Source organism: Squalius cephalus, assembly GCF_949319135.1.
Source record: "Squalius cephalus genome assembly, chromosome: 13".
Classification (NCBI taxonomy): domain Eukaryota; kingdom Metazoa; phylum Chordata; class Actinopteri; order Cypriniformes; family Leuciscidae; genus Squalius; species Squalius cephalus.
In genome coordinates, this window is record NC_137134.1 from 8009058 (window position 1) to 8081146 (window position 72089).

Here is a 72089-nt window from a genome sequence, read left to right on the forward strand (position 1 = left end):
CATAGTGAATTCTGGGATTGTCCTCTGCACAAAAGGATGAATAAACTATTGAAACAGTGCAAATGCAAAGCAATACGGCTCTGTAAGCACATAAATCTGCACAAACGCTATCTCTTGGTCTAAAGAGCCTTTCACGTCTGCTGCTGTCAAAACATTTTGCCATATAGGATGTGCGGTTGCTCCGTCTGGAAGCACCTCTGTTTCCCTTTCCAATCTGACAACGGCTCTTGTGTGCGCGCCAGCCACTGTAATGTCACGGCTCTCACCGCAGAGACTGACAGCGACTGGTTGCCATTGCAAATCAAGAGATAGCACACAATACAAGCACTGTGTCATCACATTCCTGCCCCGTAATATCTGTCAGGGCTTGCTTAACTGAATCTATTATCTGGTGCGGCCCAAGAAACAGGGTTTGGTGTGGTAAGATTTCTTTTGTATTCTCTCTCTCTCCCTCTCTTCATTCTGCGCAGGCAACAAACAAGTAATCCTCCTTTTAAGGACCTCTGAGCGTATCGCCACAGTCCTGGAGAAAGCGTGCAACAGCACACAGCTCCTTCACAACAGGAGAAGGAGTAAGAGGACTAAGTATGTAAAGACCAACAATTGGTTCCCCTTGTTTTCTTAAAAAAAGTTCCAGCATCATTTGTTTGCAAACACTACTTGATATTTTATCTAATGCTTTGGAATAGCACTTTTTTTGTCCAGATCTATTCATCATTTCAAAAATAAATTAAAAAGCATTCATATTGAATTAATATTTTACAACCTATTTTTTTTTTTTTTTTTTTTTTTTTTTTTGTTGGTAAATTGTGTAACCAACATGCAGAAATATAAACACAAAACAAAGCTCAAAAGACAAAACAAAATATAAAACACAAAACCATAACAAAACAACAAAACAAAATATAAGACACAAGACAAAACAACAAAACTAAACTAAACAAGAAAGAAAAAATATATATAAGACAACACACTCAAACACACACACACACACACACACAATGAGTAAAAGTAAAAAAATTATATAATAGAAAATAATCAATCTTTTAAAATATTAAATAATTCAACTTTTTTTTTGACGAGGCAAGGCTAAATTAGATGATAAAATATAATGTGATTCAATGTCCAAAAAGCTTGAATTACCACGAATTACCAATTCATGATATTTGCAAAAAACAATAAACAAACAAATAAACAAACAAACAGCAAAATATTTTGCCTTCAAAAAAATGCTACTGTGTTACTGATGGTTTTACTTGGCGGTTACACCACATGCCATTTTTAAATGTTCTATTTAATATTTTGCTGAAAATGAAAGTAAAAAACAAACAAACAAACAAAAAAAACATATGAAACCAACATTCTAAATATGTAGGATACCATTAAGTGTGACTTAAGTGTCTACAAATTTTGGGACCAATGTTTAATTTTTTTTTTTTTTAAATAGCCCTCTATAATTACCAGTGGCATGCTTATATGAAGACCATAAAAGCACATATTGCTAAGATAACCAATTCAGACTAAAGTATAATACAAAACTTCAAGGCCTAGATGTCGGCAGTTATGAAGATATTCTCCATTTTGAATGTCCAGAGCCGTCTGAACAACACATGAACTCCACATACTTTCTCACAGTCACAGTCTGTATCTGCGAGGCAGGTTCCCTGACCTGTAAAGATCAAAGCCTTACGCTCAAACACAGGGCAGAATGTTTTATAGAGAAGGATGGTCATAAAAATCCTCAGGCCTTTCAATTAAACAAGAATTTGTGGCCCCAACGTGCCTGAAAAAATTGAAGACTTCAACAACTGAACATGTCGATACACAATAACTTTCAATAACAGAAGCCATGAAGTAAACCACGCAAGAACAGACTCACCAAACACAGGTATTTCTTAAATAATTTAATTGCAAAAGGGTTTTTTAAAAATATTTCTACAAGAATGCATTATTTAATCGCTGTTTTTTGTCTTCACCATTAAATACATCTCAATGCTTTCCAAAAACAAAAAAAAAGAACAAGAAAAGAAAATATCTTGAAATGTGTCTTGCTTCTCTCAATATAAGTACAGCACTCAGCAGACATGTTGCTTTTTGAACGTCAGTGATTTGCGATGTGATGAGAAGACCGTTTCAACTGCTTGGAAAGAAAAACTTTTTTTTTCGTTTTTGCTCGATTTTCAATATAAAAGAGTAACTTCGAAACTCAAAAATGTCACAGAGGAACAGGAAAGGAGTGGAGGGAAGAGAAAGAGAGAGTCCGAGATTGGCTTATTCAGTTATTGAACAGAAATCATGCAAGTTGTGTTCCAAAACTGCTGCGATAAAAAACAATGACAATAGCACCTTACCTAAATACAGTCATACACACAAACACACACACACTCAAATCCAGTTATGAGAGAATATACCGTCAGACATGATGGAAAGCAGCTACGTTTAGTTCCCGGACGGCTCTGTAAGTTAGTAGCAGTGCAAGACGGGGAACTTTAAGGAACAGGGTTCATATACATATCAAGATCAAAAAAGATAATGTCTGTCATCATAAAATCGCTTCAGCGTGTTATATTACAGGGAACTCTTGTAATTGAGAAAAGAGGGAACCATTAAATGATTTGTGAACTTATGAAACAAAACCACAAACAGAGGAGCACTGTGCAGAATATATACCATTTCCCCAAAGTGCAACATATACGCACTATTCTAGATACAGATTTTGGTAATAACGTTAGCTTCTAGCTTTAGTTCAGATATGCTACCGTTTTGCATATTGTACGTCTTTCTTGTCTGAAGTGGGGCCATGAAGACTGTACATAACTAATCCATTAGTTCAAAAACCGAAATGGGCTGGTCATCCGTCTCTGCCAGGCTGTAAACAGCCAAGAAAAAGATGAGCGAGGTGAAGGCTTAAAACATGTGGAAGACTAACCGACAGTTTCAGGAAGTGTAACGTATCTTGCCGCCCGCAGAGCACAAACATGAATTTTCATTGTAACTGAAGATCTCATTTGAAAACACCCCCGGAAAATCCTGTAATTCCAAAAATATGATTGCTAGAAATTACCGAAACGCTTGGCGAGCGAGCTTTACAAAAGGATATGTTAAAGAATTGGTACTAACAGTTTCTCTTTGTGGTGGTGACGGAAAGGCTTAGCTTTAATATTGAAGAGATTTACTAGGGATCTGCCCAACATTGATGAGATCTTCTACACCTCTATTCATTTCTCTTAAACCAATTTCAATGCACTTCCTCTTCAGGAAAAAAAAACATCGTGATGTCATTCCAAAATCTTTTTTGTTGTTGTTGTTGCATGTCTCTTTTTGAATGTCAGCATACACTGCAAAAAAAAAAAAAAAAAAGTTGCTGTCTTAAATCCAATCAACTTGATTTTAAGTACAACCAACTTGGATGTTTAAGTAATTTCAACTTAAATTACATAAAACGTACTTTAAAAAAAATGTAATCTTGTATAACATAAACAAAGTTTAAAATTGTGTAACTTATTTTTGATGAGTTAAAGATATGTTGATCATATAATTTTTTTTTTACAGTGTATACTGATTCAAATTTATATCAGATCTTTAGATAAATGAATCATTCCTTTTGGCCTCTTGGGATATGTTAAAATAAAAATCACAATAAATTGGTATTTCTCCACATAATATCAGTGATTCGTAAGTAACGATATATAATATAACTGGAGCTCCTCACAAATTGTTTCATGCATTTGTGCATTGAAATGTTCATCTACAGAATGTGTGTGCATAATCCTTATACTCTCCCTTTGTTTTATACACACACACACACACACACACACACACACAGAGAGAAATGCACACACTACAACACAGTCATTCTGACACGTACACACACTCATTTTAGAGATGGTCAGTGATTAGCACTGTTTTTACACTGAAAGTATTTTGTCTTGTTATCCAGGAAACAGCTAAACATTCTTAAAGCAAGATAAATTTACTTGAGAGAAGATTGGTTTTCTTACCCAATTGATAATTATCTTATGTTTTAACCTTATGTTTATAATCTTTAGTTTATTTTATTAGATTCAGTCTTGAAACAATAATAAAAAAAATCCAAAAAAATAGATATATTCTCTGAAAACAAGTTAATATATTGCACCATTTTGCAATCTTTTGTAAGGATGCTTAGATATTTTTCCTGGAAAAAGACAAATATATTGATTTAAAATTATGGTTACACTTTATTTTACAGTACATGTACTTACAGTGTACTTACCTAAAAAAAAGTACTGTTAATATAAGGTAACTACATGGGTTAAGGTTAGGTTTAGTGGTAGATTCAGGCTTAGTACCTAGTTATTACCCAGTTATTGTATATAATAAGTACATAGTATGTACATGGGGAACAGGACTGTAAAATAAAGTGCTAGCAAATTTATTGATCACAGTGTAGTACAAGTTATCACAGTCCTTCTCTTTTCTAACTGCTAAAAAATCCTGACATAATGGTTAATGACCAGCTAAATGTCAATCCATCGTGGAACAGAAACTAAACAGGGAAAACAAACGAAAGAGAATAAAAAGTGAAATTGTGAAAACATAGCTGAACTATGAAAGCATCCTGAGTTCACCAGGTATATTCTAAGAAGTCCTTTTGTCAGTTTAAACCTGGTGGACAAATGCAACTTCCTCAAATCCGGTCCTGCGACATCCGTGATCTTTCGCCCTCGGCTGTGCCTCTCCCTCCTGTCCGTTTGAGGCATGTGCCCTTAAATAAAACACCTTCAATATGAAGATGGGGAATAAGCACAAAATCACACGCACAATAGAACATCTGCTAGCACTGGAGGGATTCGTGTCCACACGCTTTGTGAATTTATATTCACTTTCAGTTTTTTTTTTGTCTTTATATTCAAGTTATGCGTACTATTAGAGTTTCTCTTCCATAAGCAATGTCAGTCCATCCAGGAGAGTCTGTCCCTCAGAGTTTCAGGGAGAAATGCATTATGGGAGGCTTTAGAGATTGGGCGAATCCCAACCAGCCTCGCAAAAGAAAGTATCACACGCACGCATGCAATCGCCAATCCCATACCGGATCCTCGTGAGGCAGGCATTGGGATGTGGGCTTTCCTCTCCGTTCTTAAAAATAAGTACAAAATAATCTTATCTAATCCTGTTGGGTGTAAAATAATGCAGTCGTTACAGGGAAACAGGAAAATGGAAAAGAAAAAGTTGTCCGAGGCACTGCAAGCCAGTTTCATCTGATTAGTGGAGATGATCAGGCGTCTAGGGTCGTCCGTTAGCTCTCTGAAGAACAGTTCAACCCCCATTTCAGACCTGGACGGGCAGCGTTTGGTTCATTTGCAGTCTCATGTCTTGAATGCTGCCGAGAATCTTCTTTTGGTGCCCGGCTAATGTCACACCTATCCGTAACAGATCTCTGTAGAAAACAACAACAACAACAAAATAAAAAACCTTATTGCCACCGTTATAAAATTAATACTTAATAACAAAGTGGTTTCTATCAGTCATTCAAGCAATAAACTCCCATGGGAATGTAGCCAGGTGAGCAAATCCCTTCAGCAAATTGTTACTATGCTGAGCAAATAGAGGAACCCCACCCTTTGGCTGCTAAACTGAGACAAGTTTGTGGTGCTAAGCCACTTCTCAAACTGGAGATAGTTCAAGTGTTGGTCAATGATTTGCAAGGGTTTGCACCTAGGGCTACCAGATGTCAAACTTCACATGAAGAAAACGCAATTAGTGTAACCACAGACATGACTTGGAATGATATTTCACTGCGCAACAGACAGCAGTCATTATACTGTAGCAAGAGTGTGGTGTAAAGGTTACCACAGGCTTTATGATAAAAATGCTTCCTGTTGTTTAAACGGTAATCTAATCCCTACATGAGGTTTTAGTTTACACAGAAACATGTGCAGCTAAAAGCTAGCACAGACTCGTCATTTACTTCCTCTTTTTTTTCACCTTCCGATAAGAATAAGCCTGCAAGAGGACGGACGTTGTCAGGGAGCAACCAGCCCGTGGCGGCCCCCAGTCTGTCTGCCCTTCTCATCTCTACAATCGCACAACATTAGCAGAGTAATTTCACACAATGTAAAAGTGTTTTCTCTCTTTTTCCTCTGTTGGTCCCATCAAGCCAACAATGTTGGATAAAATGATAATAAATGGAGCCCATTAGGAGAATTACTAGTCATTAAGAGCACAAGAAAACCACCGACTGGTACACCTGTCAAGTTGCCAAATTGAAACAAATTACCCCTGCCTCCATCCTTTATTACAATTTAATGGGTGTGATGAATTTATAATATTTTTTTTCTTTATTAGTTTATTTGATCCCAACTGCTCTCTTCACTTCTCTCTAGACATTTAACATAGTTACAAATATTCTTTGTTCGTGAAATTATTTTGAGAATGAAATGTTATAGTTAATTAAAGCGAGATGAGGAGAATAATCACATGCTCAAAAGCTCTATCACTAACTCCATTCTGATTATTAAAATATTGATTTTGTCTCTTTAATTCCCTATTGAAGTTCTGTTTTAGGCTGTTTTTGCACTTGGTTCGAATGCTTGGTCTGAACCACAGTTCGATCCCATGCAGTTGGCTCAAGTCCATGCCACAAGCTCTGTTATAAAATCATCCTTACTGGAAAAATTTAAAGTTGCATACAAATAAAATTTGGACCAATAAAAAGTGCACAGTGCCTTGAATTCGGACTAACGTAAGACCACCAAAACAAAGAGGAGCATTCCAACAATTGGTCCAGACACTCACTCTGCAGTCATCTGGGCCACCAAGTCAAAAGAAGCAAAGCCAGCATTGAGAAAGTTGTCTCGGTAGCGGCTCATCTTGATGGCATCCAGCCAGTCGCCCACAGTGGTGAAGGTGGTGTAGTCAGGCACACAGCGGTCGAGGAGCGGCTGGGAGGCCCTACAGAGAAAGAGAGGAGTGGAGATAAAAAGAGAGAGAGAGGGTTAGGTCACGCCAGGCCTCCACCACCAAAACCTCACCCCCAAACCCCCCACCATCACCACCTCTCTGTAGGGCCTGGACCTGCCACTGTGGCCTACTGGCTGGAGACATGCAGCGGCCTCCTAGAGAGAACTTCAAGGAAGCTGTGGGTGTGGGTCCAGGTACATAAGAAACAGCACTTTTCTGGTCTTAAGATGTGTTGCCTAACATGTATTGATACTTGATATGCTATAATTCTATATTAATTGTATTTTATGATTCTATATTCCTTTAGAAATCACTATTTGTTTATGCATGACGTGATTTGTCCAAGTAGTTGTATCCAACTCTTTTGTTGGTCCTGGAGCAGCACTGCTATTGTGATCTATTTGGGTAAATCATGTTTGCCTGCATGCAAGCAAACAAGATCCTTCTTGCAGTATAGCACAACTATATTTAACGTCATGCACAAAAGCAGCCATTTTAAATGATATTAGACAAAATCAACAGAGACCAGACTTGATCTATGCCCAGATTTGGGTCTTAATAACTAACAATGAGGTCCGGGCAGTGGGGATTGGGAGGCAAAGTTTCAGAGCAAAGACACTTCTGTCTGCGAGCTCTCTGCTCTGCTGAACCTAGCTGTCTTTTGATGGCATTAGATTAATTAACAATTAAAAGCATAAGAAAAAAGTTAATAAGAATGGAACAGAGGCTCTATTGAAGACAAGGTCTGTAGATGGATGGGAAGAGTGATTTTTAATAAGCTCCTGCCTTTAGGGCTGAAGGGTTTGTGGTCATTAACCTGGAAGGCAGCTTTCCTTAATGGAGCATTGTTAGAGCTGGTCTGGCTCTCACGTACTGTATTTGGGACGTTGACTTTAAGTGCAACATGGGGAAACTGTACGAGAAAACCAAAAGGATAAATGTCCATGCATAACTAACCTACCCTTAACTCAAAAATGAGAGCAATTATTAACTAAATTAACTTTCCTTAGTTTATTTAAGGATTGGATCACTGAAGAAAGTTCACAGAACATCAAATGTTGCAAAAACAGGAGCCCATCTCTCCCTCTTTCATTAAGCTCAGCAGGCAGCCCACTTATCCAGTGGCCCCTTTAAAATCTTGTTACTTGCTAATTAAAACCATTCCCATCTCTGAATTATATTAACTAATTATTCTTCCTTTAAACTCTGATCATTGCAGAGTAGACAAAGACAGGCTCCCACAGTTTCCCGGTTGTTAGAGGCCCTCCCCCAGGACCTACGGCCCAGAGGCAGGCACCCCGAGGTGGGTCAAAACCCGCCTGAAGCTTCTTGCTAACACAACTGAAACAATACATTTGTAGAAAAATGTGGATCGATTCTGTTTTATAGTGACTGGCATCTGGAAGGCAGATAATGTCATTAAATATCTCAAACAGAAAAAGCTCTTGTAAGTTTAGACCCGAGCAAGCATCTCAGGCAAAACAATCAATAGCCCTGTGATGGTGCAATTAAACCAAATGTTTTATTGACTGAAGGTCCTCTTAATTTCTATAATGAAAGAGTTTCTCAGCTTACAATATTATTTGTCGATTGAAAATGATCTGAAATCAATGGTCTCTTAATTCAAATGCCTCTGTAACTACGGCTAATTCTGAATTTGAAATGAGAGAACCAGTTTGAGTAAGTCTATAATACTGCCTGCATAGATTAAAATCATGCAAACAAATTAACTAGCATGATAGTATGAGCCAGTCCATGTGTGCCCTTACCCAGAATGTGTGCTGGTGACCACCTTAAGGCTGGCGGCATTGCGAATAAGTTTGTCCAGGGTGTTGACGATCTGGGAGAACTTAGGTCTCAAGTTTCTTTCTTTCACCCAGCAGTCTAGCATAAGTTGATGCAAGGCAGTAGGGCAGTCCATGGGTGGGGGCAGTCGGTAGTCCTGCTCGACTGCGTTGATCACCTGTTGATTGAAAAATAATAGTTGTTTGGCTTTAGTTTACTCTCAAATGAAGTTGAATAGAGGCAAAGTAGAGCGGAAACTCACATCTTGGTTGCTCATGTCCCAGTATGGGCGCTCGCCATATGACATCACCTCCCACATCACAATGCCGTAGCTCCAGACATCACTGGCTGATGTGAACTTCCTATAAGCAATAGCCTCTGGGGCTGTCCAGCGAATAGGGATCTTTCCACCCTATAGATGCAAGTGAATACAATGATTTTTAACCTCAGTCAGAAGCTGAAAACATTATTAATGGCTATGCATATTAAAGGATCAAGGTGTGAATGCTGACCAATGAGCTTGTGTAGGTGGGGTCAGTGGCATCATCCTCCAAGAAACGAGAAAGACCAAAATCGGACACCTTACACACCAGGTTGCTGTTGACTAGAATGTTACGAGCAGCCAGATCACGGTGCACGTAGTTCATGTCGGATAGATATTTCATGCCAGCTGCAATCCCTCTCAACATACCCACGAGCTGGATGACTGTGAACTGTCCATCATTTAGCTGTTGGAGAGAGAGAGAGGGAAAATCACAGACCCATTCATAACAGAAATGTCTGCTGTCTAAGTGTTTTTAACTTTCCAGGATGTTACTCATCACCCAGCTGATTCATCTCTGAATGTCACAGCTAGCAGCTACGCTATTTGTCATCTCTATTCAGAAAGTTTAGGATGTTTTTTTTCAAGGGGATAGGTGAGAACAAATCTTTTTTTATTAAAATACTGCTTAGATAAAACTTGCTAGACCTCAGCCATGATGATATTTGTTTCATGAAGTAGATCACTTTTAATAAAGTATTACTTGCATGTTCACAAACAGGAATCCAGGCATCAAAAAAATAAAAAAATAATAATAAATACATTTTATTAAGGTAGTAATCATCTCTAACCCGAAGAAAGGAATCCAGCGCTCCGTTCTCCATGAACTCAGTGACAATCATGACTGGCCGACTCTTTGTCACCACCCCTTCCAGGCGGATAATGTTGGGATGATCAAACTGGCCCATGATGCTGGCCTCACTCAGGAAGTCTCTTCTTTGGCGCTCTGTGTAGCCTGCCTTAAGAGTCTTGATGGCCACAATGATCTCACGCCTTCCAGGGAGCTTCAGACGACCGCGACACACCTCTCCAAACTCTCCTACATAGGTAATGGACAGACAAGAAAAAGGCAGAAAGGGTGGAGTGGAGAGAGGAGAGGAGAGGGAAGAGTGAAGGAGTGTGGGAGAGAAAGGGGAGAGGGACAGTTACTGGTTAGAATCAAGGAGCCAGGGGGAAGCAGGGGGAGACAGCAAAAGAAGCCAGGGCTAAAGGTGATGCTATTGGAGTGTATCCAGGGGGCGAGGGAAGGGGTAGGGTGAGGTCAGGAATGCTTAAATGGAAAAGACTTTTAGAGCATTGTTGGGGGTTGAGGTACCAAAAAGGAAATTGGAAAAGTAAGGCAATAGAGGAAGGGGTAAAGGGCAGAAGCAGGGAATGCTAGGGTGTGGAGGGAGTCAGGGTAAGAGTGTAGGAAGCAGGTGGGGACAGAAGCTTGGGAGGATTGGACGACTTGCGTCTGCAGTCTAGGCCAGTGTGTAAGCAGGTGCAAGAGAAACAGTGGGATCAGGGAAGGACATGGTAGGGGTTCATCACTTTAGACAAAGCTGGGAAACAACAGGTTCAGGTAGCAGCGTTAGATGTTAAAAGCCTTGTTTTTTGGAGTGTGGCATGGGGCTCCTCAACTCCATTTTATTATAAGATGGCTGCAAGTCTTACTGAACCAAAATCCTACTTATCTTTGCTTTTGGATTTCAGAAACTAAACTGTAAACACTAATGTTAAGATCTAGCAAAATTTACAAAACAAAGGGGAGTGGTCTCAAGGGCAGGAAGGAGCACCATGGATGGAGAAGTTAACAGGTCAAATGGTCAGGAGGACATTAAGTTGTCCAAGAGGTATAATCAGGCTCAGGACAGGTTTGGTAAGTTAGCAGGAATGGTAGCTCTATAGTTAGCTCTGAAGATAACCTCAGAAGCTCCATTTTGTAAGTAAAGCTGTTAGAGACATTGGTAAGGTGCTAAGGGATTGTATTTTGGAGCGGGATGAGTTGATTGAAGTACCGCTTGGAGTGAAGTCCTCTAAAGGTATGGCCTGGGTGTGCCTAGCTGTCTTCCCCCTGTTGCTCAGGAGCTTTTGTTGGTTACCTGCGCCAATGACCTCCTCGATTTTCACACAGGAAACGTCAATCTCTTTGGCAAACTCGCGGATGGCCTCATTTGGGTCCTCGTAGGTGAATGGGTCAATGTAGACCTTCATCCCCGGAGTGACTATAGGGGATTCAATAGTGCGAATAGCCGTATGAATCACACTGCCATAATACACAATATTTATAGCATTTTTAGTCATCCAATGGCAAGTAAACTCTGTAGAGACTTACTGTATTGTTGCAGTTTTTCTGTGTATTCTGATTCTGAGCCATTACGTTGCTTCCTGTGAACCAAAGACAATACAGTCAGTTACAAAAGGTTCATGATTTCTTAACTAAAAATAGCAAAATAAGCATTTTGAAAAGGACCTGTTTTTTTTCTCTCCCTGCTAGCCCCTTTAGGGACACGAATCGAGGTCGATTAAAGAAGGGGAATTATATGACAATTAAGAGAACAACAGATTCAGCCTCAAGAGACCCTTGTCACTTCAGTTGACTGAATGGTAGAAGTGAAATCTACATAAAGACAGCTAAGAAAAACAGAAGCAGCAACGGTTGTCTTGCTCCCATTACATACTAAGGAATCTTTACTGCCACATTGTTTAATTCAGTCCTGTCTTTTAATTCTTTCCTTCACACTTTCTCCACTATCAGTCCATTAAATGCAATGCAATTTCAACCCCCTCTAGTAGCTACATGTTAATGCAATCCCTTTGTTGTCTAACTAGTAACCGGGCCAATAATACCCGCTGGTGATTTGTATCTCATTTCCAATTCAAATTCAGTTCCGGAATATGCCAAGGCCTACATTTTTTCAGTCGCAGACAAGTTAAGATACTGAGACACACTGTGCTGATTAGAAAGGAAGAGAGTGCAAATTGAGAATTTTTGCATTATAAGGCTTTAAATACACAGCTCTGCCTTGCCCTCCGCTGTGGAAATGGTAAGGTGGCCACAAGGTGGAAACTGCCAGTGTCAACGATCACCAGGACATTATGGAATTCCAATTTAGGGAACGCACATTTGAGACCACTGGATACAATTTACAAAGTAAAAGATCCAAAATGAATCTGCTTTTGAGAGTGGCTAAAATGCGTCCAATAATTGACCAATAGGTTCCAAGAAAGCATTATGGGTGACTAAAATAAATTAAATCAAAGAATTGTGTTGTTTCATAGGTATACTTTGACATGTAATTATTTCTTCTACATTTGATGTGATCCATTTATAAGTGTAATTACTGAATATTATTGAGGTAAGTGAAAATTACCTGAGGCAGACAATGGCAATAACCACAACAACAATGATGAAGACCAGCCCTGCCGTTAGAGAGCCCACAATGAGGGGTAGCTGCTCCTGCAGAGTCTTGTCTGCATCAGCTGTGTGAGGCACACAAAGAGAGATATCATAGGAAATATTCAAAGAATCGTATTTCTCAGATCTATTTATAGCATTTAGTTTTCTATGAGTGTTATTTATAGGATTATTAATGCAAAAACTTATATTCAAACCAATGCTTGATATGTTTTGTAAAGACATCATTTTAATTCGATAATGTAGAAATATAGGGTGCTTTACATACCCTGGTGGTTGGTGCTGAAGTCAGTAGGACTGCTATAGCGGCCATACCCTGCCACCGTTCGGGCTCGAACCTGCACCACATACGGCGTGCCTGGCTTCAAACCCTCGATGCGTGCAGAGCTGCGCTGGGCTGTCATGGTGTGGGCAATAGCTTCTCCCTGGTCCTGTGGGAACAGTGATAAAACAAGCCATATAAAACCAGCCAGCACCCAAAAGCGAGCGTCTGGCAGCTCCAGTTTAATCTGTCAGTACAACACATCAAACACGGAGCAGATATGCCTGGCTCTTTCTTCTCCTCTATGCAAATCCTCCTGCCTCCATCCCTGCCAAGCTCCAACTGCCTTGCGGTATCAGCGTTCAAAAGAAGGGGATGAATCAAGGAAGGGAGGAGAGTGTTAGGGTATGAGAGAGAGAGACAGGAAGGGTTGATGCTGTTGTCAGGATGAACGATTATGTATAGAGCAGAGGATGACAGTGGTGGAATTGTGATTGAATGCCCTTCGCTTCATTGACTTACACTGGCTCTTACCTTCTCATGGTATTTAATCTCGTAATCCAAGATGATGCCATTTGGTTTTTCAGGAGGGAGCCAGGAAAGACTCATGGTGTTGGCTGAGGCCCCCATCAGGTGGACAGTAGGAACTGCAGAGGGAGCTATGTGGGTGGAAAATGAGAGAAATCCTATTTTAATGAAAACTGAATTTCTTTTTCTTTTTTTTTTTTTTTTTTTTTCACATTTAGAGCATGATCACATTTAGGATTACCAAAGAGCTACTTTGAAGTATTAGCATTAGACAGCCCTTAGTCTTTGGCACTTTCGGGGGCCCAGCCTCTCAAACTACACAGACAGAAAAGATTCTAAATTCTCTTGTGAAAAGCACCATGACAGACAAACCGGAAGGCTTGGTATCTGGCAGATCCAGTCCACACAATTTACCACACAACCTACACACAAATGCAAATATGTTTTTAGCTGCACACACCCTATGTCCATTCCCTAATCTCTTGTTATGGCCCATGATGCCATTTTTTACTGCCTGTCTTCCACATGTAGATTAATCTCATATTTTTATATTCTTTCCCAAATCACTGCGATATTCCCAAATCACTGAAAAATGCATATATTATTTAAATTGTGAAGTAATTATTCATCATGTTAGTATATATATATATGTGTGTGTGTTCACAAAAGTTCTTCCATAGCACCTTACTTATCTTAGCACCCAGCTTTACATAATCTAAATTGTCCCCATTTGTCCTCAGACCTGATGTTGCCGTCTCCGGTTTCTGATGTTATCAAGTTCTGTTCACACACTACAATAGCTCTCAACATCCCCTACTTTCTTGCCTCTGTCTCTCTCTCCCTCACTTTTTCTTTGTTAAAAACGTTTTAATCCCCAGGTCCGGTTCTTTGATCCTTTCCCTAGTAGCTCTTTATTATTCTGTCTGTCTTTTTGTCCGCCTCCCCCAAAAGCTCGCTCTCCCCCAACCCATCACCGTCAACCTCATAACCCAGGCCTTGCTCAGAAGAGCCTCACCCTGAAGACAATGCTCCCTGGGCAGCCCGCTTGCTTACTCTCACCCCGGGATTAAGGGGCCTCATCCTGCGGAGACAGTGGAAGTAACCATGACGTCCCTTGAGCTGATGGCCCATATTTATTTTTTGTCTTAAAAAGTAGATGAATATTCAGGCACAGTCCTAGGAGATAATCTGCTCACAGACTTTCCTGAATATTTGGAACCATGGGGGTGGGCTGCTGTGTGGGTGTGCATGTCACCCTGGGATTGACTTATGTGCAACAACAGCCTGGGTCATATTACAATGCCTGTGGTCAATCCCTGATAGCAAACAGAGGCATTCTTGGAGCTGGCATAGAGTGCTAAGGAGAGAGTTAAGCATATGCATGACTCTGAAAGCTATCCTGAGTCCAGTGATCAATTCAAAACTTGAATTAAATAATAAGAGGCTGTTTCCACAAAGGCAATGCATCTTCACATCTCACTAAACCCAGCATGCTCTAGCCTAGAGTAGCTTAGCTTTGCTACTGAGCATTACAGCACATCTGTCCGGTGTTGTGCATTCAGTGGGCTGAGCTCTTTGAATATAGTTTTGTGGGTTGTAAGTATACTAAGAGAACCATCACATTTCATTATTTCAGGCCAGAAAGCATAGGAAGAAAACCTTTTTGTAACCTTTTCTTTAGGACACACATGGAAGAGAATATTTGTAACTTTTTGTAAAGCTGGTAGCTGTGTTTTGGAGCATGGTAGTTAATTTTTAGCTGTTCAAGAATGGTTGTTATAGCCTCTAGAACCAACAACAAATCCGCAGGTTCAAAACATGATATCTGGTTGACTGATAACCAACTTGAAACAGAAACAACTCCCTGAACTCACCAGCTTGGTTGGTGGTGATGTTAACAGAGGCAAAGTGGGGTGCGTAGGGACTCTTATTGGAGACTCCATTGACGGCCTGAATCTCAAAGCTGTACTGGGTGTGAGCCTGAAGGTTTCTGACCGTCACGTGTCTCTCAGTAAGCCCAAGGTGGCGGGGAGAGATATCCACATTATCATCACACCGGGTGCAGGTACCACGTTCAGGCAGACATTTCTTACAGATGACGTTGTAGAGAAGGTCCTCCCTTCCACCTTGGTCACGTGGGTCGCTCCACTCAAGTACAAGCGATGTCTCGTTTACGCTGGAGATGACGCTGCGTGGAGATGAGGGCACAGCTGCAAAAAGAAAATATAATTGACATGTTATTCTTCTGAAGACACAATTAAACATTTAAATTAGTTAAGTGTTTGTTGTTGTGTTCAGATAATTTAGCATTCATAATAACCCTGTCTAACAGACCAGACTAAGGTGGTTTACTTGCCTTCCCAGCAGTTTTTCTGGTCTCCCTGTTTAGTAAACTGATGTTCAGTTGGTCTAGCTGTTTGGACAACTGATTTCCCAGACTGGCCAAAGTTCCCCAAACCCCAACAAAACTATTAAACTAAGCAGTGGAAACCCGCCTGGTACACAGCTAAGAACGTCAGACCACATAAGACTGGGTAAAGATGTTTTTTTAAGCAGGAAATTTAAATAAAACTGGTCAAATGGGACTTCATTTACACTCAATGCAGATTAAGTGCTTTCATGTAACTAAAATTAAGCAAAACCTTGTTTTCCCCACTTGTGCTGCTCATTTAACATCAAAAATGGCAAGAAATAGCTGTGGTGTTCACTTGGGAAAACATTTTTTGGATGTATCTGTTCAGAGTACTGACAATGAACCCAACCAAAAATAAGCTTATACAAAACAGGAGAAAGGGAAATGTTTCGAAACAATCCCAGCATTATCCTACTTGTTGGACTATTGACGGAGGAATTGGTTTACATATGGATGAACATGTATGTACATACAGTTGATCGATGTGAATTTTGAGAGCAGAGAACATGGCAAATAAACAACACTGCTTAAGATTAGATGAGGTCATGATGGGTGAAAATGAGGTTTTTGTCTAAGGCGTTACTTACTGGTGCATCCTGAGTCAGGTGAGTCATTGTCTGCCCGATAGTAGCCTGTCCTGCAGGAACAGATGCTGGCGGCTCCAGAACTTGTTCGACTGTTGGGCGGACATGGGGAGCAAAACCCTTCACCCTGCTTGGACTTGAAGGTGCCTGGACTGCAAGCTAAAGAGAGAAAGAGTTGTTTACTTTTACTGTAAGAAATAAAAAACAATAAAAATAAAAAAATGATAGCTGTAACTGCATATTCACACCAAGTTTACTTTTTTACAACTCATTTTCAATGTATTGCTTCCATCTAGGTATGTGACAAAGCTTTTATTGCATTCAACAGCAAAATCAATAGCAATTTCCCCATTGCAATTAGCATTTTGTGAGCTTTGTTTGCCTTAATTTTCCTTTTGTTTTCCTTGCCCACAGTGTGCAGTCTAATCCTTTCCATCTTGGCATTGTAAAATACGAAGGCACACAGGTTGTTGCTTACGTATTTGTTTGGCACCATTAGTTTGTTGTTGCTTTCCTCCAGGGAAATAAACCCCTCATGACTAGACGAGTTCCAACAACATACCCTGGCCTTGCATAAACCCCATGCACACATGAGCTAACCGTCAACTTCAATTACAAACAGATGCCTGTTTGTTCCAAACAAGAGCACTTTTCAAAATGAACTCCTACAATCAATACTCAAACACAGGGAATGTCGATGTTGTACCACAGGAAGTGTCCCTCTAAGATAAACAAAGTCATATTGAAGGCTACACAGTAAAGTGTGAGCTGTTATCTTATGAATACAAAGATTAGTGTGTCATTCACAGGTCTTTGGCCTTTGTGGAGCTCCGACACCATCTACGGACATTGTGTACACATTTTATCGCATCTATGATAAATGCAGAGGTGATCTCCTGGCACACAATGGCTTTGTGATCTTTCTGTTCGGAATGTCACCTAACTGTCTTGTTAAGTGATCAAGGAGCCAGTTTTATGTTTATTAACGGATGGGAAGGAGTATGACACCAGTTCCCAGCCTTCTGGGCCATTTTATCAGTAGTCTCTAAGGCTTAGGATCAGCAAATAAAGAACAGTCACTGTTTTCAGGAAAATATTTAAACATCTGGTTTCTGGACTGATAGTGTTAAAAGCAGAACACACCACTGGTGATGTTCCTAGGGTCACCTTCTTAGTTCCCTTTCTCAGAATGTGCGATATTGACACAAGGCTTCATTAGTGCAGGGATACTGTTAACTTGGTTGACTGGGGGCTTATTTGTTTAATCATTAATCAGGGGAGGCCAGCCAGAGGTAGGTAGCGAAGAAGGAACATAGAAAACAGTTCACATAGTGATAAAGATGAAAGAGTGTAGGCCTTGTGAATTTGAGTTTATCACACATAACGTATCGCTTTGGAGATTAATGAGTCCTCAGTGTTGTGCCTCGCATTTTAGATGTACATAAATCAACCAAAATCGTTGGGAGACAAATGAGACCATCTAGATTCTAGACCCTATGAAAGACTGCTTGAAATTCCCCTTCAAAAAACTCAGGCTGTTTTCTGAAGGGTTGAAAGTGCTGATTAATCGCTTCCAAGAAGGTAAGAAGTCAGCCCTTTCCTTTCATCCTCATCCTTCCTCTAGCTGCACTCCTGACAGAGCGAGAGAGAGAGGTGAGGTGAAAGACAGCAAAGGAAATGCAAATCCTGTGGCTTTTTCATGAGTTGTGCACTCTCTCCAGTACAGTCTATTGCACACACTCTATTGCCCAAACCTTCTTTTCTCTCTCTCTCTCTCTCTCTCTCTCTCTCTCTCTCTCTCTCTCTCTCTCTCTCTCTCTCTCCCTCTCTCTCTCTCTCTCTCTCTCTCTCATTGAGAGCAGAACATAGGACTTAAGGGAGTGAATAGAATTTGTGGTGAAATTGGAAGCGAGGAGAAAGAATGGATAGTAGAAATATGCAGCGCTAAGGAAAAAAAGGTTTTGTCGATTAATATTCATGTGAATATCCTAACTGTGCTCTGGCAGGGTATTAATGAGACCAACGGCCTTCAGATGAAGGCGAGCAAGAGAGAGGTGACAGAGAGATTTATCCCTCCTTTGGTTTCCGGGTGGCTTGATTAGAGAACATTTTATCAGGTCACTGCTGCCAGGGCTTTCACCTTGAGTCACCACAAGCAAACAAATGAGTTTTTAACTATACATCAGGACTGCCCACTTTCCCCACAGGTATACACTGGTTTAATATCAAGTTGGCAGTAGTAGAAAAGTCCTTTATTACTTTGACAACTACATACATTTCTAATAGTGATAATAATGTGAGTGGCGCTTGGAGTTGTATGCTAAGGTGTTGTAAATGGTTTTCATGGCATTGTTCTGCATTTCCAAAGGTGTTCATTTTAGGGTGGTTGCTAGGGTTTGGTGATAGGTTGTCAAAGTGTTGCAATGTGGTTCATAAGGCATTCTTTCTTGTTATTTTTAGCATTCTATATAGTCGCTACATGGTTTCTTACTGTCTCAAGTCAAAAGAGCCTACCCCTAAGTCTCATGATATTGTAGTCCCTCCTTAAATGTTAACGTACAGGATTTTTCCACTGATTTATCATCCAAAATAGACTGCTTACAAAAGTATTAGTCTACTTTTGTCTTGACTTTTAAGGCATCATTAATGTCCATAGCACCTTGCGCGCCACAGTGTTAAGCGACTCTCAACCAACTCTCATAACGTTGATGTTTACCTCAAACACCACTAATAATCCTCCTTTCTCTATACGCAAATCATTTGCTGTTCAATTTAGTTCTTTACCCCAGCGGTTCAATACTCATTGACTCCGTCTTTGTAGTTCTTACAATTTGTTGGAACCAACCGTCTCTTTGAGACCTTTCACTTCTGGTGCCATGACTGTCAGGGTTATTTTTCTATCTCCATCTCGTGCTCTTCATTAATGTTTCACTGCAGCCCTTGCCCTTGGTCCGCAAATCGATTCCGGTCTCCTCTCACTCCCAGCTCTCCATTTGACCCATGACCTCCCGCTGTCTGCTCTGCTCACTTTCACCGTGGCTATGTTACACGCTGGCTTAATTCACCTCAGTCTGAACCTGATATGTTTTTCAGCAAGTCTGCTCCTTTCTCTCAGCAAAATGTTCCAGTCTGATGGACATACAGACTCTTTTACTTATTCATTGCTTTGCTCTGCTTAAATTCAGGTTGAATAACCAAATTTGCTGTTAGGCCAAACACCTCAATAAAAAACAGGATGATTTGTCCATTCGACTTAATGTGATACCAGGAGATGAGACAAACTGCACAGAAAAAAAAAAACACATATATCAGCACTCACCTTGACACTGTGTCTCCTTAACTGCAGGCTCGAACCCAGCCATGCAAGTACAGGAACCTACAGGAACCATCCACTCTCCATCTCCATTGCAGTAGAGTTTGAGAGGTACAGACACCTCCAGAGCGTTTGGCACGCAAGTGCCGGGGGCGATGACTAGTGACGTGGCCTCGGCTCCTGTGGCCGTCTCTGGGAAGACGGCAAAATTGGCAATGGTCGTGGAACACTTCTTGTAGAAAACTCGGACAGAGATTAAAGACATGCAGGCGCCCAGGTCCTGGAAAGCCAGATAGAAGCCGGCCTTGGAAAGTGGACCAAAGCTGCGAATCTTGGTGTTGACCCGACCAGACTCCAACATAGAGAAGCTCTCATCCGGAGCAATGGTGTCCACCTTAACGTAAGGATTCTCCATCCAAAACGGACTGGTGGCGGTGGCTGAATCCGAGTCAGACTCATAGTAGAACAGATTGAAGGTCTCTTTACATGATCCTGGAATGTTGGGAATACTGTTGCAATCTCGTACGGTGAACTTCATCTCCACATAAACACGAAGAACATCCTTTCGGGGGATGAAGTCGCTGCGAAGCCAGTTGTTCTGGTTAAGCTCACGAACATTGCACACTTGGTATGTTCGGATGGGGTTCATGGCATCGTCATAACCGCTAACTTCCTCCCACTGAGAAAAAAAGAGAGGGAAAAAAGAGAACACTGTAAGTCATAGATATACAACAACTTACAAGTTCACCTTCAGAATGAGCTAGAATATATACCGCATTCTTCAAGGATTCTTCTACAGGACAATAGCAATAACAAATGTTTTTATCTAAAGTATGGTACAATACGCCTCATTGTCAGTATTATAAATGAAACTATTCTCATTTTGATGTTATCCGGGGCTTTAGAACTCTGAGGTTTTACGCTACTGAGGTACGGCAGGCAATAAATTGCTCTTTCTCAGCGACAGCCCCACAGCTTAAAAACAATATAACGGAGGGAGAAAGCCGAGAAAAAGAGTGAATGGGGCAGATGAAAGAGAGGGGAAATTAAATTCTGTGCTTTTTGGTTTGTGCCTTTTCAATTACACATTGTGTACGGTGGCATTAAGTGGGGAGCTGCACGCTGGTCTTTCATCTGCGTTCACCAGTTCAATGAAGAAACCCGCCTGGCGAATTCATCAAAAGTACCGTGGAGTTTCAGAACTCCATTAAATAAAACAACGAGTGGATGTTTACCTCATACCTCGAGTGTGGAGTGCTCTCTGCATCACTTCACAATCAATTACTGTCCAATTAAGCCATCATGATTACATTGTATTCATGCAGATCAACAAGCTACATTCAATCCTCTACCTGAATGATTTCTCTTATCTACCAGAATTAAGAATATACATCTTTTCAAAAGACAAATGAGAGGTTTGTGCATTACATTACAATGAGTATACAGGTCTCGGTGACAACGAACATAAGTTTTGAGCTGAGATTTGGCGATTTGAGATGCGACAAGGTTAAATATAGTTCAACATCATGCAAGTAAGAAGCAGTGTTATTCAGCGACTACTAATGGGAGCGCAGACTGTGGTCGAGTAAGAACGCCTACTAGCAATCTTAGCAGCTAATGAGGGTTTTTACATCAAGCTCTTCTTGCTTAAACAGCATATATCAACGAGAAATTATTTATCTTCAAATTGGTAAAGAAACAATTAGATGCATGCTCGGCCCACTTCTTTTGATTACAGTGAGTTCAAATTAAAGCAATCCTAAAGGAGAAAATGAGCTGTAGCCGGAAAGGAAAAAGAAAACTAGCGCAGCATCGAGAGATTTGTTGAGAGAGTAGCGTAGGGTTTGTGTAGGGGTGAAGTCTTTAATTAACACAGCGATATGGATGTTGTGTGGACAGGCCATTCATCCCTACGGGCCCCAGGGACCCCAGGTAGACAGGGCTTCTAGAAGTCTCTGCTTTATCACAGCCTTTCTGAGCCAAGGGTGCTGAAATCAATAATAAGCATCAGGTCAATGGGACAGGAGAAAGAGTGAAGTGTAAATGGGCATTTAGTTCAGTGGAATAAATTGCTGAGAGAGTGAAGATGGGAAAGAGGAATCGGCCCCCACACATTGCACTGGTGTGGATTCGCAATGAAACATTCCTCTTTCCAGGATTAAGATGCTCAATCAATTTCTTTTCAATTCAATATCAGGGAAATAAGCCTACAAATTGTGATCTCTGCATATTTAACCTTGATGCAATAAAACACTTTCATACACACTTGTATGAGGGGAGAGGGGGGGGGGGGGGGAGATGAATGAATTCACTTTAGATGCAGATGCAGCTGTGGAATGACGGGTCATGTGGTTTATTTATAAATATGTGCATTACTTTTTTTTACTCAGTATGTTTATCTTGGAATAATTAGCAGGTCAGGTTTAAGCAACAGCAGGCCATTATGTTTATTTTTCCTTAATGGTGTTAAAGTCTGTATTTATCTGTGTTTATTTCTCAAGTTACAGGTGTAAGACTTATGATTAATAGAGTTTTTTATTTATTTATGGAAGATTGAATGAAAATAGAAAAAGACCTGCTGAGTCAGGCTGGGAATTATTCCAACTTTTGGCCCTTGTTTTTATTATCTGGGCACAGTTCCCATTTCGGTTTTCTGGGTGTGACATACCATTGAACTTAGTGTCACACGAAATTAGAAATGAGTGTCGCGTAAGAAAGAGAGATATGGAGGGTGCCAATTAAGCCAGTGGGTAAATCTCCAAGAACAAACAGTCAAAATCACATTTCATCCATTTTGATTTATTTGGGATTTGGTTTGAATGTGACCAGTTTTCGTGGGATTCACAGAATATTTCAGCTTGGGATTGAAATAAAAGGCATCCATAACACTGTGATATTTAAGGCAAGGACTCACTGGTGCCACATTTCCCCTGTCTGTCTTAAAATACAGTGGGGCGGCGTGGGTGAAATGTATAGCTGTGTGCATGACAGAGAGCAGAAGGGAAAGAATTGGGCAATGTATGTCCTGAAAGGAGGCATCTGTTGGGGTGTCAAGGGGTTATGCTTTGGCCCATTGTGCTGGTGAGTTTTAGTGCTTTAATGGGGGCGGCGAGGGATATTTACAAGAATAATATATAGACGGGGAAGGTGAAATGGCAGTTGATTTGTGTCTTTGGGGTTGTTCATTGGTGCTAAGTTACTCGGAAGTAAAGGTTTTGGGGAGGGGTGACTGCAACAGCTGAGATGGTGTGGCTTGGGGCAGGAAGGGGCAGTGGACACATGCAGAACCCTGAAGTATAGGATATAGAGGACCCAAAACTAAGAATTAGACAAAGAATCTGAAAAAAAAAAAAAAAAAAAGTAAGGAAAGGCAGCAGTCTCTGGGTATTGTGGAAGATATACTGAGCGGTAGGATACTTCTGCTGTGTCTGCCAAAAGCTTGTGGGCACAAATTTCGTTTTTGGAGAACGAATGTAACACGGCTAGGGTGAAATCTGATCTGGTCATTGCCTTTATCTGATGAAACTCAGAGCTTCCTGTGTTTAACACACTATATTTGAACAAGGACTGTTTATAATGCCTCTTGATTTAAAGGTAGTTTAACTACGACATTTATGAGAGAATCTCACGAAATCTGCCAAGTCATTTTTAACCCTCAAATGAAATAATTCAATGGAAAGAAATGAAATATATATATTTTATTTTAATGACAATTAGGCATATTTTAAAATATTTGTAAGTGTCATTAATGTTATGGGGAAAAAAAATCTAAGGTATTTATGTAATCCAAAATAAATAAATACATTAAAAACATTTATTTTTATATTGGCATTATTTGAAAATAATGCTAATACAAAACAACAACAAAAACAAAATGGGAAAACAAAATAAGAGGGAATAACTAACTAAACAAACAAACAAACAAATAAATAAATAAATAAATAAATAAAAACAACAGGGGGGAAACAACAACAACAAACATTAATAAAACAAAAAATAAAATAAAAATAAAAATGAATAAAACAAACTAACAAAGCAAAAACAAAACAAAACAAAACAAAACAAAACAAAACAAAACAAAACAAAACAAAACAAAACAAAACAACTAGTCATGTTTAACCCTAAAATTAAAGATTTCAATGGAAAGAAATAAGAAATTAGGTTTTTCTTGAAGAAATCGAGGTCCATTTAAGGACCACTCTATATTTTAGAATGATTTTAATGACCATTAAGCACATTTTTAAGTGCAATGACCATAATGGAATCTCAGGCATTTCTGTAATGCAAAAAAGGAGGTTATTTGTCAAAAAATAACACTCCTTTTTTGGAGTGTTATTTCCTTCCATTTTGGAGGGGGGGGGGGGGGGGGGGGGTGAAACAAATAAATAAATAAAAAACTAAATGGGGGAAAACAACCACAACAACAAATAACTCAAAAAACAAAACAAAACATAAAACAAAATAAAAACACAAGGGGATAAACAAAACTGTTCCTACAAACGGACCAGTTATTATTTTTTTTTTTTTTTTTTTTTATGTTAGGGTTAAATATGACATGGAGAGGATATTTTTGAGATTCACCTCATACTTTATTTGGACTGAAGGAGCAGATCATATAAGCATAACGTGCTCAAGTTAACCAAAGTCAAACACACAACAGCACTAACTCACCCCAGTTTCAGGATGTGAGGTCCATGCGAGTTCAGTGGTGGCCCATTTGGTGTCCATAAGTGTTTCTGAAAAGAAAAGAAAAAAAGATCCACTGAGTTTGAGGAACAATATGAGCCTAAACAACTGACAACAACAAAAATGAGAAAACTCAATGAAATGGAAAACCTTGGGAGGAATTGATTTCACACTGTGAAGGACGAGCTAGGCAATACATAACAGTCACTGTCCATATTGTTAATGGCCATTAATGCATTGTGCTAAATTCACGAGTGCTGTTACAGAGAAACACTATCATGCTAATCAACAGTGAAAAGACGGAAGAAAGGCAAAACAGCTTTGTGTGTGATCCAGAAGACATTGTCAAAGATTTATGACAGCCCTCCTCTAATTAGATTTAATTAGCCGTGTATTTGCTGGGTGGGAAAGAAAAGCTAAGTGTTTTTGAAAGACAACCCTCTACCCTTCCTACACGTACACACACACACACACACACACAAAACATCCACTCACTCGCACCCTTAAGCTAGCAGCTGTAAACTCAAGAGGATATATAACAGAGCAAAGGAGTTCTTGAATAGCGCCATAAAACTCGCAAAAGGAAGATCTTCACAATTTCCTCAATGCCCAATATGCTCTGCCTGTCTGTTTTTTTCTGTTGTTATCCCAGCAGCCATATGTGCAGCTCTCTGTTTTTATTACAGTGAGCACGCTCACTCGAACATATTGAGTCAACCATTTTACCTTCCACCACCTGCTTCTGCTGTTTATGTACGCCGGTCGCAGTCGCCGCTGCACGTTATGACTGTGTTTTAGTAAATTAGATGGATGGGAGCATTTAAAAGTGCACTGAAATCATGTGTTAGGGAACAAAACATCAGAGGAAGTTTCTTGTCCTCCGAAGTGAGTGCTAAACCCATTTACTCCTTGTATTAACATCCGTTTCAGGAATAAACAGGGTTTGAATGTTGTCAGGAATGCGTTTGAATGCTTTGTAGGGCTTCACGGTTTGGAGAAGAAGGACAAAAAAACCTAAATTGTGACTGCAACTTAAAAATAAAAATAAAAACATAAGAAAAACAAACAAATAAATAAATCAATAAACCAATGAAAAAAATAAAAATAAAAACTTTTACTGTGCTTATTTTTGAAACATCAAATTCTCCAAAGATGTTCACCACGCTTATGGTTAAATGTCATATTTGAAGTCTTTCTAAACGCTCAAATCATGACGAAACAAAAAATGAATTTTCCAAGACCAAGTCAGGTCACCTTTATTTATATAGCGCTTTAATGCAGATTGTTTCAATGCAGCTTTCCAGTAATAACAGGAAAATAATGCATTTCAACTGTTGCCAGCTGAAGTCAGTTCAGTGTTGATTCAGCTCAACTGTAAAGATCATCAATTATTAAATCAGTTAATTTCATCTATAAAGCAGCTCTGCAAATAATGAACACCGCTTTACTTTCTCCCAGTAACATGAGTGCACAGTCTTCGTTTACATAAAGTCTTAGCTGATCTGTCCCGGACAACAGTGAAGGACCACCTACTCGCCTGTCAATCAAACCTGATATTAATAAAGCTGTACACAGCAGTCTGTCTAATTAGACTAGCTGACATTGCATCACTCGTCTACTGGGAATATCGAACTTGATTGTGGCTACTTGAGATGTTTCCAACACATAGGTGTTTGTAAAATAAGTAGAAACCGTTTGAGGCAGCTGTTTAATTCCTCACATAGAATACGCCATTGATTTCCTGTTGGGATGTCTTTCATCGAGTGTCATTTTGTGTCGCTGACTTACAGGTCCGCTGACATTCAAACACGCTCTACAAAACACCTTGTCGTTTAAAAGAAAACCATAGCTGTCAGCTGTGGGAAAGCTAGCACGCAGGTACTAGCGCAAATACAACGCCAGGCGAAACCAGAGAAAAGGGGGAATGGAGTGAAAGTCAGCTCTGACTCAGTGAAACAGACGGAACGTTCCGGAGCATGCGGCGATTGACTGCAGCCTTCTGTTTTGTTTGCGTTTTGTAAGCTGCGCTGAAAAACAGCAAAGCCGAGCATTGTGTCAGCTGAGCGCGCTTTTTAGATGAGGAGGCAAGTCCTGGCTCAATGAGAGAGCGAACACAGCGGAGGGTGACCCACCCCTCACCCCGGCCCGTCGCAGTCAGGGGGGCGAGAGGCCGTGCCCTCAATGCGACAATTCATTCACACTCCAGCATGAAGCCTACAGCAGCACCCAGCCTCCATTACGCACTCCTCCACAGTTAAAATGGCTCCACACAGGGAACGTTTTGTTTTGGGAGCGGAGAACCGATGGCTTGTTTCCTGCTTCTCCCAATTCTGAGGTAAAGCTGAAGAGCACGGGTGGTTTCTGGCAGGATGTCGAACCTGATTGACGAGTGCTCTGAGAAAATACTTCCCTTGCGCAATCCGTCTGCAATCGCACGTTTGACTGTGAAGCACGGGCAAACTTTGAGCTGAAAGCCCCATGACATAAAGCACCCACCATAAACTCGAGTTAGAGAGGCAGAACTAAGTTACACAAAAATTTAAAACCAAACCTTATTCACCCCGTGTTGACTTAGCTGTCATGAAAGTTTAATTATAAAACACTAAAGTAGACGAAAATAGCATTTACACACTATATAAACTACTTATATACAAATTGATTTTTAGTAATACTATGTATTTTTAATGTCACCACAATTGTGTACAATGATAAACTTATAATTTGGCAAAAATAATCATATATTTCATTCATATTTGAATTGGCTTAGTAAGGTTTTGAACATTCTCATAAAGTCTCAAAATCTCAGGAAATGTAAATATTTGAAGTAACTCAAGCACATATCATATAACATAATTCAAAGAAAACTGACTTGTAGCCATATGTTTAGAGATAAATATGGACATATGTGTAAAATTACTGTAGATTTGTTTTTGGTCCAAACACTAAACTTTTTTTTTTTTTTTCCTGTAACTACACTGTCAAATATTATTTTACGTCATTTTAAGTAATTAACATTCAAGTTGATTATACTTAAAATTTTTAATTGATTGTACTTAAAAAAAAAAAGTTTAAAAAAAGTGTAAGAATCACTAAAGTACAAGAAAATAATAACATGATAGCCTACTATTTAAACTACTTAAAAACGGTATAAACTAATCATAATATATTTTAATAGTAATATTTCATAATAACATATAGTTAATATATAATTTCACCATTATATCTTTTTAAGTAATGTAAATGGGTAGGACTTTATAATAACTTACTATGTAAGTTATTATAAAGTTATGTATACTATGTATAACGTTATGTATACTATGTTATGTATACTATGTATAACAGCATCATAAAATGCTTAACTTATGTAAATATTTTAATTGCTTATTAATAAGGTCTCAAAGACTCAAAAATCCCAGGAAACACACATACTTGAGGTTTTCAAAGCACATTTATGAAAGTATGGATAAATGACAATATGGAAGTATGTGTAAATTTCTAAACAATAAGTCATAGTTTTTGCTTCAAACACTAAATATAAAAGCTGCATTACACACAGCTTTAGTGGAAAATTCCCATTCACAGAATTGCATGTTCACACACACAGAGAGACACACACACACGCACACACTAACACACACACACACACACACACACACACACACACACATATTGATGTAAGAAAGGTCAGCTCTTCCATTTTAATCCTCTAATGACAGAGCAGCGTTAATAACAGAGGAAGACAGAGAAACACTTGGTTTCTGAAACACACACACACACACACACACACACACACACACACACACACACACACACACACACACACAAACACACTCATTCTGCGCGTTTACAAGCGCCTGAAAATATTTCTTTGTTCCAGTAAGCAATCTTCTTGAAAAAGAGGGGTATGTGAACAAAACCAGCTCTATTGATACAAAGAATGTTCAGTGGATTTAGAAACTGACTCAGTGCCGTGTGGGCAGACAGGTGAGAGATTACTGCAGGATTTCAGCCCAACTGCTTTCAGCTTTAGTGATTCCTTTTTCCGTGCTGTTTGGAGGTTAGGACGCGTGGAAAGCAAGGAAAACTCAAAGTGAAACGGCAAAGACTGGGATCAGGATTGTGCTGATTGAATGACTTCAATTTTTACATACATATTTTGCATGTAAGAAAATGAAAGGTGAAGTGTGTACGTTCTGCACCATTAGTTAAATAGAGATGCAAAAACAAAAAAATGCTGTTAAACCAGTTTTCTGAAGACTCACATTGGTCAGTCAAACAAACAGCCCTGCCCAAAACTTATGCTATTGGTTAACACTATGTTATATATATATATATATATATATATATATATATATATATATATATATATATATATATATATATATATATATATATATATATATATGTATCTGAGTTTAGATTTTATACATATATCTAAACAATCTTGATTTGCCTATTTTGTCTCCTGCTGCGCTGTTGTGGATTCGTACCAAACAACAGGCTTAAGGACAAATAAAGGAACGTCACTCTCCGTCTCCAAACACTTGAGCTCTGTTTTGCCACCCAACACTGAGATGTGTCAACAGCGTGGGGAAAACACTGCATTAAACGTATTAAAGCTATTAGACTGATTGCTTTGTATGTGCTTTTGTTGCTGCTTTCATTAGCTGTTGGGGGGTTTGGTGAAGCGGGCTGAAAGTGGGGGAGATATTTTGGGAGAGAGAGGGGGAAAGTCGTTGAAAGGGGACGGAGGAAAATAAGGGGTGGGGGGGGGGGCTTCTATTTAAATTGAAATGTGGTGAGCGTCCCGGGCTTTTGTGGCACGCTGGAGTGTGGTGATTAGAGGAGTAGGCTGCTTTTGGCGAGCCGGCGTGCAACCTCTAATTGGCCGACGGTCCTTGATGTAGATGCTGGATCTCCAACACCCTGAATCCTCCACGGGAACTCCATGAAAGGAGCCTCCTTATCCCCATCCGTCCACTTGCCGTCAGTCACGGCACAATGCCTGTCACTCTCTGGGCCATTTACGTACTAACAAGGCCCACTGTCAAAGCCGCAGCTGTAGCGTTCATTTCATGACGGAATTACTGTAATTTCCGACCACTAAAATCGCCCGTGTCTTTGTCGAATTTGTAATTGTATAGTGGAAACTCTTAACTTCAGGAAACGCAGACTTCTCCCACTTGACTATTGGGTTACACTTTATTTTATGGTGATGCAGTTACATTGTACTTACTCAATTAACTAGATGCACTTACTATAGGGTTACGGTTAGGTTTAGGGTTAGTTACTTGTACATGTAGTAACTTGTGCATGCCAGACTTGTATCCAAATCTACTTATAAGGTATTCAAGGGTTACACTTTATTTTAAGGTGTCATTGTTAAAGTGTCATTATATATATATATAAGTACTGAGTAATATTCATTAACAACATGTACTTAGTATAGAGTTAGGGTTAGAATGAGGGTTTGGTTGAAGGTTAGTTGCATGTAATTATGCATAATTTACTGTTATTACTATGGTAAGTACATGTAACAAGGACACTTTAAAATACTTTAAAATAAAGTGTTATCAAGAATTTTATCAAAATTTAGTCAAATGACCAAGTGTACTAGCAAACAATTTAATATTAATGAAATAAAAGGCCGCTTAAGTTTACTTAAAGAGAGTACACATTCTTAAAACGCTTAAGTACACTTTTAAAAAGTAAGTGCACTTTGTAATAATGGCAAATTAAAATATATACTTTTAAGTTCATTTTAAATCATTGTTGCAATGGTATTTTGTCATGCTTTAAAGAAGTACACTTATTTTGATGTTGAATTGCAAACTATTTTAAGTTGTTGTTATTCAATATTACATTTAAACGTAACATATTTTAAATGTACAACATTTAAATATCATTAAAATGTGTAATTACAAATATACTTAAATGCGTGACATACAAATTTCAATAGAAATATAATTAAATTATATTTTAGCTTTCAATAAATGCTTCTCAGTAAATGCGGCAGTAACCGTATTTCAAAGACAATAGAAGTAACTACGAAATTATCTATAAAGATGTACTACTTAAGTACATAACGCCGGTTATGATGACAACAATTGACTGGAAGATGACAAAGAGCATAAGTGCGCCTGCTACATTTTCGTTTGTTGTGTTAATTAGTTCTTCAGCTGACGTTCGGATTGACACAAGTTCGAAGGGGGTCTGATTTTGAAGCTGACATCATCGAGGGAATAGGGTTGTGGAAAATGAGCCCTTTTGCTTTGATCAAACATGCCGTTCCCGCTCACAGACAGCACAAAGACAAGCACGCGGGTTCATACGGCGAGCAAAAGATGAGCCACAACCCAGATTAATATTCAAGCCTTGTGTCAAAAATGGGAATGGGCATTGCACACCCCCTTACCCACACTGGCTCTCTTTTCTTCCTCTTTCCAAGGTCTTTAATTACAGAGCAGAGTCAATCTGGCGAACAGGCAGACCCTGAGGCGACTGTCTGCTAACCAGGTGTGCTCACAACTATGTGTTCAGAGTGCCTGAATGGCCACCCTTAGCTAGCAAGTCCATGCCACCGCCGCATGTGCGAGAGCTCCTAATTAAGTACGGGGATCATGTCACCTGTTTAACCCAGTGAGAGCTTTTCAATGTCTCCCTCTCTCAAGAGTTATAATGCATTTCCGTTGAAGTATAGGTGGTATTTAACCCCTAAAAGGTGTTTGTTCGTACCTTAGAGTAGTAATATATACCCTTGAGGTACTACTATGAACGTTTGGCTTGCTTAGTTGGGATTTGAAAGACACGTAATATTCAGTAATATTGTCGATTCGACTGCACTGACACTATCGGATAAGAGCGGATATGTCAGTTTATTGTAATTTAAGTTGAAATTACTTAAACTTCCAAGTTGATTGTACTTAAAAAATTATGAAATCGAATTTGTCTCATAATCGACACATTGAATGTTATTGCGCTGAATTAAATCGACGCTGAACTGACTTGAACTGAAAAATGACACTATTGTCTTTTTGGAGCTGCTTTAGAGCCGAATTTGAATTTGTCTCATATTTGATTAAGTTTGCATAATCCCGTCATTTTTCGGTTTATTAATGTGAAGCTGCTTTGAAGCAACCTATTTTATAAAGCATTGTATAAATAAAGGTGACCTGACTTTTAGGCATAAATACAATACAAAGATGCCCCTTTAAGGCTACTGGGACAAGGGACAAGCTGTTTTACCCCTGAAGGAACATTTTTTGCCTTTTCTTCCGAGTTTATATATTGCAATGTTATAATATTGTAATAAAGGCGTTATTACATGGCTTGCAATTACATTTCTAGTGAAAACCACTATATTTAAGCAAGACATTACTAATACCATGATAATAAAATTACTCAAGCCATTTCAACCTGACCACCTACGGCCATTGTGGACAATTGCCATGAATTCGGCGCTTGTCCCCTAAAACACTTAGAGAAAGAGTTACGATACTGCACATCAGTTACTCTGTTGTGGCTAGACAGGACACAAGATGCGTTGAGATGGAGATAAAGCACGATCAGCTATTAATGAGCACTTAAGCTAACACGCTGGCGTATTCTGATACCGAGCGTTGATCCGATTACAGATTTCACACTAAACGGGAGCCGTCTGTTAGACTCACGTTGCTACAGGAGTACAATCAATTAATGCGTTCGTGTTTCTTCTTGTAGAGGCGAGTTATTGTATAGCCACAAGGCAAACAAGAATGCGGAGGCCTCGTCTATGTGTATTCATAATTTTAGTTTGGCCTGTTGGTTAGAAAAAAGCCCAAATGTGTTCTCCACTAATCAATATCCAAGGCTTTCATTCAGAAGATGAGCACCTTGTGGTTTTCCAATCCTTCCCTCAAAATGTAAAAGTATGACGTTTTCGCTAGCGTTGACGCTTCAGGCATCGTTACACTATGTTAATGACAGTGTTTGCTGATCAGAGAGAACAACAGCTGTACATTTATGATACATGATGTGTTTTTTTGTGGCTTCCTAGACTTAAACACTAGCATAACGTAATGTATGTGTCAGAACATGTGATACTCATCACAGTCACGTTTCGGTATCACTGTTGATGGTCTGAGTTTCTGTTTGGGGTTTTGTACATGATCATAAAAGAAAACTCTGTTTGGACATATGGAACGCCTAAGAGATACAGTGATATAAAAAAAAAAAAAAAAAAAGAGATAGAAGGAAAAATTATATTTCAATGTTTTGAGTTCTCTGAGAAACTTTGCGGTTGCTCACAAAATGTTTGCGTTTCCCAAAGAAAACTTTTCGTCCACTTGCTAAAAACTTTGCGACTACGCATAGTTTCTTGGGGGAACACAAAGGTTTAAGGTTTTGCAAAAATGCAAATATTTTGCAAGCGAACTCAAAGTTTCTCAGGGGAACAAAAAGATTTTGTGAACGAACGCAAAGATTTTGAGTTTCTAAGATTTCTTGAGGGAAACACAAAACTTTAGCGAGAACGCCAAAGCATTGCAATATATATAAATCTATTTATATTTTTTCTTTCGACACAACTAGGTACTCTTTTTTTATATTAAAATTGTCTGCATTTTAGAATAGCGGCAAGAAACAAGTGGAAATATCAGAATTATATAGTAACCATAAAAATGTTAATTCGACCTAAAATATCTTACATGTTTGGGTTTTTCAAAGAAGCCATCCTTTGCTTAACCACTCTTCCTTTCTCTCTATTTAATGTTTCATTCACACCTTTTCTATCTCGGTCTTCTTTTTCCAAAGTGTCTGAGTGTGTATCAGTCAACAGGAAGTGTTTTGACAGGCCGGAGCTGATCACAGCGCTCCTTTCCATACACTTCATTCTCTCTCATTCCCCTCATATCTCTGAAACCCCTTCTCTCCTTTTCTCCCCGTCTATCACGGCTCCCCGGGTCTCCATTACTCTCAGCAGGAGGCAGGGCCAGCTGGAATAAATACAGATGACTCAACTAGCCGGTTGAAAAATGCAAGTGAGAGTAAACCGGTTTACAGAATGTTTGGAAGAGGAGGAGGCACACTTTCCGTTGAGATGAATAAAATGTAAGTTCCTGCAAGTGATGGACTCACGTGTGATTTTCTACAAAGAGAACACGACAACTTTCACTCCTAAAGAATATCATAAAAGCCACTAAGAAAATAATAAAACATTTTTAGTTAGGTCAAAAAGTGATGCGAACCAAGCAAAGGTTCACCGCTTTGCTTCATTGTGTTCCATATGGAAATACCTTCTATTCAGTCAAAAAACACCTGATTCAGAGACTAACTTTTAGTGAGATCTTTGCTTTAGTTACATCAAGACATTTCGGTTAAATGTAAAATAAAGAAGAAAACTGCAGTCGTGATGAATCCTGCGTTTGGCTGAGCCTGGCGTAAGCACATTTTAACCAACAGTCAAACACCTCTCCCTCTCCTCAAGCCAAAAAAATTAAAAGGACTATAATCACAATAACTATGTTTTGATTGATTTTCTCGTTCTGGTTGAAATTCAACTCTGACTGTAATAAACTGCCAGGGACGCAAGTCTGCCAATACTGCTGAAGAAAAACAAATCTTTTTTGAAGCTAAGATATTCCTCCACGCTCAATAGAGAGCTCAATGCATCATTACCCTCAACTCATATTATCAGTCAAGCTATGTCCCAAAATCTGGAATATGGTACTGACAGAGGTAGTTTTTACATAAATCAAAAAGAACCTAAGAGCATTGGTATTTTTCATGTGGCGCTATTAAGGCATGTTGAGTGAATTGCATCTTTTTGCTGAGCAATAAAAGTGAAAAAGACAGAAATGCCCAAACAGAAATTGGGAAACCCTAAAATCCTGGATGTCTTTTGTTTGGAAATATTTTGGTAGCACTTTATTTTACACGCCTGTTCCCCATGTACATACCATGTACTTATTATAGTAACTGTAATAACTAGGTACTATACGGAAGCTTGTTTCCACCACAGAATTAAAAATTTAAATGGTAACTTCGACTTTTTATCTCACAATTCTGACTTTTTTTTCTCACAATTCTCACAATTCTGTTTAATCTCAGAATTCAATTGTGTGTTATAAAGGCGGAATTGCGAGATATAAAGTCGCAATTGAGAGTTATAAAGTCAGAATTGCGAGATGTAAAGTCGCAATTGAGAGTTATAAAGTCAGAATTGCAAGATATAAAGCAAATTGTGTGTTATAAAGTCAGAATGGCAAGATATAAACGCAATTGAGAGTTATAAAGTCAGAATTGTGAGAAATAAAGTCGCAATTGTGTGTTATAAAGTCAGAATTGTGAGATATAAAGTCGGAACTGCGAGATATAAAGTCGCATTTGAGAGTTATAAAGTCAGAATTGTGAGATATAAAGTCGGAATTGCAAGATATAAACGCAACTGAGAGTTATAAAGTCAGAATTGTGAGATGTAAAGTCGCAATTGAGAGTTATAAAGTCAGAATTGCAAGATATAAAGCAAATTGTGTGTTATAAAGTCAGAATGGCAAGATATAAACGCAATTGAGAGTTATAAAGTCAGAATTGCAAGATATAAACGCAATTGTGTGTTATAAAGTCAGAATTGTGAGATATAAAGTCGGAATTGCGAGATATAAAGTCGCATTTGAGAGTTATAAAGTCAGAATTGTGAGATATAAAGTCGGAATTGCGAGATATAAAGTCGCATTTGAGAGTTACAAAGTCAGAATTGTGAGATATAAAGTCGGAATTGCGAGATTTAAAGTCGCAATTGAGAGTTATAAAGTCAGAATTGCAAGATATAAACGCAATTGTGTGTTATAAAGTCAGAATTGTGAGATATAAACGCAATTGTGTGTTATAAAGTCAGAATTGTGAGATATAAACTCACAATTCTGACTTTGTTTCTCAAAATTGCATATCTCGCAATTCTGACTTTATAACACAATTGAGAATTGTGAATTGAGAAAAATCTGAATTGTGAGATGTTAACTTGCAATTGTGAGATAACAAGTCGCAATTATCTTTAAAAATGTATTATACTGTGGCAGAAACAAGCTAGTTCTAACCCTGAACCTAACCTTAAACCATGTAGTTACCTTTTATTCCCAAGTAGAATTCTTAGGTAAGTGCAATGTACTGTAAAATAAAATGCAACCAATATTTTTGTATTCCCGTCCTGTGTTTTGTAATCCAAGCCATAAAGAACGGGGCAGGAGGCACCGCTGACTTCCTCATACCTTCATTCCAGGTTCATTATGGAGGTATTTTGGCACCATGCTGCCCACTGGCCTTGCCTGTCAGCCTCGGAGAGGAGCTGTCGGCTGAAGCCGCTGTCCAGGGACTCATCTCCATTCTGCAACAGCCCGTTTGCCGTACTTGCTTCCCTTTGACACGTTCATTATGCCACTGCAGAGGCAGCCAACAGACATCTAGGCTAAATATATGGTAATGGCACGATCCCTCAGGACCACTGGAAGGCATTTGCCATGCTATAACACTAAGGAGGTACTTCACAGTGTGGCGGATGTTGAAATGCCCCCAAACTCTCATTTCCTCAAACCCCTTTTACCTTGAGATAAGATGTTTGTGAAAGGACGTCAGGGATGATGTCAAAGCTAAAATTATGGTTTCTGGTCGATAAAGGCACACAGTGAACAGGGAACACTCAAATGCACACATATATGGGTGTTTCTTCAATTATTAAAGATGTAATATTTCCATTTTTAAATTGAAAGTGTGATAAGTTTAAAACTATATGATATAGCCCATGTAAAAGGCATTGAAACAATAGCAAAACTAAGATATTGAAAAAGAAAAGCAGCAAAAATAATTGTTAATGTGAATTCAAAACATTGAATTCTGTTAGTGTTTCACTGTAAAAAATGTTTAAGTACAATCAACTTGGATGTTTAAGTCATTTCAACTGAAATTGCATTAAACTGACTTAAAACAGTTTAATCTTGTATAACATAAAAAAAAGTTGAAAATTGCTTAACTTTTTTTGATGAGTTGAAGAAATGTAAAATATATGTTGACAACTTATTTATCAAATTATTTTTTACAGTGTAATACAATATAATATGACATAATATAATATACTATTTTTAAAAACGATTTAAAAAGACAAGTAATAAAAATCAAACATGCCTGTATAATTAAAGAAACCTTCAAAATTGTGTATTCATCACTCAGAAGGACCTATAACTCTAGCGTATATAAATGTAAAGGTTTTGGTTATAACTTTTTTTCTTTACAGTTCTGCTATGAATTAGGCATTGAGATGTATATGTCAGGATACAATTACTCCTGCTTTAGTCATCAGCCAAACATACAATATCATCGTACTATGCAAACATACAAATAACCTATAATGGCTGTTAAATATGACATTTCTGCTTTGTATCATGGGACAGCTGTTTGTTCGCAGCTACTGGACTGATGTGGTCCACATTTCCAGCGTTCCAGTGGCTTTCGATCGCTTTGTAATGTTTCAAATATACCGTCTGGGGCGGCTGGTGAGGTTTAGATTCCTTTTCATTTCTTGAAAAGAAACCCCCCAGCTGTGAGGGCAAGAACCCTGCTAACTTCCCAGTGCTGTCACATATTAGCATTGGCAGCTACTGCTGAAGACATGGGAACAAATCGCTAGCTCAGTTTCAGCTGTCATGCTGCATGCTAATTATCAGGATATGTTGTGGTTTACCTGCTCGAACAAAGAAAACATCTCTAATGGCTCCAGCTACACCGCAATGTAATAGGAGTTATTATGTTCTTTATTTTTTTACATTTCTTGCTATATGTGACACATTAGCCCGAGGCAGCACAGGTCTCTTTCGACTACCTCTTCTCACGTTAGCTCATTAATCCCAGAGTCACTCGTTAATGTTTACCTGCCCACTCATTATCTCAGTCAGGTCAGAGCCGCAACAACAAAGAAAGGTTAGGCAGTTACCGACAGGAATGTGGCTGGGTAGGGCCTTTGTTGAATACACACACAGAAACAATGACTAAAGCATGGTTTGGAACTGTCCTGAGTGAAAGGGACACTATCATTCATTCTATATTTGAGAACACTCTTCCTGGAAATTTCTGCCCCACTCTGGCACTTTGGAAATGTGTCAATAAGAGAAAGTAGGGCACAGAAATATGCAAATGTGCATGCATATTAATGCACAAGATGAATTTACCCCATAAAGCATGTTCCTGGATCAATATTTTACAGCTCAAACCAGAGGGAACTGATCGGTTGATGGGAATGTTGTTCAGGAACCAATAAAGTTTGCTGATTCAGGTATGTCTTACTTAGGTAAAATCATATTAACCTACCTAGAATGTGCCTCTGCCTACTTTTATCTACAAAAATATACCTACAGTATACATACAATTCACTGCAGTTTCCAGCTGAAATGAACACTGGTGGCAGCCAACACCAACAAATAGTAATACTTTTCAGAAATGTCGCCACAGCCACATTTTTTCAATGAGCCTGGGTTGTAATTGGAGGCTATTCTGTAGCTTGTTATTTCTGTTTACTCCTTGTGCCCTCCCAGTTGGCTACAGCAAAAAATGGTGGTTACTATTCGCCCCATGCTTATCTGTTAGATCTTTTCAGCCACGTCCTTAATTGCTGCTCAGTTAATTAATCTCACACTTGGCTGCAGTAATAACTTGACTCGTTAGACCTCTCTAAATGGTTTTCGGCTCTTTAACGCATAGACGCAGACTGGCGGAGTGTATGGAAGACGGTCATCGGAGTATTCTCCACCTCTGGGATTGTTGATTGAAAAGAAAAAAACTGCCTGATTAGGACACGTGGCAGTCTAGGTCATTGGCGATCACACAATCATGCACTTAAGTGTTTCACTTACAGCAAATTGACTCGCAGATTGTGACAGAAGGTATTAGCGATGGAAGTTCATTTCTGGGCAATTATGCTGGAGAAGGTTGATAGAACGGTTGACATCCAATTCTAGGGTGCCCCATATGGCCAGGGGTTTAGATGTCTCTGAACAATTAAATAAAAGCCTTGATACATTGGAAGGAGACTGTGAATGTTTCTGTAATTGTGCATGCAAGGAAGGGGGCTAGTCACTTGAAAATCTTCAGATATAAATCAGTACACAGTGCAGCTGGACTGAGAAGGCTACAGTTCCGGGGCCATTTATGCCACAACAATCCATCTCTACAGTCCTTGCTGTCCGACCTGGGTCAGTTGCAATACTTCCAGCCTGCTTCAAATTATTAACCTAGACTTTATAGGTGTCACTTGCAGCTCTTGACCCCTAAACGAAAGGAATGGTGCAATTTCTTACATAACATACAGTGCCAGCCATACTCCATATTCTATATAGATACACTTTACGGAACAGCTCAACATATAAAACACTTGTATGAAGAAAAAAAAAAAAAAAAGACAAATGCATTATTTAAAATTTCTCTTTTTACGTGATTGCTCAAGCTCATGTTGTTTCAGAGTTTTCATTTTTGGGAGATCTACCCCTTTTACCCACAGGGAAGGCGTTTAAATATCATAATATTAGCATACACAGTAAGTAAATCAGGTGGAAGAGAGGAAGGCCAAAGCTAAGGTATGTCTCCAGAGGCTGATTATGGCACAGATGCGCTGATGAAGGGCCAGGGGAGGCTCCGTCTGCCTGCCCGCCTATAACTGTACTGTCAGGGGCTGACTAATGTATTATTCACCCTTCATTGATGTGTAACTAAAACCAACGGCTGGGGAGCCTGGGCCACCAATACCCCCCACAGACGGTAAACCCCCGACAGGCTACTGAGCTCCATTGATTTATGGGTCTCAGTAGAGGGCCTGGTGAGAAGGCTGAGGGTGGGGGGGAAAGATGGAGTTCGACATGAGATGGGTCACATTTTTTAAATATGCTTTCACTATGTGGTTATGCAATATCTGAAACAATTTTAGATTGAATTTCCTGTTAAAATAACCTTATTTTATCCATACTTCCCATTCATATTATAAATAAAACATGTAAAGTCAGAATGTGGGTATACCTAGAGACACCACTAAAATGACACCGCTATTAAGTGAAGACAGTGCCGCTGATGGAAGAACTAAGGGAAATGGCCACATGAGATAACATAGTTGAATCAACAAGAACTGTGTACGTGGGATGGGAAATGCAGGGCTGCTGCTGGGCATCTGTTTGAAGTGCAGGTGACATGGAAGGTTATAGCAATCTAGAGTCAATCATTGACTGATAAATCAACCACAGTGGCTTTAACAGCGTCTACACTGAATCAATGAAGTCCTTCAATAAGATTGTGTCTTATATAAACACTGGTTTGTTTTGCGGTACTGAAAAAAGTATCTGGGAAACCAAAGGCACAGATAGAAAATGTGGCAAAAAGGCAACTTCTGAGAAAATAATTTTATATGAAAACACCCTTCAATTTAGGAAGTACTGTACAGGTGCTAAGAGACGCAATTGTCGGGTATAGAGATAATAAGAAGTCTGGGAATTGTCTGCTGTAGCTCTCTTTCACACACTTGAACACACACACATAGATCCACTAAATCCAACACACACAGACATGCCGTCACAAAGACTTGGTGGCCTCAACACTAATTACAGACCTGCTAACCACACCTTGACTGCTTGGAACCAACACGTGAACTTTTGTGTTTCAGGTACATTACATCTCTTGGTGGTCTCGAAGCAGGATGAGTTCAACTTGGGAGCGCTCATCAAAAGAACCACAGGGTGTGTACTGAACCTCAGCATAGATTACTCATAGGAACAAGTCAGCTGCACAGGAGTTCCATCACTGGAGGACTGACCATATGAACTGGTTTCAACCCTGTATTTACATCTTCCTCAGAAGAGGGATGCATGAATGGACATGTTTCCCTGAGTCTAAACTTCATAACCTGAGGGCAGGCGAGTACGGATGCAAAAGAATGGCATAAATAAAAGAGAGATAAGAAAACAGATTGCTCATTCTTTATTGATAGACATGTATAGAGTGTCCTAATGGCTAAAGATATGCTAGCATTGGGATTTGGTTTTCAGAAATGCAGTGTGGTATGAAGTTGCTAGCTCTGTGACTGTCCATCTGTGCAGGGTGGTGTGCCCTGACTTTGGGGTGTTGGGAAAAGCACCCGTATCCCTGTGACCCTACAAATTAAAAGCGGTTTGAAGAATGGATGGATCGATGGAAGTTTTTAGCTGCTGCGCTGACAGTTAGAAAACATACTACAACACATTCATTCATGGCTTATTTCCTGTCCTATCTGTTTTGAATCGATTTTTGAAGTGCCAACAAATGCATGCCCTAAAATAAGCATCTCTAGATATTACCCTCTTGATACGCTTTAGTCATAAGTGGCTTTGTGTTTATGACACCACTGTAGTGTCTTGATTAATTAACCAGGCACAAAGCTGCGTCCAATGTTGAACTCTATAGATTACCCTTAAGTGCTCGCCTACTTAGCTAGCTTCTTCAGACCAAGCTGTCTTAAAATGAAGGGAAGATTTATGAATAAGTAAGAACAGTGACAAAGCGCCTGCTTAATTAACCAAGAAAGAGAAGAGAGTCCCCAGACATTTCGATCGCCACATATTTTGATGGCAAGGCAGCATCAACAACCATCTCCTCTTGGCCTGCCATATTGACCGACGGCTGGCTAAATTGAATTGCTAATCATCGCCATCCTTTTAGGTCATTTCCCAGAGGACACGGCAGGGCAAAAGTGGCAATGAAGCTGTTTCACTGTGGTGCGTCTCACACCCATGATACAAATATGGCTCCTCAGTTCACCATCCCCATCTGGCCATGGGATATTTTAATTTGTTTCTAGTGCCAGCTCAATTTCACGTCAATATGCTTGCTTTCACACCCCATGAGGGTTTGTGTCACATCAGCATGCCGCGTGTTCTTAGTTAGAGACCTCTTTTTGACTCTCCTCCGTGCAGTGTATGGAATTTGACAGAATAGAGTTGTAGGAACACACACACAGTCACAAATCTTATCAATGACTGGATACAACAAAGGTTTTGTGGGTAAATAGGCCCTGTCCCTAAGCTTCTGGTCCTGTTCTGGGATTCTGATATCACTGAAAGGGTGAGATAACAGATAGGGAAAATAATGCCACAATTAGAATTATCTCCTTGATAAGAAACGGCCGCATAAGGTGCCCAGGGAGAACAGGAAAGGGGGGCTGTAAAAAGATGGTGGGAAAGTGTAGCAAAGAAGTGACAGGGAAGCGGGGAAAGGGATGGTAAACAGAGTAGAGAAAGAGGTGCATTGTCTTTACCCTCTCTGTCGGGATAAGGCCCACCTGTTGGGGGAGAGGCCTCTGAACTTCCCACACTTGTTCTCTGGGTTTTCACCAGGTTGCCATCCCTTTTATGGTCGACCTGCATCTAGATGCAGTTTCAGCCTTATAAATGAGTATACCAAAAAACATAGTGACAGTTTCAAGCCACCAACTGTTGCGACATAAGAGATAACATCTGTCTGTTACACTGGAAAGCACATTATTCCTGCCTCGGGAGTTTCTTTATTCTGTATGCAGGCTGTAACCTTCTTTTCTACTTTCCCACTGTCAGGTGGACCTGATTTCATGTGCAGACTCAAGGCCGTCATTGATTGATGCTCGCTGGCTTTTCAGATTCATTAAAAACCCTTGCATATCCCTTGCCCATCAAGAGTTTCTTAGACCAGCTCTGAAAAAAAAAGAGTGATAGGTAGAAAGATGGACAGAGAGACAGAGAGTGAAAAGGCAGAAACAATGATCTCCTCTCAGGCATAGCTAGGCAGAGCAAGTCAATTTTAAGATGCAGAGATAGATCCATGGCAGCTGTCCAAGACAGAAGATGAAAACTCTCGGCTCTCGCTGTCCCGAGCTCTGCCTCAATTCCCACTGCATTCATAACCCCATCTGACCAGATCCAGTGTATTTCCATTGTCTCTCCTCTCAGCACCTTTTCAGATGAACTGCTCAACCAATACTGTACCAAGTGCCTTTTGGATACCGGACAATTCTCTCAGTCTTTCTCTGTCCCTTTGTTCGCCTATATCCTCATCTCTCCTGTTCAGGTTGAGGGCACTTTAATAACAGATAAGCCACTCATCGTAGATCGCAAGTGACTTGAGGGTGCACGGTATGCCTTATAATAAGGGGTGTCCAGTCCTGCTCCTGGAGATCTATCTTTCTGCAGAGTTTAGAGCTGTAACACACCTGTCTGTGTTTTTTAATCAACCCCAAAACCTTGATTATCTAGTTCAGGAGCTGGGTGTATGGTTCAATCTAAGTTCTGCCGAAAGATCTCCAGGAGCACGATTGCCTATCTTATATCTCTAATCTTCTCTAGACTTGAGACAAGGCTGGAAAAGGGCAGTTCTGAAGTCGATGAAGAAACATGTCACTTCATCTACAGGGTTGCTCTTGAGACTCGACTAGCGCCCTTTCTCCATGGCAGTTCTGGCCTATGTCAGCTACACAGGAGGTTGATGGGAAGATGACTGGACAGATACTATCTGCAAACTCATCGGTTCCTCTACCCTGCCATTCATCTATAAGTCAAAAAAAGCTGGTAATGAGAGGCGCTAGGAGTCTTGGCACATTTCGAAAGGGCAGTTGCCAGGAAGGCTAAGTGAGAAGGAAATGTGATCGATCAAGCCTGACAACGAGCCATAAATGAATCAGTCACAGAGATTCATTGAGAATCCCTGATTGGATGTGGACCCTGTCGAAACTAGATGTGGTGTTATAGCAACAGTTAAAGCAAGAGAGGGTATGAGAACGGATGTTGGGGGAAAATATGCTTATGATTACAGAAGCAAATTATCTAATGAATTACATGCAACACTGTATAATATCTTATGTTTATACTCAAACGTGCATGGCAGTCAAACAAAAATGTTCTTAGCAAAGTGAGATGTCTTAAAGGAATTTACTTGAAAGTTGATTTTCAAAATACTAGCAGCACAGCTACAACAGGCAGACTTGCAATGCCCATCAGGGACTTTTACGACACGTAACCAACTGTTTTTCACAAGTACCTGCATTTGCACCTTGCCAAAGGGCCATTGCTCTAACCTCAAACACCAAATGGAGAGGTGACAGATCACGTAAAAGAATTCCTGCCTAACACCAGTGCATTTTGTGTTGTCGGCTAAAACAAATTACCCTTACACAAGCATACCATGGTAAAAATAGTTTCCACTAAAATAGTTACTATAGTATAATAGTTATAATAAAATTTGGTGTATTACATTAGCTTTTTACAATATTCAATGGATAGATTTTACAATAAGAGTAATTGTATTCCAAATACACATTTAATTACTGTTATTAATATTAGCTTTTTTTCTTGTATTAGCTAGCTGATAAATATTAGATTAAATGCTAAATAGTTTTGAACAAAATATATACAAATCAATAAACCTAATGAACATTTGATCAAACATTTTTTTAAATGGATAACAACATTAAGAATCTTCAGCTTTTCCTCAAATATCCCCAAATGCAAATATCAAACCAGGCAGAACTCATGTTTGTACACATACGCATCAACAAAATGAATGGCTAAGAAAGTCTACAGATGTGTAATTGAACAGCATGGCTCAAAAGTGCAAATTCGAGTCTAGATTTAACAGAAAGGGTAAAGGGCCAGTGTGCTTTTGGGCCCTTGCCTGGGGCTCCCGATGTTTGATGTGGAGATTATGAGCATGTTTCAACCGTCTAGAGGCCTGGTTTGATTGGTAGCGTGGAGTTTAGAAGCCGTCGTTGGACTAACATCCCCCACCCTGTCCGCACATGCCCATGTTGCTAATCAAAGCAGACATTTGCACCTAGCGTTAGCATTAGCCATTTCCTGCAGGGCTTCTAACATCACACACTCCCTCCAATTGAACTGTGGCTGAAAACTAGCACAAATATTTATCTGACAGTTACAGTTGTTTTCACTGTGTTGCACACTGTCAATTCAGTATCGTTTAATATAATTCAATCAGTATCTTTTTTGGTTTATATTTTGGAGTTTAAAAGCTAATATTAGGTTCTGGATTGTGTTTTCTCCCCCTCTTGTTCTCTAATTCTGATGAATTCATATCAAAGAAATCTGCTTCATCAGCAGAGCAAGCCAGACTGGTTTAATGCTCATAAACATTATCCATCAAAGGATCAAGAGTCTGAAAGCTTTCCCTAACTCCTTCTAGCCAAACAGCTTCGCTATAAAGTAATGTCTATGGTATTCTTGTAAAAATGTGTTAGTCATTTCTCAGGAGCGTAGCAGGACTCCATGTGTGTGTCAGATCGCATGTCATCTCACTTCCATAGTCTGAGCTCACGTAGCCTATTTCTGCGTGCTACTTCTATTTATGTACATAAATGGCGTACTGTTAGTCTTAGATCTTATAGAGGTAAAACACATCTTAGACACATTTCAAAACAAATAATGCAAGTTTCTGAGCAGGGAAAAACTTTCTACTATATTTGTATCCGATCAAATTGGCTCTGACTGTAAATTCACTGAACCAATTAAGGCATTCAGTAAAGTCAAAATCCCTGTGGTTGGGTCGGAGAGGGAAAACCATTTAGATGGGAAGAAAAATGTATTGTGCTTGTCATCATGTGACTTTGTTTGGGTACTCTGCGCTGCCGTCCCCCTTTTCAATGGGCGTTTTGGTAGGAGATATATTCCCTGCCAGCGCCACCCATCTTGCTCCTGACCAGCCGAAGACAGAAACCAAGCTCCGATGTCTCTCTTTCTCTCAATCCCTCTTTCTTTCTGCTCTCGATTCCTCTCTCTCATTCCGCTTCAGTAGCTGCAGACAGCACCGGGGGGATTTTGGCAGTGTTCAGGCCCAGACACATTCTCTCCTCACACTGTCGTGAGTGTCAAAGACCTATTTTTCTGTAAAGGCCTTTGCATCAGCTGCCAGGATTGCCCTTTTGAGTGGACACTCCAAAAAAAGAGCGAATTCTACATTCCAGTCAGCGTCCAGTCCACTTCTTCATCAATTAACAGAGCACTCGGTTAAATATTGGCCTTCAGCGCAAGTTATTGCTCCACGCTGCATGGGGCTTAGAATGCTGGCGAATTTTACAGACGGAGCATTCCTGAATCCAAAAGGTTATCGGTACTAATGTTTATGGGTTAGTTATGTGAGCTTTCGCCGACCACCAGAGTACACGCGCTTACGATAACCCTGCCTGGTTTTCATAGCATCTTTAAGCCTGAGTCTGAGACCCTTTTGAGCTCCTTACGAGAGTCTGAAACAAAGCCAACAGACATCTGTTCACCCTATAGCTACTCTGTTTAACATATGACCTTTCAATGGCTCGCACATAGGACTTGGACATTAATAAAATTCATTATTTGAATGAAAAGACATAAATATAAGCCAAAGCTGTGGCACATACAGGCCCCACCAGTGAGGGGAACACCATTTTAATCACTCACTCACACACACACACACACACATACACACACACACATATATATATATGAAAAAAAAATCAAATATATTTGATATTTACATATTTCAGTTTATAGATATAATAATATAAATAAATATCATACATTACATAACTTTACAAAGACAACTGTATCTTTACACATAGCAGCAAATATGTGTTGTTTGTCTTCCGCCTGAACCTCATTCCTTTTTATAAAAAATGTTCCATTTAATTTTCTTTTCTTTTTATTATTTTTATTGTAGGCTAATACATCATTATTATCTGATCTTAAATTATTATCTTAAATGAATTGCTGTCCTTTTGGCGCCCATCATTAAAAACACAATAAATAGGCTAATAAATAGGCCTATTACTTTTTTTTATTGTACGTTATTAGTGCTTATATTTGGTGTCTCTAATTGAGTGAGTTGGCTCATGCTGTGTGTAGGTGTGAAGAACAAATCAATGCTTTGACCTCGTTTTAAACCTTCTGACCGTAGATTTTACAGATCGATGAATTCGCATCGATTACAGAGGTCGGGTGTTGCGCTCAACAGCTGTCATAATAATAATAATAATTATTATTATTATTAGTAGTAGTATAAATAATAATCTCGTCTTTCTGTTTTTAATATTTACGATTAATTAAAATATCAACAGCATTAAGAAAATAATAATAGCGATGTAGGCCAAATTTCGTATAGCCTACGCCTAATCTTTTTTTTTTTTTTAACAACATCAAGAATTTTAGGCTAAAAATTAATGTTTCAATGGAAATCAGACTATAATTCATGAGATCTTTCTTGTAAGTCATTATTGATTGTTTGCATTAGCAGCTCCGTTTTAAGTGGACTTAAGACTGTGTGAAAAATGATTCTTAAAAGTGCAAACATTCCATATAGCCTATCAAATCAAGCAAAACAGTTTAAATAAAATGTACTGGCCTACATAATAGCTCACATGAATGAACACATTTTTAAATAGCCTATAAATAAATGTTTGCTCACATTGCGCGTTCAGGCCTTTCCTAAAACTCACATTACGGCTCTTCTGCCGTGAATGGCCCTGTAATTATTATCTTGTTCATGTTAATGCTGTTTACCCCCAAAACGAGCCTGTTATTTCGTCAATAAGGGCTACATTTGCTTTAGCTGCGTTTATGAATACGCATACCACTTCAATACGACAGGACGCTCCGAACAAACATGAATCAAGTCAGTATTTTGGTACGCTGATTTATGGGGTCAAATGGTCTTCCTTTACTCGCGCTATCCTGCGAAGGTCTGTTTTACCACATTGCGATGAGATGTGCCTTTAAAATGACTGTAGTTACCTCAGAGTAATTATATAGGACAAAATGTGTTTATCACGTGTATGTGCTAAATAATAAGTGCAGTGGGGTAGTGGGAATTAAAACCAGGCCTTAGACTAATTGGAGTAGAAGAGAGAGAGAGAAAGAGAGAGAGAGATTTGCTACTAACGCGTGTGATTTCACATTCAAACAGAGAGAGGAGCGTATCTAATGTTTTATATAGGCAACATCAGAGTGGAAATTAGAAATGCATTACAATGCATGTTGGACAGTTTTGATCCTTTTTTTTAGGTTCAATGGACTCTCTCATGAAATCTCCAGGGACCAAGAATATGATTGTTTTCAGCGAGAAACACTGCAGAATGTAATTCAAATTCACTTCAAAAAATCATTCAGTATGAACGGACACATAAGACGGATCGAGCTTACAACCCAATGTAACCTACTAAATAACTTTTAATTAAGTTATTCGTAAAACTCTTTCATTATGCCTATATTTTTCATTAAACATTAAGATATTTGCGTAGCCTACAATTAATAGTCTGCTTGATTTTTATTAAACAAGGAGACAAACTGTCAGAAAGTTTAGTAACCGAGGCCCGTGCCTTTCATATAAACATGTATTATTATTATTTTCTGATACATTCTTAAAAATAAAGCTGCATTATTGACATTGATGTTCTATTAAGAACCTTAAACATCCATGAAACCTTTCTTTATAGTGAAAAAAAGATTCTTTAGATTATTAAAAAGTTCTTCACACTAAGAAAAAAAAATATTTTCAGAAGTGTTCACTGAAAGGTTATTTAGGGGAACAAAATTGGTTCTTCTATAGCATCAAACCTTTTGGAAACGTTATTCTTTAAGATTGTTATCGGATAAGGACATAAAACAATTAGCGAAGTTCTTTTTTTTTTTTTACAAGGTTAACATAGACAAAAAGATAAATAAATGTAACTTATGCTAACCTTTCCGCACCCGACATCCACCACTTCACTCATTAAACATTCAAATAAAATAAAATAAACAAGTAAAGTAGGTAATATAACCTCTCATTTAGTGAGTAATAGCACTGATAGTGTGAAGAAAGTAGTAATCCAACATTGAGCAGTATTTTTAAAGGCAAGCTTTTTCATCTTTGAAACAAATTAGGCTATTCGGGGCTTTTCGTAAGGCAACAGTATATCAAATAAATCGCCCGTTAATAGCAGGCCTATAATACGACTTTTATGGCATTATAAGTGCTGTTTTAAAGAATCTCACTGGCGTATTCACAAATACAAGTCAAGGTACAATAAGCAAGCGTTCGCAATGTCATGCTTGTCGCCGATTATGGTTAAAATAACAATAAATACGTACATAAATAAAACGACATTGTTGTTCTCCCAGAAAATCTATGAACGCGCGCGCACTCATTTTCATCTTTATTGGTGTCAAAAGGTCCCCTGGTCCATAATGGGGGTCCAGACTTCGAAGAATTAATTGAATCAAAAGCCAACTAAAGTCATTGAGTCATTATGAAATAAATGAATACAATTTTGATTAAAAATAACACACACACACACAGAGAGAGAGAGAGAGAGAGAGAGAGAGAGAGAGAGAGAGAGAGAGAGAGAGAGAGAGAGAGAGAGAGAGAGACGCACAAAAAGGCCATAACTGATTCACAATATGCCTGACATATGTGCAACCTAGCCTATATACAAATAGTAGCAAATAAAATGTTAATCTTCAATTCGTCAATTTATAGGTTCAATAATCGCTCACACTTCCTTAAATGTATCAAGGAATAAAATGCTCAAAATTCCCCACGAGTCTTTTGAGGGAACCTGGGTTTGTGTCCGACTGACAGAGAGACTGTTGAAGTGGGACTCCCTGTAGAGACATTTCCTTTACGAAAGACACCAACTATTGTGTTGGTGAAAGAAAATAGACAACGATTAGGAGGGAGAAGTTGCGCGGTGTAATTGCATGTGTATTGGTGACATTCAATGGCCAGATCGATTCCCCGGTGCTTTTTAAAGAAAATAATATCGGACCAGACGCGTGTTTCTGCATTACTTCAAACGCATAAAACCTTAAAACCTCGATGGTGTTATTATAAGCGCAACTTCTATAGACGCACATCGATCGGTGACGCGCGCGCCCCCTGATAAGCATTGCGAGTAAAATATATTTAATAGGCTATCTTACCTTCAACAGCCGAGGACAGAGGCAGCAACAAGCCGCATAAAAACAGCAAATAATCCATTGTCATAAACCAGACACTTCGGACATGAAAGTGGAGGAGATTGTAAAATCCTTCAGACCCTCAGTTCAGCTTCAGAGACCCTCTTCTCCAACTTCAGCTGTCTTCTTCTCAGCTCTGTTTCCATAAACCGCAATAATTTCAGCAGTGTTTATGTAATCCAATGTGAAATATCTAAAGCAGCGCTGAAAGAGCTTTAAAACTCATCCACCGGGTGCTCTTTTCATCAGTGGAGAACATGTGTGTCCGTTTATAGATGTTGCACAGTGAAATCCCTACACGGAGAGCAGTTGTTTAAATGTCCATTCGTCCTCAAATAACATTCTGCTGTAGTCCGAGAATAAAGCGCGTCCCGTAGAATCACCTTATAGCGGCTTCACGCGTAAAATCCCTGAGCGCGTTACCTCTTGTGAGCGCGGACCGTTGCGGCTCCTCTGCCTTTCCATGTGCACTGGAATGAAGATCGGCTTCTCTGAAATCAGGGAAAGAGTGAAGGAGGGAGAGCGAGAAAGGCGGTGGGGGGGAGGAGTTACGCTCATGATCAGCTGTCAGTCATTCCTGTGGCTCCGCCCCCTGGAGGATCCGGCGCAGTTGGCAGGGTGAGAGCGCCGCTCTGCGGGTCTGAAAGCTTGCATGTCTTCAAAAGCTCTCGTGGAAACGAACAAACCTAATACTCTTCTTTTGGTAACATTCTGTTACAATGTGTGTAACATTCACAGGCCTATTATTTTAACACGTATTCATTATCAGCATTTTTTATGATAGAAATGTGTAATTGCACGATTTATTTCAACAAAACTACACTGTAAGTACTGTACAACTATTTTAATTTGTATTGCTTACTTGCATAAATATATTGAAAAATGAACACTGATATATTTTAGTAGTAGTAGCAGCAGCAGCATATTTGCTTCAGTAGTTGCTGAATTATACGGATGCTACTTTCGAAGGATAAAGCCGGAGGGAATTGTTAAAGGTTTGGCGTGGACTGGGGAAACGCTTCGGATGTGCCACGTTGACCTGTATGTTCATATTTTGCCATGTTATGATTTATGATATTACACTAAACATACGGTTAGCATTTGGTCACATGTTGTACTTTTGTAGACTTGCTTATCAGAAGGGTTATATTGTTCTCATCATCTCGCGCTTGCTCTATTTTACACACACTCTTTTCTCCTTCGCTCTGTCTCTGTTTAGAGGACAACAATTGTGAAGCCTCTTTGAAATATAGTAATTATATCCAAATTAAACTGGTTCTGCCTTGAAAGTATTGATTGCGCTATTGTGCTTTGTAAAAAAAAAAAAAAAGTTTAAGAGTAAAGTGCTGTTGTAATTATTATTATTATTGAGTGTTTATTTGCTTTGTTACTTTGGGTTTAAGTTAGGCATTGCATAATCTAAATTATAAATGAACATTGAATAGGTTAATTTATATTTAAAATGACCATAGATACCATTCACCCATCCCTTGATTTATTTGATTTAAATGTTGTTTATTTTTGAATAATGTTTGAATCATTTTTATTTTAAGAAATGGAAAGTGACTCTCTTTAATAACTTCAGCTTATCTTAGTTTGCCAACCTTAATTACTTCATAAATGTATAAATGTTTTGCACTGCTTGCATGCTGCGTGAACACATCAAAACACTTTTTCAAAAAAGGTGCTCAACATTGATTTTATATTCATGGTCTGATCTTTTTTCACGGGAGAGCATTGCCATGCGGTCTGCTAGTAATGAAGGCATACTTAAACATCTGTGTATTTGTGATAAAATCTGAAACAATGCACTTTTGACAGTTAATTTCAAATGATAAAAAGCATTTATGACATAAGTCTCACAGCTGTTTTTAAATGAGTGTGGTAAGAGGTTTGATTAGTTTCACTTTCTAGGCTTCTGTTATTATGTTTAGCTGAAAGTTTTTTGACACTACTGTCAATTCATTAAACCATATAGTGTGTATGGCTGAAATAGAAAATCATCTAGAAATGTGTAGCTGGGCTAAATATAAAAGGACCCAGGATAGAGCCTTGATTCACTCCAAATGTTTAATTTAGCTTTATCTGAGCACTGATTGCCAATAAAAGCAAACATTTCTATCATATTTCAGATTGAATTTAGATAATTTAACTTCGCTTGAGAGGTCAAGTGCTTCAGGAGTTTGGTGCAAAGTTGTGTTTGGCATCATCTTTATCCAAAATCTTTTTGTTTTCAATGTTATATTGACGTCATAAATGACTGAAAAAGAGCTGCATGATTTTTATTTTGCTTACTAAAACCAAATTATTTACAATATACTTTGTTATTATAAATATAATGTTGCAGAAAACAATACAGTATTTATTTTTTATCTAAAGTGTAATTTTAACACACACACACACACAAACTTGTTTTTTCAACAAAAGTGGCGTTTCAGCTAATATTAATGCACTCTGAGAGAGTATCAATTGCAGTTCCAACATTTATTTCATATATTTGTTATTTATGGGGCTGCTTTTGCTGTATAAAGACACAAGTGAGATTTGATTTATTATTTAGGCAGTCATGTGTTTGAATGAAATCTTATGTGCGATCTGAAAGAGGGCTGGGTCATGAGAACAGGGATTAGTCGCACACTAAGGAAGTCTTCTCATAAGAATGTTTGTTAAACTAAAAAAGTATGTGCGTGAAGCCATAAATATGGGGCCAAACTAAAACCCAGACCAAAACTCTGGGGTCTATTTTGCATGAATGGAAAATTCAAGTTAATAGACTGATTGGCTCACTGCCTTTAGGTTCTATGTTGTTTAGCAAACGTTTTATTACTTGGTTATTTGTCGTTATATGTGAACTTTTTTAAAAGGTTAAATGTTATTTGAATTCTAGTTTTCATTGAGAACTTTTTGTTCTGTTTTATTGTCCCTATGAATGGTAATAACCGTTCTGCGTATTTTATGATACTTGAAAAGTCTGTATTTGGTCAAACGGCAAGATTTCTTTAAACATAATTTTTTCTTGCGTGTCCATGGAGTGCCTTGAAAAAAACAGACTATGCACCTGGCATTTATTACAACCGCAATAAGTAAAGTGGCAGACATTTTATTGCCATGTGGACATATGGAAATTTCTCAAACTTACACCCGATCCCCTTCCACTACTGGACTGCATGCCCGGCACTAACTTTGATGCTGAACTAACAAACACTGGGGCTGAAGCAATATAGACATGAGCATATTGTTTTGCTCTATATACAGTGAGGGAACATAAATCTGACTGGGAGACAGTCCACCACCAGGATGATGCTACTGGTGTCAGTAACAAAATAAAATAACAAAAAAAATGAGGGGAAAATTACTCATTGTCTATGAACTTTGCACTGTAAAGCAATTACTTTGGATGCTAAAATACGTTCGCAAATCTAGTAGTAGTTGTAAACACTCCAAATCTAAAGTTCTAGTAGTGTGTGTGAGTCTCTACATGTAGAAACGTCATTTACGCCATGGTCCGGGCACTCAAGTTGGAGGGGAACTGCTAATTGATGTCCCGGCACCTACAGAAACCCTCCCCCCCGTCCCCCTCTCTTTATCACTGCCTTCAGTTATAGTGTCTTCCCATTGCTCTGCACTTCAAACACTCTTATCTGCACACCGTACTGATCTCTGTTTTGATCTCTTTATCACACACACGTCTACTTAGCTATCTACAGTAAATGGGAACAGTCCATGGATGAAATTTCCTGTAGCACAAACAGCAGAGCGTTGGCGCTTGCAACGCCAAGGTCATGGGTTCGATTCCCACGGAAAGCAAGAATTGATAAGAATGTAAATGTGTGCCTTAAAAACGCAGTGTAAGTCGCTTTGGATAAAGGCGTCCTCCAAATGTAAATGTAATGGTTTTTATACTGTCCAAATTGTATATTCTCTCCCCTTACTGTAACCCTACCCATCAAACAAAACTTTAAACCTTTATTACTTTATTTTTATACCAGATTTACAAATGAGGATGAGATTGTGTCAGGTTATGGTCACTTCTAGGTACAAATTTGTCCCCAAAATATAGTTAAATAGGTATACACGCACACCTGACATGTATAGACTCTTGTGCATAAGAGCATAAGCGTGAAATGCTCGCTGACAGGTTTCACCCATTTTAAGTATAGGGCTTTGCAAATCCATTGTCTCACAGAACAAAACGTAATTGCTAAGCCACAGAGAGAGGCGATGCCAACGGACAACAATGATACAGTTCTCAGAACTGAACGCTGGCATTCAGTTTTCTGATTGGTGCCAAAGGTCTTACAAAAAAAGTCATGTCTGACTCATAATATAATATCCATAGTAAAACATCTTTACAATGACAAATAGCCACTCAGACCCCACCAAAACTGTACGAAGAATCGAAACCAAATGTGAGTACTAAGTGACGTTCCCTCGATCTCATTCTGCCTCTCCTATTTGACCTTTGGCCTCTCCTACATATACCGTATTACCAGTACAGTGGCAGCGGCTATTAAGAGTCGATCACAATAGGTCAATGTCGACACACCCTCTAAAGCCTGAGAGGGAGCGGGACGTTAGGGGGCAAGGGGGAATTCACTTTCATTTCCAAATGCATTGCGGATACGATCACTCGGTTATTACGGGATTGAGGTGATCCAGAGGTCAGGGAAGTTGATAAGTTTTTCATCCAGAAAAGTCCATTACACATACGGGTATTAAAAGCCCATCTGTCATCGAGCCCCTCGCGATTGTGCAGATCTCGTTTAATTCGTTTTATGTTTTTGCGGCCCCGTGGCAGAGAGTGATTCTCGCACCTCTGCGAAAAGCCCTCTTTAGTATTTACTGTAATGCACCCGGCCGCAAGTACGCCTGGTTTGAATTAAGGCCATGCTACTTCTAACATGCTCCCCCATGGTCGTGCAGCGTGTGATCAAACCACCCATGTTCCTCGGCTCAAGAACTCGTGGGTAATGGGAACCAGAGTCATCGGGGATGTTTGGGCAGAGCCGAGACGCACAAACGCCCTCCGTCTGACTGATGTTCCCCGGGATCTTCTAAGCAGGGGGCTGTTGACTGACGCATGCGTTCAGGAAGGAGAAACCCCGACATGACAAAACATCCACACACTTCATCATTGTTCTTTGTCTCCGAGTGTCGGATTCTTTCGGGGGAACTCGTTAATCTTATCGCAACTCGCTTCATAGCGAACACCTGGAGATATTGAGCAACGTTTATGAACGCAACCCAAATGCAGATAAAGTTCACCGCGACTGCAGGAAACTTCGCCGTTTACTGGCAGAACTCCAGTTTAATAAATATGCAACATTAAGAGAGAGAGAGATAGTGAGCCATTGAACTCTTAATAAACCAGTAATGCTGGTTGTTGTTCTTCACCAGTTAGGTGTTTAAGGTGAACAACAGGGGTATCCAGCATGACGTATTCATAGATGTTCATTTTTCTGTAACAGTGAATGTTGATCCTCTCTGACTAAATTTACCAGTCATTTATTACATTGTACTAGATCTGAAGCAACCGAAGCAATAAAAACACATTTAAAACTCACCATCCGGAAGCCACAAACACAACCAGAGCAAAACAGGGAGAAACATCTTCAACAGTTTCAGTCCACAAATATGAAACTCTTCAAAACTGGTTCAGTAATAAAATGACAGATGTGCCGGTGTAAAGCTGAAGTGAAACTCTACAATCAGTTCATCTGCCTATTTATTCAGTGGTTATGCATGTGTCTAGCACTTTTTTTGCTGACTAATTCACACTCTAAAAAAAAATATCACTTTGTGGTCCAGCTAGTATGCCCTAACTTCCTGTACATCAATGGTACCCTAATGGTTTTATGGAGCAGGAACAGATCGCCTGCTATAACTGTGTGAATGAAAGTGTCCTCTGATATCTTCATATTATTAATATTCAACAGCTACAGATTATGACGCCGTTGTGATGCTCTAAATGCTTACTTTGTTCAGAGTCACACAAACACACTGTGAGACTGTGGAACAATGTTTGTAACCTGTTAACAATAATGTATCATAGTGAGGAGACGCTCGATCGCTTCAGTAAATGGTCTCTACAAGTGCTGTGAGTTTGAAAAGCAAAACGTGCCAAATATTCGGATAGCCTAGATGTTTTTACTCCAATCTCATAACATCTGAAAACATTTGAAGTAACATGAAAATCCATATATTTCTCTCTAGTGTAGTGCACTGAAGTGTTCCTTTCTAATGATTTATAGTTGTAGGTCTGCATTTCTGCACAGTTTTGAAGCAAATATTCTAGGCTACATGATACAATTTTCAAAAGTCTTGTGAACAAATAATCAGTATGGGGTTTATTTTTTTTTATTTTTCACAAATCACGCATAAACGTTATTTTTCTCAAAACTACAAATTTTACATACGTTCTGCTCACATATTATTGTGGGAACCCCCTAAAAATTGCAAGTGCTAAAAATACAGTGCATTAAAATGCAAGAACTGTTTATGCAATGCATTTTTATTAGTGCAATTCGACATGATTTTTGTCATTATTTTACTTCCATATTTATTAAAATTGCAGATAAATACACATTACTAATGTACTTTTATGTACTTTTATGTTATTTTATGTACTTTCATAAAATATATATACTTTTATATACTTTATAATATATACTATACTAGTATATACTTTTGTTATTGTAGCTATACCATGCCATGGAAAACTAAATAAAAATGATTAAATAACGATTAAAGACACAATTTTCGTAAAATGCCACCGTCTTAAGTTTTAGGCTTGGGAAATGTGATGAAATCCTTCGAAACAAGTTTTACGTGACAAGAATACAGCACCAGAAATCACACAGAACTATATAATGTCAACTAAGCTACAGTACATGTAATAAATAAATGTGATGGCATTGAGCATATCTCAATATTGTCATGTATTCAATAAAATCAACCTATTATTTCAATAAATACAATATTCTATGAACTTCAAATGCTCCATAAACATTAATACTTCTCTAAAGTTGATCATGCATAAAATGCTTACATTTTGGATGCTGTCAGTATGCTTATAATGTAGGTTTCAGTGTCCATTCAAACATACAAAAATGTATTTGTGCTAGAACCATACTTTATATACGAATATCTGGGATTGCTAAATAGATTACGTAGGATAATAAACTTTAAAAGAGCACCAAACCAGCCCATTATTATCAACCTATAATTTTAGACACTAGAAAATGCCTGAAATCTTGAACGGATATCTTGTGAGTTACACACATATGTTAATAGCAGTCTTTTGGCTCCCATAGTCAGGGATTAGCATGGAAACTATGGTTCATATCAATTGTAGAATGTGTGGCCTGTAAATCTCACTGGAGCGTGTTGTGACACAGAACTCCAACCCAAGAAAGGGTAAGATTCCTGCGAGAGAAGGTAATCCACACGTACCCCCACCCATGCACACACACACTATACACACACCAGTCCCGTCGCTGCCAAGACGGCAATCAGAGAACCGGTCCTGTTCTGTGCATCTTACAGGTGGTGGAAATGAGACTGACAGATAGCGATCCATCAAACGCAAAAAGATTAACTGCTCGCAGCTGATAGAAAACTATGAAATAATAAATCTGATATAAAACTGCCCTTAAGCAACGTTTGTCAGTGCACAAGCCCTGAATTGTTGCGGAAAACAACTTCAATTAAAGTTTCATGTCACTACAGTTTGTTTCACCTCTAAAGTTGCGGTCACATTTCAGGCCAAATGCAGCCATTTCAGTTGGAATCAACTCAATTGTATGGAAGCTTAGTTGACTTTTATACAAAAGTAATTGGGCTTTTTATCTCTCAAACAGTTTACATCTCGCAATTCTGACTTTTTTTTCTCAGAATCCTGCATGTGCATGCAGTCAGGTCAGGTGGCTAAATTTTTTGGGGGAAATAACAAAATTGCAAGATGTAAACTCAGAATTTGAAGAAAAAAAGTCAGAATTGTGAAATGTGAACTCAGAAAAAGACTTAATTTGTGAAAAGTCCGAAATCTGAGAAAAAAGTCAACTGCGAGATGTAAACCCAGAATTTTAAGAAAAAAAGTCAAAATTGTGAAATGTAAACCCATAATTCTGAGAAAAAAGTAAAAATTGCGAATGTAAACCCAGAATTTTAAGAAAAAAGTCAAAATTGCGAATGTAAACCCAGAATTTTAAGAAAAAAGTCAAAATTGCGAAATGTAAACCCAGAATTCTAAAAAAAAAAAAAAAAAAAAATCCGAATTCTAAGAAAAAAAGCCAGAATCGCGAAATGTAAACTCAGAATTCCAGGAAAAAGTCAAAATTGCGAAATGTAAACCCAGAATTTTAAGAAAAAAGTCAAAATTGCAAAATGTAAACTCAGAATTAAAAAAAAATAATAATAATCTGAAAAAAAGTCAGAATCGCGAAATGTAAACTCAGAATTCCAGGAAAAAGTCTAAACTGCAAAATGCAAACTCATAATTTTGAGAAAAAAATTAGTGAGATTTAAACAGAATTCTAAGGGAAAACAAGTCAAAATTGTGAGATTTAAACAGAATTCTAAGGGAAAACAAGTCAAAATTGCCAAAATGTAAACTAAGAATTCTGAGAAAAAAGTCAAAATTGTGAAAACTAAACTAAAAAATAAGCCAGAATTGTGAAATGTAAATTCAGAATTCTTAGGAAAAAAAAATCAGAATTGCAAAATGTAAACTAAAAATTCTGGAAAAGAAAAAGTCAGAATTCTGAGGGGAAAAAAAAGCCAGAATCGCGAAATGTAAATTCAGACTTCCAGGAAAAAGTCAAAATCGTGAAATGTAAACAGAATTTTAAGGGGAAAAAAAGTCAAAATCGTGAAATGTAACCTAAGAATTCTGAGAGAGAAAAAGCAATATTGTGAGATTTAAACTAAGAATTCGGAGAGAGAAAAAAATCTGAATTGCGAAATGTAAAGTTAGGATTCTTAGGGGGGGGGGGGGGGGGGGTCACTGTGGGGTTCACTGTGTTGACCAACAGAAAGCAGCTCAGTGTGAAGTGAGCTGTGCTTCACACATCACTACACTATTAATGATGGACAATGGACCTCTTTTGCCCACAAAATTTCATTAAGAACGCTGAGGTCAAGTGGCGGAAAATGGGAACATTACCCTTGGCTGTGTGTGGTCATTGACAGACTGTAGGGAAAGACATCAGGCTCACTTTGGGCCATCATGGGCTTTCAGTCTTCAGCCATCTCCGCTGCGGTACCTTAGGGAAGGTGTAGCGTTCACAAACCACAGAGCTAGGGTGTCTGGAGTTTCTCTTGGCTCCTATGATGAAATATAAACACGCAGGACGCCTGGCGTCACCAAACGAGCACCTGGTATTTCAAAGTGGACCCTGGCTGTGACAGTCAACAGGCGGGCTCTCTCTCTCTCTCTCTCTCTCTCTCTCTCTCTCTCTCTCTCTCTCTCTCTCTCTGGTGTTTTAAAGCTCACCTGGTACCTTGTTTAGTCTAAACTCTGAGTAAAGTACACGACTAGGTTCCCACAGACTGAGGAGAGACGCTGTCCCTGTTAACTCAAATAGGACAGGCTTCTAATCAGAAGTGTCATCATCATTAGTATCAAAAGTTCCTCCCAGAAGTATGAATACAATGTAAAAAAAAAATAAAAAAAATAATAATAATAATAAACAGACAAACAAACAAACAAACACTTTTTTTTGCATTCAAAATCCAATTGTATCAAAATATTTAAATTGGTAATGTTTTATTTAAATAATAAAAATAATGATTATATTATATAACATATGTTTATATTAAATAAATGTATTTTTGAAATAAATGTATTATTGAATATTATTATTTTATTAAAATGATAAAATATGAAATATTTATATAAAATATATTTTGTTATTGTATTTAAATATTTTTTTTGTATTTTACTGTTATTACTGTTATTTATTACTGTTTGTAAAATAAAATAAAAATAAATAAAATTGCTACCATTAAAATGTATTTAAATTTTATATATATATATATATATATATATATATATATATATATATATATATATATATATATATATATATATATATATATATATAAATAAAATTTGTAAAATAAATAAAAATAAAAATTTATTTTAAAATAAAATAAAATAAAATAAAATAAAATAAAATAAAATAAAACCTTACAGAGGATAAGTGGTGTGGAGAACAGATGGTTGGATGGAAAATAAATTAAAACAGATAGACAAACACATCAATCAATCAAACAAACAAACAAACAAACAAACAAACAAACAAACAAACAAACAAAACAAACAAACAAAAACTTTTTTTAGTGCATTATATCCCAGCTTGTATAGTTATCTCAAACCTGGCATGTATTCTGCCAAAGACATGCATGCAGCAACTCAAGAAAGCCAATTAAAAATGTGAGCCTACGATATTTTATTGTTAGATGGAAAGAGGAAACAGACGCCCTCAAATAAAATGTCATTTTTGACAAAATGTACTTCATCCTCCCTGAAGATTGGGCGTATTTATTGACTGAATTAAGCTGGTGCATTTCTGGCCCGGTTCACTGGCATGATGTCACATGACGGATTGAATGGTTCAGTGTTTGGGTTTCCTCACTGTTGACACGCAGTAAATACTGGGTTTCTTTCAGCACTACTCTGACACTTTCCACGCCCACCCACAGCTAAACAAGCCGAGTCTCCGCTGGGACATTATACAACCCCTGGTGTCTTTCGAAAGTTTTTCATAAGAAGGTCTAAGTGCGGCCAAGTTATCAGTTATGAGTTCAAATCTACTTGAATACTGCCATTGTGTTCTGTGATACACCTATTCAGCCACGAACCGTCCAGAACACAACTGTCCCGTACTTTACATTACATTTAACATCACTGTGCACAGTACAAATACAGAGTGCAAATTGTATATAACCTTTGTATTTGCAAATTAAAAACCAGTCTAAGGAACACTAGGCAAATGAATACAGGCCTCATGTTGTACACGCCTCTATCTTAGTTGGAACTATAATTTATGTTTGCAATGTTTGTTTTTTAATAGTCGCTGTCAGGATATGAAATAAAGTGTAGTTTGTATGCAAAAAAACATGACAGAAGGACAGAAGACAGTTGCATTTCTTCAATGGAAATGTTCAGAAACACATTGTGTGGGCAAAATACATATCTTATTTGAAGACTGAGAATTTTGTGACATACTGGGGTTATTTTGTCCACAAAATATGTATTCTGCATCCACAAAAAAGCACAGGAAAAGTTAATTTCACCCTTAAGTACAATAAAGGAAGTGCAAGGAACTTTTGTGTTTTGAATTTTGTGCTGACTTTACATTATCATTGCAGAAATGAAACTGCCTTTTTGCCTGTGTATGAAACAGTGTTATTACAGTTACCTTAAATATAAAGTTCAGTGACAATTTTAAAAAAAGTTGCTTAAAGTTGCTATGACTAACAATATTAAAAACAATAACATTATTTGAAGTAAAACAAAATTTAACTGAGATGAAACAAAACATAAAAGAAGGAATTTATTTATTTTATATTATTTCTCATTTTTATTTATATTTTATTTATTAGTTTCATTTATTGCCAATTTTTCTCATTTTTATTTAGTTTAATTTGAAGTAATAAAATTACTACAACTAAAACTGAAATGAAAATGTATAAAAACTAAATAGACATTTTAAGAATTGAATAAAATGACCAAAAAATAAATAAATAACAAAGTTACTAAAACTTTAAAACTAAACTAAAATGAATAATTATTATAATAGTATATTAATGATACTAAAATGCCACTGGTACGAAATGCATTAAAGTGTAATTGCATTTCATGTCCCAGGTAAGATTAAACGCAAATATGAAACTAAACTGTTAAAATTACCATTTATTGAAGTTTTCTTCTACTAAAAAAAATTATCTAGTACTAGTGACAACATATGAATTGTAAAAAGACATAATTTCCACACAGGTGTCCCTGTCTGCCATTGGTCAGCCAAACAGATAGTCCCACGCCATTGGTTGAGCCAGTGTTGCTGTGCAAAACACACAAAACAATATTGATAGAGCCACAGTGACAAAACATTTACCCTTTCACGGCAAAACAAGCTGCCTCTCCGTATCAAGCAGGTGTAAGTCACACAAAAATGACAGCAAACCCATTAACTACTTTAATTCCTTGAATTTAAATATGTGAGAAAGTTTCGAAGAGTACGAGCTTGAGCGGTTTGGAGTTATCAAGGTCACTGGTCCTCCCTCACTGTGTCTAGTTTCATTTTATCAAATTAGAAAAGGACAAACCCGTCCTCTATGCTGGGGGCAAAGGTGTATCTGTATTAAAACACACCGCAAATTGAATTCACAGTTGATGAAACAAATAGATTTTTTCATATTGAGTGAACTGGAATGAAACGAGATGGCCAGCTCGGGGCAAGAATCTGTCCCATCTTTTAACACTGTGCTCAGCGAGATAATTAATGAATGTTTAGAGCACGATCTTTGAAAGAGAAATGGTTTAAATCCCCTCACCCCCCGAGGGCCAGATCCTTACCTATTACACGCCAATAAGACGCTATTTTACATCAGAATGAAAGCGCGGCGTTGGGCTGAAACGGCCCGGTAAAAATAAATATCTGAGCATTGGCCTGTTAAACTCTGAGATTTACTTTTCAGGGGGACACATCTATTGAAATGTCTCCAGTAATTGAAAGTTATTATAAATAGGATATAAAGCCAAACATCTGTACTTATTATATTCGGATGAACAGAAATGCCCGCATTTTCCACCATTTTATAGACTAGATTCACCTGTGAACAACAAGTGAAAGCAAAATAAACAGTGCATGGTTGCTTCTAACAGCCTCTTCCTCTCGCATCAAATGTTTATCACATTCTAGGCTATAAATCTGTAAGTACATGCTTTTCCATCTTGGAAATGATGTCTGTTTATTAAGGTCTATTAATAAACCAACACGATCTCACACGCTGACCTCAAATCTAACTTTAAAATCAACAAGCTGCTCCGAGTCTGGCTCTTAACTAAGTGCCCTGCGGCCAGTCTCTCCTGTCCTGCTCCGGATGTCATGGTTTTGAGTCCAGGGCACGACGGGCACCAGTGCCCACAGATAAACCTCCGGGCTTCGCTCGCGGGAGGAACACCCACATGGCAAACGCACTGACGCGTCTCCTGCCATTAGCCAGATGGAGGCCTCTGCTGGAATTTCACACCCTATTGACAGTGTCTTTCTCGTCTGTTTGTACTGAAGTAGGACTGTGGCTCTAACTAACTGAAAGCAGAGGTGTATAGTCAGGTCTGATTCTGCTGTTTGAGTGGACGAACCTAAGTTTAGCAGAAGTAAAAAGCGATAGGCTTTGAATGAACTACACCACGACGGCACAATTGCGTGTCGGTCAAATGTATTTTTTTATTTCAATGAAATGAAAGTACTATATTTTAGTTCAGTGTTTTTTTTATTTAATATTTCAGGTTATTTTAGGGGATTTTATGGTGCTAAATTATATTTACGCTGTATTTATAATCCATTTATTCACTTTTTGAGCATAGACCTGAAAATTGAATTTCCGTCATAAATCTTGAATGCTTTTAGAGCAACAGACTTAAGTTTGGTCTCTTTTCAAATATGACACTTGGACACTATTGCTGAAGTGAAAACATGTTTTACTGTGAGAAAATCAAAGCCATAAATCTAAAAGTTGTGTTCAAAATTTGAGCCTGATATCTCAAAACATGCGCTTTCAGTAAGATTTATTTTGGCTGCAGAACCAAAAGATTTGTATCTATGAAATTTGAAATTGAAATTATGAAATTTGTAGACATGAAATTCATCTCCCATTCATTTCCAATGCGGTCATGTGTCAATGTGTGTGTGTGTGTTCACATAACAAGTGCCAAAACCCTTACCAAGTTTCGTACCATTCCGATGAAAAAAAAAAAAAAAAAAAAAAGTAAAAATGTTTGGTCAAAAATGACCGAAGAGCACCAGAGGGTTCAGCTTCTGACAACTCTTTCAGTCTTTATTTTAAAAATACGTCCCTGAAAGTATGAGTTAGAATAGTTTGATAAGTCTTGATTGTAAACACATCGAGGCTGTGAAAGCGGACTAGTGATTAGATGAGTTTACCAGTTTGGTGTGATGACGATTAATGTCCTGACAGCTTCTGTAGACTCATTTAGACACTTGTTAGCAACTGCAGTTTTCAAGACAAGCTAAAGCTTCGCAAATCACAAACGTGTATTACTGATGTATGTTACGTTGTAGGACAAAATGTGAGCTTGTGTGAACCACAGGCATTCTTCTTGACTTCAGGAGGGGGTTTTGCTTTCAACAAAAAAAAAAAACTTTCTTGAAAATGGTATGCATTGAGGATGTGCCCGAAGCCGAATTCAGTGTTTGGAAAGGAAATTACACATTTTACGGAGCACCTAAAGGGACATGGTGATGGAATAAAAAGATTTCAATGCTTTTGCGTTCTCTCCCAATTGTATAGTTGGGGTAATTATATTGTATGGGTCCTATCATACAATGATAGGACAATGCGGTGCCAGGCGCGACACAAGTGTTTTTTGCAAGTTTCAGCCCGACGCAGTTATCATTTTCACGTCCTGCGCCATGTTGTTTAAATAGCAAATGCATTTACGCCCATCTGTGCAAATTCCGCCATGTAAATAGCAAATCCGCCATGGCGCGAGCTCAACTGGAACTCAACTTTTAAAGGGAATGGGAGATGACACTTTTGATTGGTTTATTGCACGTTACACCCAAAACACACCTATTACTCATTATGAGAATAGGGACAACCCTTTAGACCATGCGCCGGGTGCGTCGACCATTTTTCCCGTCGTTAAACTAGCAATTCAGACGCGCCATAAGTGCGCTTGTGCCATGCGCTTTAGACCATGCGCTTAGATCGTTTAAATAGGGCCCTATATGATTTGCGGGCATCAGGGAGCCACTATTATTATACAGGGTTTTGAAATCGCTTTACTTTCACTTTTCAATTCATGCATACTCTGTGAATAGGTAGCAGCTGTACTGACCACATATTTTACAAGATAAGACATTTTTTTCTAAGTGAAACCAACATGAATACAAATAGTATAATTTCAAGTATGCGGTGCATGCGTTTTAAGCTATATTTGTAAAAGATACTTCATTCTGGATACCTGTCATTGGCCAATTAAAACACAATCTAATAAACAGCTACTTTCAAGTCTTCTAAGGCGGCGGACCAGGAGAGCGCATGTCTCAAGCGTGACTGTGTGGGTGGCGTGTGATGAGATGAAACTGGTGAAGGATATCTGAGTTAATTAGCTTAATCAGATCGGTTGGAGGGGGAGGGGCCGTTAGGTGCATTGGGTGTCCCGTCCTTCAGCTCTGAGATCATCAGATGCCCGTGGCGTTAATCCCCCAAATTGAAAGGTGCCCGCTCATAGGGGTTAAAATGGCACCCGCTTCCGATCCTCAGGACGAGACAGCAAAATTGAATTTTGGTGCCAAGACTCCCTACGCCTAGTGCTGATTGAATTTGCGCCCACAAATGTGATCTGGTGTAACTGGCAGGGTGAGCGAAAGAATGGCCAGTGATGCCGAAATTTCCTACTTTCTGTCGATTTTTATAGGTTTCAGATGCTTTGTGGCTGGAAAGAATAGGAATCATGAAGGACAGATCCATTTTTAAGTCTATTTCTAAGGGGAAATCTTACTAAAGCTCAAATGTATTAAACATATTAAGTCAATATCCAATGAATTTTGAATGAAATGTAGCACCCCATTTGGTGACAACCACATAGGCTAAATATTACCCGCACTAATGTAGCTAAACATTGGCCGAAATATCCAGATATCTGGAATTTTGGTCAAATAAATGCTGTTTATGCTGTGTAAAAAACATGCAATATGCATAAAATGGTTATTTATATAAATATACTTGACTGTAACAGCCAGAGAAAGCAATGTAGATGTTGAGGGTATATATATATATATATATATATATACACATCTACATACATATACATATCAGAGTTTCCCAGTCGTAAATACAACTGGAGAGGCCATTCATGTCTAATTTCCAACTAGGAAACTCGTATTCATGACGAGAGCATGTGAAGGCAGTATTTGGGTACATTGACGATGTAGAAAAATTGTATTAGATAATGAGATAAAAGCTTCAGAAACAAAGAAATCAGCTATGATTTTTTTTATTATTATTATTGGGTGGAGAAACCTTCCAGCATCTAGAAGATCAGGTGGTCTGTTTTACCTCTCACACACACACACACACACACACACACACACACACACACACACACACAAATCTGGCCTAGTTCCAGACTAAACCTAATGTTATTCGCAGATACGAAGCAGTGTTTATCCTGACGGCCTGGCATTTAGTCTGTAAGTACTAGTAGCAGCACCAAACACTCTTATTTACCACTGTGTGTATTTCCTGCATTAGAGTCAACCTAATAAACACACAATCTTCATGGTGCATATGCAACAATCATAACCGTTAAAAGTGATGTTATACTTTTGACTTAAATATGAGAAGTGACACACAGTATTTTGATTAGACCTCAAGCTCACCTCGGGGTTTCGACCAAACGCAATAAGACTTTGCATATTGAAACACCTAATTCGTGAAATCCTTCTTCCTCAAAGGATGATTCTTAAAGGCGAAATTATGTTCTTGTCTTCAAGGCAACATTTACATATAATTCATACACATGCAGCTATTTGCACACACAGTATACAGAGTTTCATTCTACACTGTAAAAAATAAGTTGCTGCCTTACATTTTTAAGTACAATCAACTTTGATGTGCAAGTCACTTCAACTTAAATTACATTAAAGGACTTGTTTGATGAGTTGAATCTTGTTTAACATAAAAAAGTAGAACATTGCTTACCTTATTTTGACGGGTTACAGCAATCTAAAAACATTTGTTGTTATAACTTATTGATCCTAGTGTATATTCTTCAATTTACTTAGAGCCCCTTTAAAAACAAGAATGTTTGCTGTTAACAGTATAAGAGTAGTGTTTTTTTAGATTATATACATATTAGCTTGTGGAACTTGGTACAGGCCTTTTTTCTCCATGCGCACAGGTCACTTTCCTCATCAAACTGCATTTTTATTCAGGCTATTATTTATAAAGCACACCACACAGGTGTAGTTTTAAATACGTAAAACTGAAACAATGAAGCCGCTCGAGGATGCTTTTCTGATATTGCGGAGTCTTGAGAGGAAATGTGGGCCCTAAGATTGCGATGTAATTTATCATGTTGAAAGACTGCCAATGCCTGCTCTGAAAACAATGCCTTCAATACTGTAAAAACCACAGCAGATGGGTTGCAGAACGCAACTCGAATAAGTACTTTTCTCATAACCTTGACCTGGAAATGCAGTAAAAGTTCCGACATTATTTTAAAAAAACTCATTCGATTGCATAAAAAGATTTCAGTCTCTGACAAAGCTTCAAGTTTAGATGTGAAATTAGGTTAAACGAGCTCCGATATGAAAGTGTTGGAATTCTAGGTGATGTCATAAATAGAATGATTAGAAGTGTGTGCGATAGGGCTCTTTTTTTTTCCTGATAATTCACTCTGAAGAGAAGCAGAAATAGCTCTAATCACTCGAGGCCTCCGGATTGAAGTGTTCTGCCTCTTCAAACTCTCCCACTTAATGCTTTTAGAAAAATATGAACTTATTAATTGCGAATAATCACCATGGCCTAATTACAACACATAAATGCAAAGTGCTGATTTCTTGCAGCACTTCCTCATATTATGTTTTCCTTCATAACTTACCCGAAATCGACCAGTCATCTTTTAGTATGGGAAATATACTGTTCATAAGTTTGAGGTTGGTAAGATTTGTTTCAAATGTTTTATGAAAGCAGTCTCTTCAGCAAGGACACATTAAATTAAATATATTTTTGATCAATTTAATTTAACATGCTTGTTTTTATAGTCTGAATTATTCTTTTGTAACATTACTGTCACATTGAATGTATTGCCAAAAAAAAAAAAAAAAAGAAAAAAAAAAAAGAATTTCTTTCTGATCCCAAACTTTTAAAAGTTAGTGTCCTTGAGTGTGTCAAAAATGTATTTGAGGAAGACTTTATTATGCATTTGCATTTGATACAAGAAGTTAAATTATGACTGTAAAATATTTTGAAAAATATGAATCCTCTGCATCTCATATAAGATGCTCATCAAAATATTAATATTGATTTATTATTAATATTAATATTAGGTAACACTTTATTTAACAGTGCCCTTGTTACATATGTTACATGTACTTACCATAGTAATAACAGTAAATTATGCATAATTACATGCAACTAACCCTAAACCAAACCCTAATCCTACCCTAACCCTATAGTAAGTACATGTAGTTAATTATTATTACTCAGTACTTAAATATATAATTACACCATAACAATGACACCTTAAGATAAAGTGTAACCTAATATTACATTGGGACTTCAAAGTAAGAATATCTTCTAGAATATATTAATCAGCTGATAAGTCACAAATAGTTTTCATCCAGATGTATTAATAACATGTTTATTACATATGTATTACAGTTTTTTTGTTTATTTGCATTTGTCAGTTTAGATTTCAAAGCATCCAAACATATGATGAAAGAAAATACTTGACATGTAATAATACGTGTTTATTTTTTTAATTATTTAGATATATACCCATTATACACCCCTCATTTCTCAGAGAGAGGACTGAACATATGCATATCTCGTAATGCAAACCTTCTGCTAATATACGGACAGCCTGTTTTTATATGTTTTCCAGAGTTTTCTGATGCGAGAAGACAGTTGGTTCTCCGACCCTCCTGACCGGCTTCCCTTGAGGTTCCTAAACACTGGACGAGTCCTGAATGACCCTTAGAGGTGTTCCTGATTTCACTTAGGACTATTTTGCACAGGATGTGATGGAGACCAACTGGCTTTTTTTTTTTTTACAGCCCCTGACCATGACTTCTTCCTTCATTAAGTCACCTCTTTTGGGATCTCCACTCCTCTAGACTCCAGCCCTTGTAAAGCTGACCATTTGTCCCTGACAAATTGCCTCCGCCTCAGAGGAACGCCGCAATAAAAAGCCCTTCACTCATCTTTTAGCAGCTCGATGTTGTCTCGTCGTGTCCGGCTCTTCCTCTCAGGTTAATTACAGGAAGACGCTCCACAAGGACGGTTCTTAGAAAATCAAATTATCCCAGAATTTTATCACTTGTTAATTTAATTTCAGAATTTCACATCCCTGTGGTTTCACTCGTTTCATTCTACTTTGCTTTGCAAAACTGTTGCTAGTGTGTGTATATGTATATATATATATATATATATATATATATACATTTTATTATTGTGTGTTTTTAATATATTTAAGAACTTATTTGATATATTCTATCACAAACTATATATACGGACACACATATATATATATATATATATATATATATATATATATATATATATATATATATATATATATATATATATATATATATATATATAGTTCTTAAATATATTTTAAAAAACACACAATAATAAAAAGTGTATCTTTTTTTATTATTATTTTTAGATAAGTTCTCAAAAGGTGCTCAAATTTGCTAAGAAACCAAAGTCAAATATTTATAATATGAACTCCACAGATTTGTTTATGATCTTTGTTATGCTATCCATAGTTTTATAGTTAGTACAATTCATATTGTATGACAAAAATGCACTTTATGTTTTTTTTTTTATATATATATAATTATTTTAGGTAAAGCATCAGAGGAAAAACTTAAATTTCTAATTGAAAAATAAATCTAACCCTAAGCTCTGAGAAAATGAATTATATTTATATTTTTGTTAAGTTACATATCAAACACTAACAGTTGTGATCAAGCTTTATGCCTTCTGTTTACTACTGTTGAAATACTTTAGAGGTCAGTAAGATTATGAAATGTTCTTGAAAAGAAGTCTCTTATGCTCACCAAGCCTGGTCGAAAATATGATATAATTAATTATTAATAAAACATACATTCTATATATAGAATGTGTGTATATGACAAAGCTGAATTTCCAGCATCATTCCTCCAGTCTTCAGTGTCACATGATCCTTCAGAAATCATTCTGATATGACGATTTGCTGCTCAAGAAACATTTAGGATTATTATCAATGCTGAAAACATTTGTGCTGCTTCATATTTTATGGAAACCATGTACACTACATTGTATTTTTCAGGATTTTTGATGAAAAGAAAGTATAAAACACAGCATTTATCTGAAAAACATAATACTGATATACTTCTGATCAATTGAATGTGTCCTTACTGCATAAAAGTATTTATTTGTGGGTAGTGTATGTATTTGTCTTTTAGATGTGGGCGGCCTATATAACAGGATACGATCACCAGTCAGCATGATCTCGGGCGTCTAGACATTCCCACGATGCAAGTAGGTGTGAGCTTTACAATATTACTGTCATTTCAAGTCATTAGCTGTCATTTTTCACTCTTTCAAGGAAGGAACGAGTGAAACCCCCCGTCGGCCATTTGCCCTCCAGAGTGAATCTGCATATCACAGGTTTAGTCTCAGATGAAAGGGCTTCCTGACAGCTGGACATGTAGAGATCACACACACACACTTCTCAAGTTTATCTTCCATTGTCTGTGTTAAGTTTCAAATCTGTAAGAGGTATAATTAATATAAGAGGGAAAAAGATGGTGATCTTTGTGACTATGCCAACAAAATATCACCCTTTTGAGATTGGGTGAATATTTGAGCTAAAAAGAAAGAAATACAAAATTGTGGTTACACTTTATTTTAAGGTGTCATTGTTACAGTGTAATTATATAGTAATAATAATTTACTACATGTACTTACTATAGGATTAGGTTCTGGTTTAGGGTTAGTCACATGTAATAATGAATACTGTTATTACTATGGTAAGTGCATGTAACATATGTAACTAGGACACTAAAATAAAGTGATATACAATCTCTATTTGTTGCACTGCCTTTAATTTATGCATACCACAGTCTTATTCATTTATTTACTTACATTTTGTTTATTGTATACAATATTTGTATTTGGTTACACGTTATATTAAGGTGTCCGTGTTACAGTATAGTGCTGACTGAGTAATAGTAATTAACATGTACTTACTATAGGGTTAGCGTTAGCAATAGGGTTTGGTTTAGGGTTAGTTGCATGCAATTTTGCATCATTTATAGTTATTATACAGTAACTACATATAACATCTGGACACTAAAATAAATTGAAACCTATATTGTATTATAGTAATTATTGAATGTTTTCATTTAAAATGTTTTACAGTAACGTTCATAGGGAATGTGCTTATTATTGGATGCATTTTATGACAATTCAGCACATTATTTATTATTAAAGTTCATTGTACAGCTCAGATAACTGTTTTTGAAGAGCAGTGTTTGAGTTCAAACTGAGATCTCTGACTGTTGATTGCAGACTTCAGTTTTCTAAAACAATTTAATCACAACTTAACATATTAAATGAATGCTTTATGTAATTTTACTTTTCTATGCGACTATCAGGTTATTTGGGTATTAAAAACAAGACTTTGTTTCTTCTTTAAGGGGCCTTCTTTCATTTAACACGCTGATAAACAGTGTTACTGTAATCACACACTCTTGTCCTGAAGTGCTACTGGTTTCTAGCAACAGGAAGTGAGGGAGACGGTGGCCTCAAAAGGACACGAGGCACCAGGATGTGACCCTTTCTTATCTAGCAGAGGTTACGTTGTCTGATTGCCATCAGAGGAGTGAATACAGAAAGTATGCCTCTGAAAGTATATTTGTGTGTGTGTGTGTGTGTTGTGTGTGTGTGTGGTGAGAGTGAGTGAATTCACACCATCCCTTGAAGTGTCAATGAGTTTCACAGCTCACCCATCAAAGCAGATATGCAGACCTGTTAAAAAAATTATTTGCTCTGTTTGCATAATTTGGCAAGGTGAAATTATAACTGAAATCTTTCACTAACAGTTTCTGTTTGTGTGATCCAAATAAAGGAGATTACAAAGATTGTTATTGGATATGATAGAGTACGGGGGAATCATCACACTACTTTCTCCAGTGAATGTTTCTGTTGCCTAATAAGAAAAACGTAAAACAAAAAGCCACCTGCCCAAAGCTATTTAATAGGCTAAATGTAAATAAAAAGCAAATATGGGAGCGCATAAAATATCAAAACATTGTTTCAGCTAACATAAATTGTAAATAATGAGTTAAAATTAATATATGAAACATATGTGACCACTTGTCCTGAGAAAACCGTTCAACCATTTTGTATTAAAATATATGACTATATATGTGTTCAAATATATACAAATTAATGCATGCTAGTGTGGATTTGTTACTGTAAATCAAAAACATGTTTTTATAAAGCAGTTTTCAGTTTAAAAGGCTAAGAATGAAACTTCATTCAGAAAATAACCTTAATTAATTTGTTAAAAACTAACAGCTCTCGTTTGATCGGAATCACTGACAGAATGAACAAATGGGGAAAAAAAATTACAATAATGAGCAATACTTGAAATTCAGTTTGGTAGAAGGAATTAAGGTCAAGTCTTTTTATAACAGAGCTGAACTGGAGGACGCTGGTTAATAAAAAGAAACAGAACGCATGATAGAACAGATACAATTAAGTGTGGGATGGACTAATGAACCACATCTCCTGCGGTGAAGCCATTTGAAATGTTCACACTCTCTCAGTCATCTCTCAGCGCTGGTTTTGGAGGCCGTCCATACTTGCCATGTGCCTGCCGCTGTTGAGGCTTCTGG

The 72089-nt window shown here is 38.0% G+C and overlaps 1 protein-coding gene across 6 annotated transcripts; it reads right to left on the reverse strand.

Moving 5' to 3' along the window:
- Window positions 1-1897: 1897 nt before the first annotated feature.
- Window positions 1898-49711, reverse strand: ephb3b (eph receptor B3b). Of its 6 annotated transcripts, none has more exons than XM_079889581.1 (16): window positions 49183-49711; window positions 24221-24285; window positions 19556-20228; window positions 16240-16395; window positions 15114-15449; window positions 13246-13370; window positions 12718-12880; window positions 12406-12514; window positions 11367-11419; window positions 11134-11256; window positions 9841-10088; window positions 9240-9455; window positions 8990-9139; window positions 8712-8905; window positions 6778-6933; window positions 1898-5419 (listed from the first exon to the last, which is right to left on the reverse strand). In XM_079889581.1, the coding sequence occupies exons 1-16, from the start codon at window positions 49244-49246 to the stop codon at window positions 5311-5313; spliced, it is 2940 nt and encodes a 979-aa protein (XP_079745707.1). In that variant the 5' UTR covers window positions 49247-49711; the 3' UTR covers window positions 1898-5310. The 6 variants fall into 6 exon arrangements, with proteins under 6 accessions (XP_079745707.1, XP_079745705.1, XP_079745706.1 ...); XM_079889579.1 differs by having other exon boundaries at window positions 11050-11256; XM_079889580.1 differs by having other exon boundaries at window positions 11134-11268.
- Window positions 49712-72089: the final 22378 nt, after the last annotated feature.

Coding starts and splice junctions, on each gene's coding strand:
- ephb3b (XM_079889578.1), bottom strand. CDS start 49,246: ATGACAATGGATTATTTGCTGTTTTTATGCGGCTTGTTGCTGCCTCTG. Junction 12,515..12,717: donor CTTCAGCACCAACCACCAGG/GTATGTAAAGCA, acceptor TGCCTCACACAG/CTGATGCAGACAAGACTCTG. Junction 9,456..9,840: donor CGCTGGATTCCTTTCTTCGG/GTTAGAGATGAT, acceptor TCTCTCCAACAG/CTAAATGATGGACAGTTCAC.